This window comes from Brachyhypopomus gauderio, unplaced genomic scaffold (assembly GCF_052324685.1).
Source record: "Brachyhypopomus gauderio isolate BG-103 unplaced genomic scaffold, BGAUD_0.2 sc128, whole genome shotgun sequence".
NCBI lineage: Eukaryota > Metazoa > Chordata > Actinopteri > Gymnotiformes > Hypopomidae > Brachyhypopomus > Brachyhypopomus gauderio.
This window is the reverse complement of record NW_027506949.1, coordinates 377,207-449,295: the sequence shown is the minus strand read 5'-3', so window position 1 is coordinate 449,295 and position 72,089 is coordinate 377,207. Positions and strand designations below refer to the sequence as shown.

At 44.3% G+C, this 72,089-nt stretch overlaps 2 protein-coding genes and 1 long non-coding RNA gene across 6 annotated transcripts in view; all 3 read left to right on the top strand.

Moving 5' to 3' along the window:
- Nucleotides 1–15,790, top strand: part of LOC143498988 (uncharacterized) — a 17,589-nt gene extending 1,799 nt beyond the window's left edge. Inside the window, exons 4-12 of one of the 2 annotated variants that reach the window (XM_076993910.1) lie at nucleotides 130–184; nucleotides 1,169–1,373; nucleotides 2,215–4,021; nucleotides 4,573–4,746; nucleotides 7,208–7,381; nucleotides 9,796–9,969; nucleotides 11,592–11,765; nucleotides 14,776–14,822; nucleotides 14,967–15,790. In XM_076993910.1, coding sequence (XP_076850025.1) covers nucleotides 130–184; nucleotides 1,169–1,373; nucleotides 2,215–4,021; nucleotides 4,573–4,746; nucleotides 7,208–7,381; nucleotides 9,796–9,969; nucleotides 11,592–11,765; nucleotides 14,776–14,822; nucleotides 14,967–15,502 — 3,346 coding nt within the window. In that variant the 3' untranslated portion in view covers nucleotides 15,503–15,790. Of the gene's footprint in view, nucleotides 1–129; nucleotides 185–1,168; nucleotides 1,374–2,214; nucleotides 4,022–4,572; nucleotides 4,747–7,207; nucleotides 7,382–9,795; nucleotides 9,970–11,591; nucleotides 11,766–12,189; nucleotides 12,627–14,775; nucleotides 14,823–14,966 lie in introns of those variants that run through there. The other variant, XM_076993911.1, reaches the window with a different exon arrangement.
- A 34,053-nt stretch (nucleotides 15,791–49,843) lies between these two features.
- On the top strand, nucleotides 49,844–51,280 carry LOC143498998 (uncharacterized). Its single transcript, XR_013126034.1, has 3 exons — nucleotides 49,844–49,896; nucleotides 50,548–50,655; nucleotides 50,769–51,280. It is a non-coding gene; the product is annotated as an uncharacterized LOC143498998 (long non-coding RNA).
- A 9-nt stretch (nucleotides 51,281–51,289) lies between these two features.
- LOC143498989 (NLR family CARD domain-containing protein 3-like) lies at nucleotides 51,290–66,760 on the top strand. Of its 3 annotated transcripts, XM_076993913.1 has the most exons (9): nucleotides 51,290–51,890; nucleotides 52,446–52,500; nucleotides 53,523–53,727; nucleotides 54,568–56,362; nucleotides 59,199–59,372; nucleotides 60,931–61,104; nucleotides 65,609–65,655; nucleotides 65,942–66,078; nucleotides 66,297–66,760. In XM_076993913.1, exons 1-9 carry the CDS (start codon nucleotides 51,316–51,318, stop codon nucleotides 66,411–66,413), a joined length of 3,279 nt encoding a protein of 1,092 aa, XP_076850028.1. In that variant the 5' UTR covers nucleotides 51,290–51,315; the 3' UTR covers nucleotides 66,414–66,760. The 3 variants fall into 3 exon arrangements, with proteins under 3 accessions (XP_076850028.1, XP_076850027.1, XP_076850030.1); XM_076993912.1 differs by having other exon boundaries at nucleotides 65,942–66,760; XM_076993915.1 differs by lacking the exons at nucleotides 65,609–65,655; nucleotides 66,297–66,760 and having other exon boundaries at nucleotides 65,942–66,016.
- Nucleotides 66,761–72,089: the final 5,329 nt, after the last annotated feature.

The window sequence follows — 72,089 nt, the reverse complement described above, 5'->3', positions numbered from 1 at the left end:
ATCATTATCATGTACAGAAGCATGAATATAACATGTACTCATGAATGTAACATGTTCATGAATGTAACATGTATTCATGTCTATAAAATGTAGATTTGCCATTAAAGTTGTTCTTCTGTTTGCCCACAGTGCCCAAAAGAAACCTGTAAAGATTTCTAAAGACAAACTGGAGTCAGTATTCAAGGTGTGTGTGTGTGTGTGTGTGTGTGTGTGTGTGTGTGTGTGTGTGTGTGTGTGTGTGTGTGTGTGTGTGTGCGTGCGTGCGTGAAGGGTGTCATGCTGAGCTCCACCCTCTCCTGTCAATCTGTCTGTTTGGTTCCTCTAGCCCCGCCCAGTCTTTCCCTGTTTATTCTTCCCATGTGTTTTTCATGTCTGTCTGTCCCTCCTTCCATTCAGTAACTCCACCCTGTGATTATCAGTCCCACCTCTTCACAGTTGACTTCTCTTGTTAGTCTGTCCTATTTAATCTCTGTTGATTCTCTTCTTAATCTGTCCTATTTAAGCTCTGTCCCTTCTCTTGTTAGTCTGTCCTATTTAATCTCTGTCTCTTCCCTTGTTAGTCTGTCTGATTTAAGCTCTGTCTCATCTCTTGTTAGTCTGTCCTATTTAATCTCTGTCCCTTCTCTTGTTAGCCTGTCCTATTTAATCTCTGTCCCTTCCACTTTAGTCTGTCCTATTTAATCTCTGTCTCTTCTCTTGTTAGTCTGTCCTATTTAAGCTCTGTTGATTCTCTTGTTCTGTGGTGGTTCTTGTATTGGGAGATATTGTATTATGTTCTGGTTTGTTTGAGCTCTGTGGTTTTATTCTGTGTATGTGGATTGTGATTATTGTGTGAGTGGGTGAAGGGTCTTATCATTAGAGTGTGTTTACATCACAGATCATGATGAGTCTCTGTGGCTTTACTGGTTTATGTTTTATTTTAATGCCTGTAATTTAGCTGATGATAAACAAAACTCAAATGTATAAAGCTGTATGTTATGCTGTGTTATGGCTATATAAAACTACCTACAATTGAAACGTTAATGTTAGAATTATGTACTTATAAACCACAATGTCCACAGGACCAACCAGTCCCTCTCAGTTGAGTCCTCTCTTATGTTTAATGGATTATACTGTGTTATAATCATCTGTCTGTAACACTGTAGTTTTACTGATACTGTTTATTCAGGAGCTGGAGCACAAAATCATCTCCCTGCTGAAAAATGAGCTGAAGAGATTCAAGAATCTATTTAGTCCAGATTACCCAGCATGCACTGAGAGACAGGTGGAGGATGAGGAGGATCAGAGCAGTGTCAGAGAGGGGGCGCTGAAGATCACACTGCACGTCCTGAGGAACATGAATCACACAGACCTCGCTAACACACTACAAACCAGTAAGAGCTCTGGGTCATGACATCATAACATCACTTTATTACTTCAGAGGGAGGACACTGTTGGTGAATCTCAGTTCACAATGAGGATCTTAAATCAGTGTTGGTCTGTCCTCAGTTGATCTCCCTTCAGTGTAGTCTGCTAAGGTGCAGACTCAAGACTCTCCTACATTTATCACTGTTGTCATGTGACTGTAGAATGTTGCAGTTTTGAGGATACGTTGTTATTCTTTAGAACTGAGATTTTGACCAATCAGATTTGACCACAGGTCACTGTCTCATGATGTCATACACAGGTGTGTTTTCTATTTCCCTCCATTGTCTCTTAGATGTCCAATCTGCTAGTTGTAGGTCTCCTCAGTCAGGTGACAGTTACCAGTGTGTGTGGTTGAACTTCAACTGGTGTAATGGCTTCCTCCATGAATCCATGTGTTCTCTATGTCAACCTGCTGATCATTCAGTGTTATTGATACCCAGACACTCTAACCTACGTCTAATTTAACACTTACTTCAATTTCCTGAATTTATCATGGCCAATCTATGCAGACTAAAATCTATTCATAATGATGTCTTTTCTTGTATTTCCTGTGAAGAGTCTGATATGACAGTAGACTCTCAAAAAAAATAATGTACCATACAGTCACTGGATTAATCCTGAAATATAACACTCACAGTCCTGGAAGATTTATCACCTAAATTATCAGGCCCTATCTAAGAGGAATGAAAATCTATTTATAATGTCTTATTTTATAATAATATTTGTATTTGTATTTTCTGTAATGAGTCGTTTATGGTTGATCCTAAAACAGATTAACATGTGTGCTGTTGTCTTCCTCTTTATCAGAACTGGCCCCTGCTTGCCACAGAAAGCTGAAATCCAAACTGAGGGAAAAATGTCAGAATATTAATGAAGGAATCTTACAGCATGGAACCACAGCACTTCTGAATGAGATCTACACAGAGCTCTACATCACAGAGGGAGGGAGTGGAGAGGTCAATAATGAACATGAGGTGAGACAGATTGAGACAGCATCCAGGAGACCAGCAACACAGGAGACACCCATCAAATGCAGTGACATCTTTAGACCCTTACCAGGACAAGACAAAGCCATCAGAACTGTGCTGACTAAAGGAGTGGCTGGAATTGGTAAAACAGTCTCAGTGCAGAAGTTCATACTGGACTGGTCTGAAGGAAATGTAAATCAGGATGTTCTCTTCATATTTCCACTTCCTTTTAGGGAGCTGAATTTGATGAAGGAGAAAAAGCTCAGTCTGGTGCAGCTTCTTCATTGCTTTTTTCCAGAAATACATGAATTAAAACCAACTGACTATACATACAACAAATTTCTGTTCATCTTTGATGGTCTGGATGAGTGTTGTCTTCCTCTAGATTTCCAGAACAATGACGGCTTGTGGGATGTAACAGAGTCGACCTCAGTGGATGTGCTGCTGACAAACCTCATCAAGGGGAATCTGCTTCCCTCTGCTCTCCTCTGGATAACCTCTCGACCAGCAGCAACCAATCAGATCCCTCCTGAGTGTGTTGACCAGGTAACAGAGGTGCGAGGGTTCAGTGGCCCTCAGAAAGAGGAGTACTTCAGAAAGAGAATCAGAGACCAGAGTCTGGCCAATACAATCATCTCACACATGAAGTCATCAAGAAGCCTCTACATCATGTGCCACATTCCAGTCTTCTGTTGGATTGCAGCCACTGTTCTAGAGAGGATGTTGAGTGAAGCAGAGAGTGGAGAGATCCCCAAGACTCTGACTCAGATGTTCACACACTTCCTAATCTTTCACATCAAACACGAGGACCAAAAGTATTATCAGAAAAGTGACACTTACCCTCACCAAACTAGAAAACATGTTTTGGCACTGGGAAAACTGGCTTTCCAACAGCTGAAAAAAGGCAACCTCATCTTCTATGAGGAAGACCTGAGAAAGAGTGGCATTGATGTCAGAGAAATGTCAGTGTATTCAGGAATTTGCACTCAGATCTTCAGAGAGGAGTTTGGTCTACAGCTGGGGAAGGTGTTCAGCTTTGTACATCTGAGTGTTCAGGAGTTTCTGGCTGCTTTGTATGTGTTTATTACCTTCATCTCCACCAACATAAATGTGCTGGAGTGTCAAACCACTTATTTCTCCGAGAATTCTTCAAAGAAGTCACTGAATTCAAAATCAGTGTCTGATTTGCTTACATTTGCAGTGGACAAAGCCTTAGAGAGTCAGAATGGACACCTGGACCTTTTCCTCCGTTTCCTTCTGGGTCTCTCACTGGAGTCCAATCAGACTCTCTTACGAGGTCTACTGACACAGACAGGAAGCAGCCCTGACAGCAATGAGGAAACAGTCAAGTACATCAAGGAGAAGATCAGGGAGAATCCCTCTCCAGAGAAATCCATCAATCTGTTCCACTGTCTGAATGAACTGAATGATCAATCTCTAGTACAGGAAGTCCAAATATACCTGAGCAGAGGGGGTGACACTCGTCTGCGTGGAGCCAGGCTCTCTCCTGCTCAGTGGTCAGCTGTGGCGTTTGTGTTGCTAAACTCAGAAGAGGAGCTGGATGAGTTTGACCTGAGGAAATATCACCCATCAGAGGAATGTCTACTGAGACTGCTGCCAGTGGTCAAAGCATCCAGAAAAGCCATGTGAGTATTTTCATTTAGAGATTAACAGTGGATGTAACACTGGATGTTCTCGACTCAGAAGGTTTATGAAAATGAAAAGAAGAGTGAGACCATGAGAGAAAGAGAACGGTAGAGAGACCCTACATTAAAGAGAGAAAACATTAGAGAGACACACATAGAGCTGAACACACACGCACACACACACACACACACACACACACACACACACACACACTCCTACATAGAGCCTGCAGAACACAACCTGTAAAACAACTGCCCCAAGAGTTTTATAAATGTTCCATCTCCAGACTTCCACATCCACACTACTCTGAAAGAAAATGTGGTAATATCTTTACATTTTATTTACACATGACAAACACCCCAATATTAAATTGACATTAACCCCACTTTTCAGTGCTTGTGCACACACATTTGACTACATTATATAAAGTTTAGAGCTAAAGAGCTATTTCCCAAGACACAGAGGATTATTTAATCAGCAGTCCAGATTCTGGAATCCAGCATCAACCGATTGATCTGCATTTTATACTGTATTTACTCCTCCTTTACAGACTGTCTGGCTGTGGTCTCACTGAGGAGTCTTGCAAATCTCTCACATCAGTTCTACAAAAAGAAAACTCCTCACTGAGAGAGCTGCAAATGAATAATAATGATCTACAAGATTCAGGAGTGGAGCAACTCTGTGCTGGACTGAAGAGTTCAAACTGTAAACTGGAGATTCTCAGGTGAGTTTTCTTTCAGTTTAATCTGGAATGGAAACAGTAAAGTGTGGTGACACTACAGAGTTTTAATGAATATTAAGATAAAGATTTATGTCCTTTAAAAAGTCAATTTCCTTTTAAAATAATACATTTCCTTTGAGTACAGTATAAAATAATACTACCACACATGGCAATGCAAGTGTCACGGTACGGAGGGCCCCCTACTGGTCGCCCCCGTTTACAGCGGCAGTTGTCCTGTTGTGGCCATTGTGTTCGTCCCTCAGGTGGGCGAAGCCCGCGATCCGTCTCACCTGAGGGTCGTTTGTCTGTCTATATACGTCTTGTCTTTGTACCAGTTGACCGCTGGTCATTATATCCTTCATTTGGATCTACGTCACAGGTTTTTGGTTTGCGCACTTTCTTCATTAAACCATCCTCTTTCCCTGAGACTTGGCGTGATCGCTTCCATATTATTTCGCTCACCCTGCCCGTCACAGCAAGACAATTTCACACACACACACACACACACACATACACAGCCTGCAGAAACACAAAGCCTGTAAAACAGCTCTGCCCCAAGTGTCTTAATAATCTTCCAAATCCTGATGTCCACATCCACACTACTGTGAAATAAATTGTGGCAATATCTTTTCATTTCATTTAAACCTATGACAAATACCCCAATATTAAAAGGACATGTGTCATGGAAATTTGAACCTTAATGGTGAGCATGAACAGTCAACAGCAGTTGGGTGTGGTATCAAAGTTAAATAAAAAAGATAGAAAAATAGAAAGATGGATCAATCCAAACTCAAGAGCGTCTGCAAGAGAGAGCTGCTCCCTCTCACAGACCATAGTTTTATACTATTCTGCTACATTTCATCATACTTCCGTGACACGAGTTAAGCATGAGGCTCACATGAGGTGAGGCATCACCCCTCCCATGCCAGGGTCCTCTGGCCAAGGCCTACTTGGTCCTTTGGTTCGCCAGGCACGCCAGATATACTACCATAACTCATGTTATGAAAAATCCACCTTTTCAGTGCTTGTGCACATACATTTGACTACATTACATCAAAGTTCAGAGCCAAGCTGAAACGCTTAACTGAGGAAAGGATGACACAAGTGCAGAAAGTTTTAAATTTTATTTAAATAAGAGGAGCACTAAACACTAGGTACGGGAAATACAACAGAACACAACCAAGCAGTCAGGACAATTCACTAAACTAGACCAACTGGAATCAAGATATACATGAGATATATGACAAAATGTAAGTAACAATACTCAGAAAAACCAGGGGTGGAATAACAAACTAGGCAAAATAGACAACACTATTCAGAGAGAATACTGAGCATGAATGAATAACCAAGCTAGTGCAACAAATAACAAAACATAGCAAGTACAAAGCAACTAAAGAACAATTAAACCAGGGCACAAGCAGGCTACAGGGAAAAAAGCATAAAAGACAAGTAGCAACGAAAAGTAAGAAAGTTACGTGGAGAATTCAAACATAACCACAACAGAACCACAGAGACTACACAGGTTAAAGAGGCACAAGAACCTCATCACGGGAAGAAGGGCGAGAACTAAAGGGAAACATAATACTCAATAGCAAAATTACAGGGGATAATAATAATATGGAATCAGGGAACAGAGAGGACTTACAACAACCACCGACGAGGAAGCACGGGACTGGGGAACTAAATACACAGAGATAGGGAAACGAGAGCGAGACACAGCTGAGAACACTGAGGGCTGGGCATGGCAGACGGAGGGAACTATGGAGACGGGGAAACAAGGTGGGACAAGGGAGGAGGGCGGAGCTTGCTGTGACATAAGCAGGTTAGGATTATTAGATTTATTATTGTGGAGGGTGTTTGGTGGTGTAGGATCATACGTGAGGAATGGATATGAGACCTCACCATGTCAGTAGTTTATTATAAAGCACAGGGTGAAGCCTCCACTACAGTTACTGGCCTCTCTAGTGCCCCATACTGGTTGATACTTTTTAATCTGTTCATGCAATTAATTTCATCCTATTTTCCAAGATACAAAGGATAATTTAATCAGTAGTTCAGATTCTGTAGTCTAGCATTGTCACGTTATGGCCCCTGACCCCTCCCTTTTGGGCATGTGTTTACGTTGTCTACGTGTAGTCGTCTGCGTCTGTGGATCTCCGTGGGTGCGATTGCGTCCGAATGTGTTCATTCGTCTCACCTGTGGCTCGTCTCATCATCACTCGGGACTTATGTGGTTTGTCTATTTAATGTGCGTTCGTGCAGTGTCCTGTGCTCGTCTTTGTTTGAATCTAACACGTCTTTATGTATATGTGTTCTATGTGCGCTGTCTGCGCTATTTTTGTAATAAATAAAGTGACGTTCCTGAGACCGTGGGACTTGTGCCTCGTCCGTCGCCCTGCTGCGAGCGTCACAAGCATAATCTGATTTATCTGCATTTTGTATTGTATTTAATCTTTCTTCACAGACTGTCTGGCTGTGGTCTCACTGAGGAGTCTTGCAAATCTCTCACATCAGTTCTACAAACAGAAAACTCCTCACTGAGAGAGCTGGAGATGAATAATAATGATTTACAAGATTCAGGAGTGGAGGAACTCTGTGCTGGACTGAAGAGTTCACACTGTAAACTGGAGATTCTCAGGTGAGTTTTCTTTCAGTTTAATCTGGAATGGAAACAGTAAAGTGTGGTGACACTACAGAGTTTTAATGAATATTAAGATAAGATAAAGATTTATGTCCTTTAAAAAGTCAATTTCCTTTTAAAATAATACATTTCCTTTGAGTACAGTATAAACAAATACTACCACACATGGCAATGCAAGTGTCACGGTACAGAGGGCCCCCTACTGGTCGCCCACGTATACAGCGGCAGCTGTCCTGTTGTTGTACCCGTTGTGTACGTCCCTCAGGTGGGCGGAGCCCGCGATCCGTCTCACCTGAGGGTCGTTTGTCTGTCTATATATGTCTTGTCTTTGTACCAGTTGACCACTGGTCATTATATCCTTCATTTGGATCTACGTATCGGGTTTTTGGTTTGCGCACTTTCTTCATTAAACCATACTTTTTCCCTGAGACTTGGCGTGATCGCTTCCATATTATTTCGCTCACCCTGCCCGTCACAGCAAGACAATTTCACACACACACACACACACACACACACACACACACACACACACACACACACACACACACACACCCTGCAGAAACACAAAGCCTGTAAAACAGCTCTGCCCCAAGTGTCTTATTAATCTTCCAAATCCTGACGTCCACATCCACACTACTGTGAAATAAATTGTGGCAATATCTTTTCATTTCATTTAAACCTATGACAAATACCCCAATATTAAAAGGACATGTGTCATGGAAATTTGAACCTTAATGGTGAGCATGAACAGTCAACACCAGTTGGGTATGGTATCAAAGTTAAATAAAAAAAGATAGAAAAATAGAAAGATGGATCAATCCAAACTCAAGAGCGTCTGCAAGAGAGAGCTGCTCCCTCTCACAGACCATAGTTTTATACTATTCTGCTACATGATTTCATCATACTTCCGTGACACGAGTTAAGCATGAGGCTCACATGAGGTGAGGCATCACCCCTCCCATGCCAGGGTCCTCTGGCCAAGGCCTACTTGGTCCTTTGGTTTGCCAGGCACGCCAGATATACTACCATAACTCATGTTATGAAAAATCCACCTTTTCAGTGCTTGTGCACATATATTTCACTACATTATATCAAAGTTCAGAGCCAAGCTGAAACGCTTAACTGAGGAAAGGATGACACAAGTGCAGAAAGTTTTAAATTTTATTTAAATAAGAGGAGCACTAAACACTAGGTACGGGAAATACAACAGAACACAACCAAGCAGTCAGGACAATTCACTAAACTAGACCAACTGGAATCAAGATATACATGAGATATATGACAAAATTTAAGTAACAATACTCAGAAAAACCAGAGGTGGAATAACAAACTAAGCAAAATAGACAACACTAATCAGAGAGAATACTGAGCATGAATGAATAACCAAGCTAGTGCAACAAATAACAAAACATAGCAAGTACAAAGCAACTAAAGAACAATTAAACCAGGGCACAAGCAGGCTACAGGGAAAAATGCATAAAAGACAAGTAGCAACGAAAAGTAAGAAAGTTACGTGGAGAATCCAAACATAACCACAACAGAACCACAGAGACTACACAGGTTAAAGAGGCACAAGAACCTCATCACGGGAAGAAGGGCGAGAACTAAAGGGAAACAAAATACTCAATAGCAAAATTACAGGGGATAATAATAATATGGAATCAGGGAACAGAGAGGACTTACGACAACCACCGACGAGGAAGCACGAGACTGGGGAACTAAATACACAGAGATAGGGAAACGAGAGCGAGACACAGCTGAGAACACTGAGGGCTGGGCATGGCAGACGGAGGGAACTATGGAGACTGGGAAACAAGGCAAGGCAAGGCAAGTTTATTTATATAGCACCTTTCATACACAACGGTCATTCAAAGTGCTTTACAAATGAAAAGAAAACACAGAAAAATGTAAAACAATAGATTTTAACAAGGTGGGACAAGGGAGGAGGGCGGAGCTTGCTGTGACATAAGCAGGTTAGGATTATTAGATTTATTATTGTGGAGGGTGTTTGGTGGTGTAGGATCATAGATGAGGAATGGATACGAGACCTCACCATGTCAGTAGTTTATTATAAAGCACAGGGTGAAGCCTCCACTACAGTTACTGGCCTCTCTAGTGCCCCATACTGGTTGATACTTTTTAATCTGTTCATGCAATTAATTTCATCCTATTTTCCAAGATACAAAGGATAATTTAATCAGTAGTTCAGATTCTGTAGTCTAGCATTGTCACGTTATGGCCCCTGACCCCTCCCTTTTGGGCGTGTGTTTACGTTGTCTACGTGTAGTCGTCTGCGTCTGTGGATCTCCGTTGGTGCAGTTGCGTCTGAATGTGTTCATTCGTCTCACCTGTGGCTCGTCTCATCATCACTCGGGGCTGTATTTTGTATTGTATTTAATCCTTCTTTACAGACTGTCTGGCTGTGGTCTCACTGAGGAGTCTTGCAAATCTCTCACATCAGTTCTACAAACAGAAAACTCCTCACTGAGAGAGCTGGAAATGAATAATAATGATCTACAAGATTCAGGAGTGGAGCAACTCTGTGCTGGACTGAAGAGTTCAAACTGTAAACTTGAGATTCTCAGGTGAGTTTTCTTTCAGTTTAATCTGGAATGGAAACAGTAACGTGTGGTGACACTACATCGTTTTAATGAATGTTAAGATAAGATAAAGATTTATGTCCTTTAAAATGTCAATTTCCTTTTAAAATAATACATTTCCTTTGAGTACAAATACTACCACACAAGGCAATGCAAGACAATTTCACACTTTATTATTAATTTATGAAGTTTTCTTCATTAAACCATTCCAAATATTTTCTGTTAGAATTAAACACATGAACTACATTTAAATAAATGGCCAAATTGTGGAGAGAAAGAAAAATTTCTCTAAAGAGACACACACTGTAAGCCCGGATAAGTTGAGTTTACTTAAAAATATGAGTAAACCGGTTGCCTTAAAAATTTAAGTAATGTACAATGAAAATGTAAGTCAGTATTACTTAAAATATAAAGTTGTTTTGCCTAAAGGGGTAAGTTGAGTTTACTAAAAAATGTAAGTAATGTGCAATGAAAATGTAAGTCAGTATTACTTAAAATATAAAGTTGGTTTGCATCAAGGGTACAATGATTGAACTTTTCTGTACTTGTGATCCTAATCTCTTTACCCATTAATTCTACTTACATTTACAGCATTTGGCAGACGCCCTTATCCAGAGTGACTTACATTTTTATACAAGTGAGCAATTGAGGGTTAAGGGCCTTGCTCAGGGGCACCTCAGTCATGGCCTCAGGTCTGGGAATCGAACCCACAACCCTCTGGTCACAAGACCAGTTCCCTAACCACAGGCCATGACTGACTACTTAGTATCTTGAGTTCAAGAAATAAAATATTGATTTATGTTTTCTTTTCTTTTTTACTTTGATTACAAATATTTAGGGAAAAAGAAAGACAAAATACTTTGTCTTATTTCTGTTCAGTAGTATTTACTTAAAATTACTTATACATTACAGTAATTTATACTACTTAGACACTGAGAAAATGACTTCTCTAAACTACTACTGGTATACTAAAGGCGTTCTGACTAGTAAGTAAAAGAGAACATGCTCATGAATTGTAGGCCATAATGTGGACACCACAAACAGCACACAAGAGCAAAAACAAAGACAGAAACATGTAATTTCACACTACAAGCTAATTTTTTAGAGTCTGGAGTAAACAGCCTAGGCTACCGAATAAAACGCAGCAGGTAAAAAAATCGGCCGCATTGGTTAAAACAAACTGCAACTCGGACTTTTGTTTTGCCTATATGTGTCTGCCTGGCCTGACTATAAACAGCAAGCTAACAAAGTGGTGGAAAAGTGTTCAACAATAAAATTATAGAAACACACACACTCCTACACAGAGCTGAACACACACACACACACACACACACACACACACACACACACACACACACACTCCTACATAGAGCCTGTAGAAACACATAGCCTCTAAAACAGCTCTGCCCTAAGTGTCTTATTATCATCATAGTAAGATCATAGCTGAGGAATGGATACGAGGCCTCACCATGCCAGTAGTTTATTATAAAGCACAGGGTGAAGCCTCCACTACAGTTACAGGCCTCTGTAGCGCCCCATACTGGCTGTTCTGGAAATGCATCTCCCTCCCTCCCATCTCTCTCCCTCTTTTTCCCTCCTTTCTGCAGAGTGTCTGGTTGTTTGGTCACAGAGGAAGGCTGTTCTTCTCTGGCTTCAGCTCTGAGTTCAAACCTCTCACACCTGAAAGAACTGGATCTGACCTACAACCACCCAGGAGACTCAGGAGTGAAGCTGCTCTCTGCTAGACTGGAGGATCCCCACTGCAGACTGGACACACTCAGGTATGTAGGAATCCCCTTAAACACCCTCTGTGTGAACACACACTCCAAATGTGAGAGGAACAGTGTCATACATAGAAACAGCACACATGACACACACATGGCCTTGTTCCCAATACATATAGTATCATACATGACACCAGTGGCAGCTCGTCAGTAGGGGGTGCTGGGGTGCCGCCACCATCAAATTATCCAGAGAAACAATGCTACTTAGAGGTGCTAGATTCACTAGCCAAGGGCATGGAGCCATTCGACCCCGCAAGGTCAAACTACCATGTTGAAGACTACCTCAAGGAAATTGAGTGTAGTCTCTCGGACTTGCCTTATGCAACAGAACGAGAGAAAGTCAAGCTAATTTGGAAAACCACCTCTAGATCTGTTCGCACATTCATAGAGTCACAGCCGTTTTCTGTTTGGGACCGTGCAGGTGTAGGTACCATGCCTCCACAGACAAAGGAAGGGGGGTGCTCCCCCTAGGTGCATGGCCCACGTCAGGACGGATGTGGAACTACGTCATCAGACGAATCCCCTTTAAAAGGGGGGATCCCCCTTTGTTCGTTCTCTCTACCTGGCTGCATCAAAGTAGCTACCTAGAGACGAAGAGCGCGCACACCTTCGGGAACAAAGCGGTATTGGTTCTGCACTCGAACCCTGTGCAGCACGCGACGCAAGAAGTAACTAGTTCGCTACTTTTATTTCTTTTGCGGAGTTCGCTAAAACCAATCGCTTCAGCTAGCCGACGATTAAGAACTGTTTGAACATTCGCGCGACGGCCGGACCTCCGCGAGTTCATCTTAACGTCGACAGCGATAACTTCCCCGGGACACCACGCAACGGACCACCGAGGGACCGCCGATCGAACGGCCACCGCATCTTCCCCTGGACGGAGCAACGCGATCCAGCGGAACCTTCTCCTCAAAAGCGCACGAAGGAGTCCTCCTCAAGAGGCTACCTGGCCTACTGCGTGGGCCGCGGACTGAACAACTCAAAGTAAGACTGTGCATCTGGGCAGACTTAGAACAATATCTTGTTTTACTGTTTTCTGTGTGCTTAGATCGATGCTTTGTGAACGCTTGTTTGCAGTGGTGTTTATAATCACGTTCATGTTAAACCGTACTCTGTTTAAGGCTTAAAGAGATATTCTGTTCAAAGCTTAAATAGGTATTCTGTTTAAACTTGTTCGGTTATTCACACTGATTCTTTTATTTCATAGTTAATACTTAACTCCTCGTATAACTGTTAAACGTGTGTCCCACTATACGCTCGTTGGGGCTGTATAGTGACCGATGATACCGTGTCTTAGTTTGAGGAAATTTGCGTTGTGTTTGTGGCTGTAGTGAGAACTCGGTTTAAGTTTCGCGCCATCGAGTTTCTCTTTGTCTCAAAGATCTCCTCCCCCATACGCACGTACACACACACGCACGCGCATCCGCGCGCACTCGAATACACGCACGCGCATCCGCGCGCACTCGAATACACGCACGCGCATCCGCGCGCACTAGAATACACATCCACACACACACCCGCATACACCCACACACACACACACACACACACACACACTAGCCTACCCTCCTGTCCCCTTTGTTTGCTATGCTTTTATTATTATGCTTTGTGATCAATAAATGTTTTCATGTTTAAATACTGTCGTTTGAGTCGTTGTTTCTCTGTTACAACCTGAAGCCAGAACTATTATTTGAACTGTAACCTTCAGATTTATAGTTTGTTAATCAAACAATTTGGGCTACGGGAGTTGACCACAATTAGTGGCGACCTTAGTTAAATGAGTTTATACAAAATTTGGATAAATTTAACACGGTCTGAACTCCCACCATTTCGTAGGTAATTTTATGAGACTGATTACTAAATAAATTTGGCCAGCACCTACATAAGGGACGAACATACCATCTTCTCTTTCGTCGCTTTTGACTCTTTAGTAAGCATAAACATAGCAGTTGTTCCTCGGTATCTAGCGCACTCGTGGAAGCCATATTTGCGTATGATACCTGGTGTAGCGTCAGGTAAAAATGTTCTTTCACCGGTTTTGCAGAGGTTTTTTATTCTCCACTGCCACCTACCGCCACCTATCGTTTCGGAGAACACTGCAGCGACGCTCGCGACGTTCGCGAAAGTATAAACGCCTCCACGGCTCGCGCACGGTCGCGCGAGGTGGGCGGAGTCACGCGCTATGGTCACTCGAGCAAGTATAAACCAGGCTTAAGTCTGTTCAACAGCGGCCTTGATTAAAACACCGCGAGACACAGTTCAATGATTCCAACAAGCGCATGGGAGGTGGAGGAGAGAGAGAGCGGAATAGGATGGGAGGCACAGCGGCCTCACTTGAAATCCGTCAGCTCACCCACAGCAAGGAAGATGAAACTCCAGGGAAAAATATCCGATCAGAGTAACGAGCCGGTTATCCCGCGCCGGATCACCCTCTGTAAAAACAGTCCAAAACCCTCGGTGTGCACGCCAGGCGACTCCAAAAAATCGGCTCCCTAGAACGGTATCCCACACCTTCAAACCATGCTGTCCACCCGCATATCTCCTCTCTCCCTTCCTTCCTTATTTGTGCTCCTTCCTCACTTCTGATTCGACAACTTGCCCGTGACGTCGTGAATGAGGTGATGAGGGCTTAACGGATGTGGAAAGGATAAAGTGATGCGATATCATTAATTTTCGTATCGACCGAAACATCACTTCAACCCACAAAACCAAAAAACAAAATAAAAACATTAACAGGAGTCGACCTATTGTGTGCTTGTCACAGCATGTGTGTGCGAGACAGTCCTGCTACCTATCTGCATGTGTGTATGAGCAAGACACACAGGCCTGTTATCTAGGTGCATGTGTGTCAGAGAGAGAGAGAGAGAGAGACAGAGGGAGGGAGCTTTCTACCTCAATTTCTATATTTAAGGACAAAGCCTTCAGAATAAAAAAATAAGTGTGTGTGTGTGTGTGTGTGTGTGTGTGTGTGTGTGTGTGTGTGTGTGTGTGTGTGTGTGTTCTTTAGGTTGGATCATGCAGGGAAGATCAGACTCAAACCAGGACTAAGAAAATGTAAGCAGCATTTATGTAGTTAATACACACACACACACAGATACTTACACACACACAGATACTTACACACACACACACACACACACACACACACACACCCACAGTATTTGTGTGGTCTCCTCTAATGTCTCTTCTTGTGTGCAGATGTGTGTGAGCTCACACTGGACCCAAACACAGCACACACACGTCTCTCTCTGTCTGAGGGGAACAGAAAGGTGACGTGTGTGAAGGAGCAGCAGATGTATCCTGATCATCCAGAGAGATTTGATTACTGGAAGCAGGTGATGTGTAGAGAGAGTCTGACTGGACGCTGTTACTGGGAGGCTGAGTGTAGTGGAGTTGCTGATATAGCAGTGACATATAAAGGAATCAGCAGGAAAGGAGACAGTGATGACTGTGTGTTTGGATGTAATATAAAGTCCTGGATGCTGCGCTGCTATCATAACAGTTACTCTGTCCATCACAATAAGAACTACACTCACATCTCTGCCCCCTCCAGCTCCAACAGAGTAGGAGTGTATCTGGACTGGCCGGCCGGCACTCTGTCCTTCTACAGCGTCTCCTCTCACACACACACACTCACACACTTACACACATTCCACTCCACATTCACTGAGCCCCTCTATGCAGGGTTTTGGGTTTATTCTGACTCCTCAGTGTGTGTGTGTGAGCTAGAATAACTTCCTGTGTACTGGAGCACACCTGAGTCTCCATGGAAACATACACTCTACACACACAACTGGAGAACAAAGCCTCACACACACACACACACACACACACACACATGCTGAATCACAACCTCACTGTGTTCAACTCTCCGTACAAATCTATACATTAAAAGTGGAAATCTGTTGAAACTGTGAAATGTTTTTCATTCTGTTTTCTGTTTGTTGGAGTGATACAGATGCAGATGTTGTACAGTATGAATGTAACGTTGAAGAATGCTTACAATAAAATAGTGTCAACGCTCAAAAGCTCTCAGCGTCTCTCTCTCTAATACACACAGGCGCATAGATAACAGGACTGTCTGTGTGTCTCTCACACATTCACACAAATGCACCTAAATAACAGTTCTGTCTGTCTCTGAAAAAAACACAGGCACCTAGATAACAAGTCTGTCTCTGTCTTACACATACATGCACCTAGTATTTCTCTGTCTTTCCTTTCTTAGTCTTTCTCTTATAGACACATGTGCCTTGATAAGGACTGTCTCTCTCTCTCTCGCACACACACACACACACACACACACACACACACACACACAGTTAACAGGACTGTCTCTCTCACACACAAACACACACATGCATCTAGATAACAGGACTGTCTCTCTCTCTCTCTCTCGGCCACTTGTACATTATTGCCAAGCTAAAGAACATTGATAAACATTTCAACCAGGTTGTGCTTGCAAAGCAGAATCTGAGAACAGTTGTAAAAGAACTTGGCCTCCTCCAGCACAGCATCATTCAGTCTGAACCCACTCGCTGGAGCTCCACGCACCACATGATGCAGAGATGGTAGAGCAGAAACACCCAACATCTACGCTGGAGATTAGGGAACATTTACTACACCAACTGCTGATCAATGGGACATAATTTCCAGTTTGATTGACATGCTGGAACCTGTTGAGGAAGTTCCTCTTGAGATCAACAGTTCAGAGGCTCCATCTCCAGTGTCATCCCAAGCATTGCTGTGCTGAAGATGGAGCTTCAGGCAGAGGGTCATAACACGAGGAGGATGGAAACACTCAGGGAAAACTGCTGCTGAAAAGGTTTGCAGGGATGGAGGACAGAAAATGTTTGGTGCTAGTGACACTGCTGGATCCTCGTTATATCCTCATGTCTTCTTTACAGTGGACACACTGACCAAGACAGAACAACAGATAAAAGAAGAGCAGGACATTGTGTCCCAGTAACTGATACAGACACCACTGAAGACCAAGGATCAGAGAAAGGTGGAAGATGAAGAATTACCTGGTCACTCCAGCGTTCTTGAGCAATCGTATGCAAACATCTTGGGGTCTCATGGATCTTCTACTCAGGAGAGAGATGATGAGCATCACTGATCAGCTGGATCAGCACCTCTATAAGCCACTGATTGACAGACAGACTGGTCAGATACTGCAATGGTGGAAACAGAAAACATCCCGTCTACACTTTCTTGCACCACTGACAAGTAAATTCCTCTGTCCTCCCCCCTCCTCTGATCCCAGTGAGAGAGTTTAGTAAGACTGGGAACACTTATGATGACTAGAGGAGCCTCACAGGAGAACACACAGAACAGTTGTGTTTCCTGCATGAAAACCTGCCGTTCTTAAACTGGGAGTACTGAGAACTTTCAGTGTGAGATGGGGAGAGTGAGGAAGACTCAGGAGCTGCAACTGAGTTCAAATTAAAGCACATTAACACATTCGTTTTAGATTCTGCAATGTTTACAAAATCGCCTTCACTCAAAAATAAGGGGCTTATGTTATTTGCACTAAAAGAGATTTTTGATGCTGTTAAGTGCACTAAAAGGGAAGTTTTTATTGTTTTTTTACTTGCGGAATTTCTGCATGCCACACATGGACATGACCATATGTAGACCGACACACACACACCAAGACACACACTAAAACGATTGTATATATAAATGAACACACAAACTCCAAGACGGACACAGACGCAACCATATATAGACCAACACACACACACCAAGACACACAGATACACAACCATATTATATATAGACAAACATAATAGTTAATAGTTAATAATAGTTAACAAAGGATGGGCAAAAGTTCACCCATCACTTGGGCTGAGGTGACCAGGGTAGTTGTGAAACTCCTTGGCGTCAAGGCTCCAGGGTGGAGGAGATCTGCCCTGAGTTTGTTAAAGGCTCCTGGGTGGAGGAGATGTACCCTGAGATTGTTAAAGGCTCCTGGGTGGAGGAGATCTGCCCTGAGTTAGTTAAAGGCTCCGGGGTGGAGGAGATCTGCCCAGAGTTTGTTAAAGCTCTGGATGTTGTGGGACTGTCCTGGCTGACACGTCTTTTCAGCATCACGTGAACATCGGGGGCAGTGCCTCAGGACTGGAGACATTGGACCAGGACCTACAGCTCTAATTGGATCAGTTTGCAGCGGAGTGCGAGACAGCCGGGATGACAGCCTAGAACACCCTCCCTGGGAGACTCGGAGAGGGGAGGAGAAACGCTATCAGCTGGGCCTCCCTTCCCCCTCACAGTGTCCCCGGAGTGCTCCGATGGGAGCGGGCTCACCTCCTCCTCTTCGGTGTATGATTGACCCTCCGAGTACTCCTCCCCTGTGCACGGTTCACCGTCTGAGTAGTCTGACAGGTCGGAGCACTCGGGACAGAGGAGAGGTCGCATCCTCTCCGTCTCGCTCTGTGGGGGTAGAGGATGGAGGAGGGCTCTGTGGGGGGCAGAGTACATGGGTGGAGGAGGGCTTTCCTTCTCTTCTGACTCCTCCCCCTCAAACTCACTCTCGGGGGTCTTCTCTGTTCTGCAAAGCTCTAAGGAGCCGATTCTCAGAGGTGAGGTGTCTCTGGAGGAAGGGAGGTGTCTCTCTCTCTCCAAAACCGTTGCGCGTCTTGGCGCGACTGCTCCGCCAGTGACACTTCCTCCCTGAGCCTGACGCAGCAGAAACACAACCACAGGATCCTGCCGCATCTCGTCGAAGGTCACGGGGTTCTCGTGGCGATGGACAGGGGAAGAGGCATGGTGGTACCTACTGGGCATCTGGTGGTGCCTATCCTGGTGGTGCCTATCCTGGCATAACCCTTCTTCAGCTCGTCTTTCTGTGACGATGGGCGCAGGGCGATGGACGATGCACGAGTCCAGCGGTTTCGCACAAATGTCACTTTTATTCACAAAACAAATAGCGCAGACAGCGCACGTAGAACACTTACACATTAAGTCTTGTGTGACTCAAACACTGACAAAGACGAGCACTGAACACAGCGTGAACACACATTAAATAGACAGACCACATAAGCCCCGAGTGATCACGAGACGAGCCACAGGTGAGACATATGAACACTCAGACACATCCACATCCAGGAAGATCCACAGATGCAGATGACTAGATGTAGACAACATAAACACACGCCCAAAGGGGAGGGGTCAGGGGCTGTAACAGGGGCCTAAAATAGTTTAGTACATTTAGTATTTTAATATGTTAGAAATTTAAGATCTTACCTATTTTGTGTCATATGAGAAGAAATTTAATGACCCTGCCTTGTCTCACAATTATGTCTTCATCAAGATCGTCAGTGGACCTGTCGGACTCCATGTGCCAAATGACTGTGAATGAAGTGCAAATGGCAATGCAAGAAGCAGTCTTCATATCTGTTGCTACCAAAACACCATTATCCCAGACCTGGAGGACAGCAAGGCCTTCTGTGACCGCAAAGGTGGCAAAGATGCTGTCAAACACAATTCAAGCTACTCACCCTTTGGAGACTGCAGTGACTGGAAAAAATATTCCAGTAATGAAACAGGCATGAGAGAAGTCTAACCCAGATGCAGCCACCTTCACGGTTACGATCGTTGTGGTACTTGATAGCATGGATGGCAGCCGTAATCAGAGGTGGGTAGGAAAGCGTTACATTTACTCCGTTACATTTACTCAAGTAGCTTTTTGGACAAAAATGTACTTGTAGGAGTAGTTTTAATATGAACGACTTATACTTTTACTTGAGTAAATATGTGGTGAGAAAAACACGACTTTTACTCCGTTACAATCGGATTTGCGCCGCGCGCTACCGTTACTTTCGTTTTGTAAATAATTAGTCTTTTCAGTGGATTGACCAACGTTCGTCACCAGAGTATGAGTGACCAATCAAATGAAGCCGGTCAATCACGTGATCACATACGCAAACTTTCTCCACCGTAGCAAGAAAGTGAGAGAAAAACCTACCGAGCATCCCTGACCTCATACAGCCAATGTTTACATTACAAACGTGTAAAAAGACAGCTGTATAATGCGCTGCAGGGTTGCCAAGTTTTCAAGATCACTTTTAGTGAGATTTAAACTGGGGTGGGGGGTGGGGGTTTGGGTGGTGAACGTAAATTGTTGAGGGGGGGGGAGTGTGTAAAATGGACACAAATTAAGTATTATATCGCGATCGATCATCAGTGGTTGGCGCCAGAGCGAACTAGTAACTCATTGAATCATAGATGTGGATCAAAGGTAAATAAACTAGATTTTTTTCGGCGTCGGATGTGTGGCGTGTAAGTGTGTGAAGACAGTCAAATGCGTGTGTCTCACGCTCAATGTGTGAGAGTTTGCAACCTTGGCGCTGCCAATTGTGTCTGCAAACGTGTGGACATTTCAGCCTACAAGAACTCAACATCAAATATGAGGAAACACGATGCGATAAGTTTGCTGTATGTATAATTTTGTGTAATGCTATATCTCTGAGGCATAACGTTTGTATGATGTAATTATTAAATGTAACGCAGTGCAATACTAAAAACCAGTTCTCACACTGATTGTACACACTAGTAATATAGGATTATTAAGTCTGCTACAAATTGATTCAGTTGGTGTCAAGTTGTAGCTACACGTATTGGCTGACAGTCTCATCAGTTAGTGCCTTTGTGGAACACATTAAAGTTACACAGGCCTAATAATTAGGAACAAACAAAAATACACATTATTTATAATAAATAATTTATATATATAATATTTATTTATATTATTTATAATAATAATAAATAATAATTTATTTATAATAATAATTCTTTTTATCATTAAAAGTCATTGTTTCCCGTAATTCAATTTCCCATGATGTAATTTACTGACACGAGACAGTACTCATGCATTTACTCACTACTTGAGTAGCTTTTAATCAAAGTACTTTTTTACTTTTACTCAAGTAAATTTTTGGGATGCATAATTTTACTTTTACTCAAGTAAATTTTTGGGATGCATAATTTTACTTTTACTTGAGTAACATTTGGTTCAAATAACTGTACTTTTACTTGAGTAAAATTGTTAAATACTCTACCCACCTCTGGCCGTAATGCAAAATGTGAAAACAAGAAAGATGTCAGGGTTGGACCCAGGCACGTGCCTCCTGCCGCCACTAGGCGTAGCACGCGAGCTAGAACCAGGGGCAATCAAGCCCAATAGAACGCAGCTGTCAGCAGCCTATTTAACACGGGTGACTCCAGCAACCCGTTGCTGAAGTTGTTAGTTGTTGTTGCACTCGCAGCCTAAGCCAGTTACTCTTGCAGTGACTTATTTCTCTCAGTCTTCCGTTTCTCCCCTGAGTGTTCTCAGGTTTTGTCTCTCGTACGTTCTGTTTGTTTCTTCCCTCTCTGTTCTATGTCGGTTTGTCTACCAGTGTTCTGGTGGACAGGCTGACAGGTATCCTAGTAGAAGCTTAGGTCTTGCCTACCTAAGCTTCATCTATTTTATTTCCCCTTTTTGACACGTTGAGCCGTTCTCCGTGTGATTTTCGTTTTCCCGTTTTTTTCTTTGGACGCGTTGTGTTCCGTTCCGCGTGTTTTTTGTTTGTTTACTTACCTGGTCTATACACACGTCGAGGTTCTCCGTGTAGTTCTTCTGTTGTTCCCTCTGGGTTTTTTGTTTTTGTTTTCCCGCAGTCGCGGAGGTTTCAGTTTGGCTGTTTTTTGCCGTTTTGCTTTTAGTGGGTTTGCACTTGAGTCCTACACTTCTCGAAACCAGCACGACACCACCGTGTTTGGGGGTGCCGCGTTACAAAAGATGTGGCTTCACATATTTAAGTCCAAACATAATTTCTCCAGTATGACACTCTTTTTTGGAGAAAAGAACCAAAGGGCAAAGACCTTCAGAGCTGTAAGCGAGGTGCTTGAAGCCCCTAAAGACTCTGGATTGTCCTCTGACAATCACTGCTGGTTCTGCACTATTCATGGGTTCTTTAATGTAGAAAATCATCCTGCAATGAAAGGTTCAATTGTTCCACATGATGGCAGTACCTGTATGGAAGAGAAGATCAGCAGCATTGAGAATGATGCTGTTAATAATACGAGCTCAATTGTTGATTCTTTGGACAAACATGTTGAGCCTATCCATTCAGAAATGACTGATGCAAAACGCAGTTCTAATATTCATCTAAGAACAGCTCAGTCTGCAGCGGGCGTCTCAGTACTCAGGTCCCCCACTTCAGCAGAGGACATCCAGACCTTTACATCTGTTGATCCTAAGCCTGTGGATGTGAAAAGGCATGTGTAACGTTTCAGCCAGGAAGACACGGATCCAAATGCGGATTACTGATGTTTTTATTTCTTGAGTGAATACGGAGTACTCGCACAGGTGAATAACTCCGTGTGGTCTGCGCCGTCCAGTCAAGGCGCAGACGCTGCCCGCCCCGTAGGAGATTCGTCAGCGGAGCGGCCACGGAGCCAAAGCCCCTGATAAAGCGACGGTAAAAGTTCGCGAATCCCAGGAATCGCTGGAGTTCCTTCCTCGTTTGAGGCACTGGCCATTGCGCGACTGCAGACGCCTTGTCCATATTCATAGAGATTCCTCCCGGAGACAGAGTACATCCCAGGAATTCCACGGAAGTCCGGTGAAACTCGCATTTCTCAGCTTTTGCGTAGAGGTGATGCTGCCGTAGGCGGGTTAGTACAGCGGAGACGTGCCGGACGTGGTCGGCCTCTGACGAGGAATATATAAGAATGTCATCTATGTAAACAATGACGTACTGTCCTATCATGTCTCGGAATATCTCATCCATAAACGCCTGGAAGACTGAGGGGCTGTTAGCTAATCCATACGGCATGACTAGATACTCATAATGACCTCGAGCAGTGACAAAAGCAGTTTTCCACTCGTCCCCCTCTCGAATGCGAACGAGATTGTAAGCACTTCGCAAGTCCAACTTCGTAAAGATGCATGCTCCTCTAAGACGCTCCTGTGAAGCGGAGATGAACGGAAGGGGATAAACGAATTTGGACGTGACGGCGTTGAGTGCGCGATAGTCAATACAAGGACGCAGTCCTCCCCCTTTCTTCTCCACAAAGAAGAACCCCGCCGCTACGGGTGATGTGGACGGACGAATGAAACCTTTCTGGAGGGCCTCGTCGACGTACTGTTCCATAGCTGCATCCTCAGGACGGGACAAAGGGTAAGGCTTAGTACGACGCGGAAGCGGCGACCCGGGCAGCAGCTCAATCACACAATCCCATGGTCTATGTGGTGGCAGATGACTGGCATTGTCCTTACTGAAGACGTTGGCATACTCCTGATATTGCATGGGATAGGCGGTTTCGAGAGGAGAGTCGGGACTTTCTACAGACGTGGATCGGAGAGGTAAGTGCATGTACAGGCAAGTTAAGCTGGTTCTTACGGTTCAAACAAAACACTGGGTTGCTTACTCGTTTGTTCGTGCCGTCTTTCCCAGCGCGAGTAGGGTGAACAGGGCAGCGATCGCGGAAGTGACCTCTCTCACCGCAGTACAGGCACAAGCCCTCTCGCAGACGCCGAGACCTCTCGTGTAGAGACAGGGGTGTTCTGCCCAGTTGCATGGGTTCTGCACTTTCACGCGTAGTGTCAGACGTCGGTTGATTCGGGCGACTCGAAGCAGCGAAGGCAGGACCTCTCCCTGATGTCGGACGGCGGGTGAGCAGCAGCTTGTCTACGTTGACAGCGGTTTGGATGAACTCCGACAGCGATTTTCCTTCACCCCGGCAGGCGAGCTCTACCTGAAGGTCTTGTCTCAGCCCTCTACGGAACACTGTCGTCAAGGCGGGTTCGCTCCATCCGCTACCGGCAGCCAAGGTACGGAACTCTCGTGCGTAATCGGCTGCACTGCGTTGTCCTTGGTGTATCTCACATAACATAGTGCCCACGTCTCTTCCTGCAGCTGGGTGATCAAACACGGACTTGAATAGCATGGAGAACTGAGCTTCGGATTCGAGTGCCGGGTCTTTACTATTCCACAGTGCAGTACCCCAGGCACCAGCTTCCCCGGTAAGGTGCGTCAGGACGAAGTGGATTTTTTGTTTCTCCGTTTGGAACTGGACTGGGTGATAGTCGAAGTACATGGAACACTGCATGAGAAAGTTCTGACACCGCTCTGGAGAACCGTCGTACCGCTCCGGCACTGCAACAGGAATACAAGGAGGAAAACCAGGAGGAGCGACGGCGGCAGCAGCCTGGTGTTGAGAAGCCTGCTGTTGGAATACCTGTTGCTGTATCGCCTGGTGTTGTGCCACCTGTTGTTGGGCCGTCTGCAGCTGCGCGGCTTGAGCTTGTATGGTCTCCGTGAGTCGTCGGACGTCCTCCTGGAGCGCGGCGATGGTGTTCTCTTGTTGGGCCAGGAGTGCAGGTACGTCCGCTGGATCCATTGAACTAGGCGAGGTATTATGTAACGTTTCAGCCAGGAAGACACGGATCCAAATGCGGATTACTGATGTTTTTATTTCTTGAGTTAATACGGAGTACTCGCACAGGTGAATAACTCCGTGTGGTGTGTGCAGTGTGTGAGTGCGGTTGTCGTGGTCAGGACGGTCCGAGTTCACGCCGGGTAGACAGATGGCTGGAGGTACAAAGGGGCTAGGCTGGAGACGAGGTCTGGAACGAGAGCAGAGGTCAAAACACAGGAGAGCAATCAGGAGATAACGCTTGGTAGATGGCATGCCAACAATACTTCGCAACCCGGAAGATAGAGGAGGAAGCTTAAATAGCGTGAAAGGGGAGGGGCGATGAGCGGCAGGTGAAACGCATCTCATGGCGATCATGTGCTGTTCCTGACAGCATGTTAGGTTCCGTCTTCACTGGAAGGTAGAATTAATGTTTTACACTAATCATTTGATGTCATGTCCTGTTCCGTAAATCAGTGAATTGCTTTGTTTCATGATTATTCTTCAAGAAATCAAATAAAAGGAACCCTGCTGGTCTGGTACCTGATGACCAGAAGCCTTGCTCCTCCTCTGCACATCTTCAGGAATGTAAGTCCATGAGTCAGAATGCTCTGAGAGGAGGACTCAGTCATTCCAGTATTCTAAAAGCTTTTAATAGGCATGTTTACTGTAGTTCTAATTAATCTTATCTTTTACAGCTTCACACCATGAATCAAATTCTTCTACATCCTCTACATAAAGGGTATATCTACTCTGGTAACAAGACTGACGCTTCTTACTGATGTCCACAACTGTTTTATTTTCTGTATCAAGTTATGGAACACCGTGAAAACTGACAAGAGAAAACACATTTCACATACATCATTTTAAGAAAACATTTTCTTTCACAGTTACACAAATGTCAATTTTTTCAATAGTTACGTGTGCGCCTGTTTAGCCAGTAGTAGATAGTCATCTCTTATCCTTTTCTCTTTCACTTAAGTTTTCCACTCACAATTTCCAGCACACGTTAACCAGACAGGAAATGACGTCTCTCCACAAATTTATAATTTCAATGTGATCTATGAATTGCATTGCAAATTTCTTCACTTTTATGCAACATAAAAAACAACAATCAGAAATGAAATATAATATTCTTACAACATCTGGCATTACCACGTTAACGCATTGCTGTATTTTCAGTGTCAGCTACAAAGGGTTACACATTTTCTTGTGTTGTCGAATTCATACAAGTACATAAAACATGCAACGGGTCATTTATATTAATATCATAATGTTGAAAAATGTTTTATAGGTAGCTGTCAGATCTGAGGTCCTCGAAAGACTTCTGGCCAGACTGAATGGTATTGTAAATAAGGAGCCAGTATACTTAGAGCACATGCAATTTGTTTGCTCACAAGCGTTGGTTCTTATACAACGTGCTGCAGAACACATGGACATTCCAACAGAGATAATTCATAGTCTTCAGGAACTGTCTGGCCTTCTTGCCAGGACCTCAGATCTGACAGCTACCTATAAAAACATTTTTCAACATTATGATATAAATATACATTTCCCTTTGCTTGTTTTATGTACTGCACTCATTGGCAATTTTATTAGAAACACATTTGTTCTTTGTAGGTGTTTGTAGTTAAACACTGTACTTGTATGAATTCGACAACACAAGAAAATGTGCAACCCTTTATCTACACTGTATAATAACTACATTAAGCATGATGGTTAATATTTAGCACACTTCACCAGTGTGAGCTTTTAAAAATTTTAGTGAACTGGATGTAGAGAAAACAGAGAGTACTTGCAATATCTACAGACCATTTAGCAATTAATTATAACCTTTGTATAAATATTAATGGTAAAGCTCAGTTTACCTGCTGCTGTGAAACAGAACCCCTACGTTCCACCATGTTTGAAAATGCTGGGAAGCTGGTGGGGTGGGCATGGCTTGGTTTCAGAGCTCTGTGTCAGTCCGGAATCAGTGACCAATGGAGACTGCAGAGGAACGCGTGAAATGTGTTCCAAAACTCAGAAGCAATAAACGAAGCAGAAGCAAAGAGAGATTCCAGAAGCAAAAGACGTTATTGGAAAAAAAAAAACAAAAAACAAAAACAATGGAACCAAAAACTCTCAAAATACAAACAAAAATAAGTTTCAAGTAACCAATTATATTTTAAATATATACTTTTGATATATTTTTTTCTGTTTTGCATTCACAACATATACTTTCTGCTCTTGATGCTAAGAATTTTGCCTACAGATTTACTTTTGCTTCTGTGGAACTTTTGACACAAAAATCACACCAGTGTGAAAAAACAAACACGCACGAAATTCGTCTTTCATTTTGGCACGAGAGTGAATCCATAAACCAATAGTCAATAATATAGTCAGGTTTCGGGAATCTGTTTATTTTGGTGGAACGCAACGACCGGACCGGTCAAATCTGTCAACACCATCCATCAATGTCCGTAGTAGTAGGGTCATTTGTAACTAGCGTGCATGTTTGTGGCGATATTACCAACGGAGTTATGCGTGTACCCTCTGGTGTGCCACGTAAGTAATTGCAGGAACACATTGAATCCTGTTTGGACAGGGGTGGTAATATCCTACACTGCTGCTAGTAACTGTTCAGGTCACCAGCTGGTGTGGTTTTATTTCATTAAGGTTACTGTATCAGTTATTACTTGTGCAGTGTGAGAAACACAGTTGCTGTAGGAACGTCCTCTCTCCTGCTGCTCACCTTTTTCATTCTTTTCGGGCTTTTTTGGCGTGGTTGTACTTTGCTGCCATCTAGTGGTTGGTTGACTAAATATAATCACTTTAATTTATCTCCACTTTGTAATTCCGAATCATTCGGAAAGATTTAAGACAACAAATCTTCATGCTATACATGAACTACATGACAATAAGGTCATGAAGTTTAAATGTAGATTTTTGAGGAAGTATTTGTTGATCAAATGGATGGCTTTTGATTCACTCTAGAGCTGTACACAGTCTTGCACTGGAATGTTGCTTACTAAACTTCCTGTCTGAACAGGACAGGAATCGTTACTGAAAACATGCAAATAAAACATTAGAAAAATAAAAATAGGTGTTTGTTGTAGGACGAAAATAGGAAGTTACATAGATTTTACAAATATAAAGTTGAAGGGCAAAACAGCCTGATTTGTGCCTCATGGTTTGTGCCTCCTGTGATCCAAACAAAGGTCTTTTCTTCAAATGAATCAGTTAATCGTGTTTTAACATACGAGTTTCCCATTTTCCTTTCACCATGAGGCTGCACAACCAATCAGCACTGCATGCTTCTCACTGGTGTGTTGACTGGATGTGAAAGTGTTGGGCAGTGTGTTGAGTAGAAGTGTCTTTGAGACTTGTGAAAGGCACTCTATAAGTGTAACTTCATTAAAAACATTAGTCTTGTGAAAGGCACTCTATAAGTGTAACTTCATTAAAAACATTAGTCTTGCCTAAACTCTGTTGAGAAACTACTGAATCCAGATATCACAGAGAAACTTTAAAAGTGCTCAAAAGGTCCGTATGTAGAGGATTTTGATTGGCATTCAAACAACTTGTTCAAATATCTTTCATTTTACATACAAAGAAGGTTAATTTATAGAAAAAGAAACACTCGAAATATTGTATTTCCCTTTATTGTATCATATATTTTGCATGTATATGTAGTTTTGTGTGTAGTATATAAACACACATACACATGTTAAATAATCTACATTAACACCCTGAAAATGTGGCATTCATATAGATCACTGGGTGTGAGAGTGATGATGTGAGATCTTCATCCACTCTCCATGATGCACGGTCGACAGCTTCATGCAGTGTTAGTCTACACTCATGCTTGTGAAGAAGTCTTACAGTGGTTGAAGGATCTCCCTCGGTGTGTCTCTGCTGCCCACACACTGAGAACACACACACAGGACCTGCAGGAGCTCACAGATCCTCCTCTGTGCACATGCTCTCTGTCCCCGTGAGGCGTCTCACTCATCTCCGACGCCGTCTCTCAAAGTAAACCCATCAGCAAATTAGCATCGGCCACCGCGAACATCGTTAGCGTTAGGGAACGGTCGGATGAAGGCTAAGCTCACCCAATTCCACCGTGAGAGTGGGACTGCAGCCTCGGGGGACGGCAGTGTGAGACACGCTGTCCTGCACGTCTCCCAGTACCTGCTGCAAACACAGCACTCCCCAAAACTACAGCTCTGCTCTCCTACATTCCAGGCAAAATCTTTGCTTTTTACATTTTTTAATACACATTCAATGCAATATATTACAATATAAGGTGTGTTTGATATAATGTGTTCATGAATTAAATGAGAGGGCCAAATAAAGCAAGATGTCATGCCCTGCACAGAAAGTGGACATATATCCTTCACGTAGCCCTGGGCAACATGCTCAGAACCAGCCGACGTCCTACAGTCGATGTTCAATCAGAAGGCAAACGATGAACACTCAATAAACAAATAAATGCAGCATAAAAGATCATGTTCAGCAATCCTTGCAAGTGTGTTTTGGCCAGCCAGGGATGACTTCTCACTGCTTTGAGACTCTGGGATGTCATGGTTTCAGGGGCAGGGGCTTGGGGTGGAGGTTGAGGTTCATGGCATGGGTACCCACAAAGGCTAACAGTAGAAACATGGCAGAAATCACATACAATTTCACTTTCCTTTTTTGTACACTTCAGCAAGGCAGTGCCTTTTAAAGCCCTAATTCCCTAATTACAACTGTATTACAAAGGAAAATAAATGTAAATAAAAATGAAAGAATGGTACAGTATCAGCAATAAACACTGATAATGCCTGAAAATTATCTGAAAATCCATGAATGTCACAGAGTATGAAATTTATGTATTCCATCTTAAAAGTAAAGGGAAACCAAAGGTTCATATATGTAAATAGACATGTAATGTACATCTCAAATCTTTAAGACCACTTGCCTGCTTCTACATGAAAATGTTATATCTATGTTATGCATGTTTACAATATTTACAAAAGGAACAAAGGGTCATTCTCACCACACTCTACCGTGTTTAGCCCAGATGTGTAGCTCAGGCATTTGACCTCCACATGAGCTGCCAAGGAAATCAGACCAAAGCAGTAAAGTCCACAGCACTGGGTACTGAGATGGTACTACTAAGTGCTGAGCCTGCACTACTGAGTACTGACACTGTACTACTGAGACCAGACTGCACTACTGAGTGTTGAGTCTGTGCTACTGAGAACTAAGACTGTACTACTGAGTACTGAGACTATTTAGATCTGAGTCTGTACTACTGAGTCACTGTTATCAGTGACTTGGCATTACTAGTCAGCCTGTATCAGTGATTGGTCTATACCAGTATTGAAATGAGTCTGTAACGTGTGAGTTAGTGATTCTAAGGCTTGGTCATTAGTGGCTCTATTCCACTGAATTCTGAGTCTGCACTACTGGTATATCTGTACCATTTGAAAGTCAGGATGTGAGTGATTGCTTATTCCTTTCTGCTGAGCACAGAATCCGTACCAATGCTTTCCAAGTGTGTATCACAGAGTACAGTTTCACTGTAGCTGTACAAAGCACACGGTCATTCAATTCACATCACTTCAAACCTTCGGCTCTGGAACTAGCCGCAGACTGCTAAACTTAAGGCAGGAACCTAAATGTATGGACATGCCAACAGTGAACAAAGATTCAATGCAATTTCTGTTAGGAGTATCATATGTACAAATGACACAGGTATGAAGTAAAATATCCTTCAAAGAAGACAGCACAGGTGCGATAAATAATTAAGATTACAGAATACAAGTAGACAGTTCTAGCATATTAATTTTCATTTGCATCCAAAAGACTAAATATTTTGAAAATCAATGATGCAAATGTTAGTTTGTAGTGTCACAGATATAAATCAATAAGCACACACATTTTGAACCAGCTTACAGGAGTTTTCATGTAGGTATTTTCTAACTTTCCTGTTTAAAAAAGTAAGAAAAACACATCTAAAGTGCTGCTACTCATAAATACTCAGATTTGCCAAAATCTGTTAAGAGCATGACGCGCGGTCCAAGTCTCAAGTGTTCAAGGAAATTATTGCACACAGCCTCCAGTGGGGGTGGGGGGTTTGGGGGGGGGGCACAGAATACAGATCTGTGGGCTGTTCGGACACTGAACTACATGGAGAAGCATCTGTTCAAGTCCCTTCTGTTGCTACTGTTTTTTATCCCCCCCTAAGAGAGTTATATGGTTTTCTCCTACATAATGCTTTAGGAGTCTAATCTAAGTTATTTAATGTAAAGTCTATACTAATACATACAAGTGTGCGAATGGGGCATGGGACTGCTTAGTCGTTTGAGTTAATGTGATGGGACTGCTTAGTCATTTGAGTTAATGCGAATGGACTGTTTAGTCATTTGACATGATGTGATGGGACTGCTTAGTTGTTTAAATTAAGATGGGAGTATTAAGTCATATGAGTTAATAATGTGATGGGACCGCTATGTCTTTTGAGTTACTTGAGTTACAAAAATAGTTTTTTTTGCTGCATTCCATACTGCAGTTAAGCTAGCTCTACTATCAGTTATTACACCAACAGAATTGTCATTTAACACTCAAGAAAAATTAATAAATCAGTGAATAATTTTATGTTTCTACACTCTGATGTTTTGTCCCAAAGTGGAGACCACTGTGTCAGAGTGTCCTGTCAGTAGACAGGACACACCCCTGGGGGGAGGAGCCGTTGCGACACATCCAGCTCCTGGTTCAACTTGAATGACTCGGAGCACTGCAGACCCAAAGGGCTGCTTTCTGTTTACACGTAGCACATCTCTCCCCTCTCATTCCCCTCTCATTCCTCTCTCACTCCCCTCTCACTCCCCTCTCACTCCTCTCTCACTCCTCTCTCTCTCTCCTCTCACTCTCCTCTCTCACTCCCCTCTCTCTCCCCTCTCACTCCTCTCTCATTCCCCTCTCATTCCCCTCTCACTCCTCTCTCACTCCCCTCTCACTCCCCTCTCATTCCCCTCTCACTCCCCTCTCTCTCTCCTCTCACTCCTCTCACTCCTCTCTCACTCCCCTCTCTCTCTCCCCTCTCACTCCTCTCTCACTCCGCTCTCTCTCCCCTCTCATTGTCCTCTCACTCCTCTCTCTCTCCCCTCTCATTCCTCTCTCACTCCTCTCTCACTCCCCTCTCACTCCCCTCACTCCCATCTCACACCCCTCTCACTTTTCCACTCTCCTTGTTCATAAATCAGGTCCTACTGTTGAACAATTGCAAGTCACAAAAAAACATTATTTAAGCGAAGGAGTTAAAGTGCTATTGTAAATATTGTGTCATTTATATATGTATGAACTGCTGCGGTCTAAATGATTGATGTGGGTTATGAAGATGTCTATAATGATGTAGTCCTTCGTTCATTAATTTGGCATGCTACTTTTGTCTTGCATGCTAATTCCGATGTGGATCATGCGTCACACTGCGGACACCAGCTCAGCGCTAACGGGGTCCTAACGGCTCAAACCCAGGACCTGTTTCAGCTCATTTAAATGTGGTCATTGAAGTTTACTCAAAGTAAATGACATAAATTACAGTTTCTCTCAGTAAGTACAACAACCAAACGAGAATGAACCTGAGATCTGCTCTGCTCTCTGGTATAGTGTGTGAAATAAAGGCTATTCTAATAACTGAGCGATCGTTGGTGCTTTCTTTAGTCCGAGCGACTGAAGTGTGACTGGCTGCTCCACACCATCTTTATTTCCACATCCCTAATCACGAAGCTCTGCTGGAGTCACGCCAGCCGCCAGGCAGCCAACAGCAGCCATGTTTTCTAAAGGTCCACGCAGACGCCATGCTAGGGTGGAGAGGGGGGTGACTGCGCGGGTCTGGACACACATGGCAGGATGCAACAGTTTGAGCGCACCAGAGCTCGTCCTAAGTGAAAATGGGTGAATGGGTGCTGGGATTATGGGAAACATTTTACTGGGGTGTTTGTGTCTGTCTGTGTGTGTATATGGAGATGCACATGTGTCTATGACTGTGTGTGTGTGTGTGTGTGTGTGTGTGTGTGTGTGTGTGTGTGTGTGTGTGTGTGTGTGTGTGTGTGTGTGTGTGTGCGTGTGTGTGTGTGTGCGTGTGTGTGTTCAGATGGACACAGGGCAGACGATGATCTTGTCCTCCAGCATGACACTGACCACCAGGAAGACGATGTAGAGCAGGAACATGAGGAACCCCAGGAGCTTGCTCATCTTACACGCCGCGATGGAGATGATGACGAAGAGGAGCATGACGAAGAGCAGTATGATGGCGCAGAACAGCCAGTTACTGCGCCACAGCAGAGAGTACAGCAGCCGTGGGAATGGTAGCCTGGGAAACAGGATAAGCAGAGTACCTCCTGAAGCCTCTCACTTCCAGAAGAGAAACATCCCTCCACCTCACACACACACACACACACACACACACACACCAACGCTCCTCCACCTCACACACACACACACACCAACCCTCCTCCACACACACACACGCACACACACACACACACACCAACACCCCTCCACCTCTCACACACACACACACCCCAAAACCCCTCCACCACACACACACACCAACCCTCCTCCACCTCTCACACACACACACCAACACCCCTCCACCACACACACACACACACCAACCCTGCTCCACCTCACACACACACAGACACCCACCAACACCCCTCCACCTCACACACACACATACACTCACACACACTAACCCCCCCTCCACCTCACACACCCCAACCCTCTTCCACCTCACACACACACACACACACACACACACACACACACACACCAACCCCCCTCCACCTCACAGAAAAAGGTGTTAAAACACACACACACACACACACAGATAACAAATACACAAAACACCACCACCAATATTTCTAACAACAAAAACAACAACAATAATAACAATAAAACATGAACATTATTATGAAATGCAGAAGCAACAGTGTGCTACCCGACGGTGATGTCGAAGATGTTTGAGCCCACGGAGCTGGACACGGCCATGTCCCCCAGACCCTTACGGGCCACGATCACGCTGGTGATGAGATCCGGAATGGAGGTTCCGGCCGCCAGGATCGTGTGTTAGAAATTCTGAAACCCTTAAATGGTGAGCACAATAAAAGTCAGAAGCAGTTGGCGACACAAGGCGTCTGTCGCAGAGAGCTAATTCCCCACTCCGAACTCTCATCTTTTATACTCTTGATCATCAATACACATGGTGTCTACGAGGTGGACACGAGGTAATTAACTAACTGTGATTGGACAATGCATGACCTAATTAACACTGATTTGACAACTACATATTAGCCTCTCCCCCCGCATGCCCCCTCCATGCTCAGCATCCACGTGATGGCATGACAGACTCTGTGTCGCCGTAGCCCCTCCGAGAGATGATTATGTGTCTTCCAACAAGGTCAGTTTCGGAACACCAGGAGGAACATCAGATTACGACTGAGCTGAGGCCGTGCAGAGAGAAGACCAAAACACATCTGAGGCCTACTGAAGCCACGAGGATGGCTTCAGTGGCATGTTTAACACACGTATATGTAAAAAGATCTCGAAACCCTACTTCCAATGTGTTTAATGTATACTAAGAAAGCCTGACATAAATGGACATCATCAAATTTCCATCACAATCGTCAGGCCCATGATCTCCTCCGTGATGCCAATGGTCTCGCCCACCTGTGAGATGGAGGCGGGACACATGCGTGAGGCTCTATAAACCACGCCCTCAACTCTACACACCTGTGGTGGGGGGGGGGGGGGGGGGGGGGGGGGGGGGGGGGGGGGCTCACCTTGCTGGAGTCAGTGCTGCTATGAGGGCCTGGTCAACATGGTAACCCCATTTGTCACCTGGTTAACCCCCTCAAGAGTGGCACAGTAACTGTTACAACAGGACCAACTGTAAGGTCAGCTCTGCTAAGCTGCAGGACAGGCGGAGCTTCCTGTAAGTTCTGTCCTGACGGAAGATGGCTATTGTCTTCCCACACCAGCTAAACGTGCACAGCTCCCAGCTCACACCGTGCTCCACAACAATCTGGCAGACACCGTGCAGAGGAGCCACTACTCCCTTAATGCAATTTAATCACTCTTCACAGCTTTGAGTCAGAGCGATGGCTGCATGTCTCACCCAATAGGGGGCGCCACTGAGCCAGCTGACATTGTCCTGTAGAACTAGACTGAATCACTGAGCCACTGCAGACATGATCTCCTGCGTTCACAGGAATCGTGTCCAGTAATTGCGGGTTACTGAAAGCTCTGCTCTGGCTTCTGGGTGCCATATTGTTTGAACTGGCCAAGTGCGTTTTAGTGAATTGCATATCTGAGTGAGCTCTTATTGGTTAGCTGTGCTTTACCTCTAGTGTATGTGCATATATGTGATTGGCCTGTATTCCTACGACATTCCTGTACAGGTTTAACGTATTGATATGGCAGACAAGGATCCAAGTGCGGAGAATAACCGCTTTTATTGAAATAATGATCACAGAGCAATCGAACTGGTGAGTTATTCGGTTCAGGGTGCACTGTGCAGGAGTATTGCATGCGTAGTCAGGACAGTCCAGGGTGAGACAGAAGCCAGGAGGTACAGAGGGACTAGGCAGGGAACGAGGTCTAGGAGGAGAGCAAAGGTCAGTACACGGAAAGGCAGTAACACGGAAGAAACACTCGGTTCGTGGCATGGCAACAATACAACAATACAGGCTGCTTCCTGCCGACGCTGCTTCCTGCCGTCGCTGTTGCGGAGCGAATTTTGAAATTGTTTTCTAAAGTATAATTGTAACGGTGGGCAGCGGCAGACGGAAGAGACACGGATCCGCTGGTTGACTCACGGTTACGTTTATTAGACACAGGTATTGCGCAATAGCGCACAAGCAACACGAAACAAGCATACACAACGTGCAGACTTGGACAACGACGAGCACAAGACACTGTGCGAACGCACATTAAATAGACAAACCACATCAACCCCACGTGATGACGAGACGAGCCACAGGTGAGACGGATAATGACAAGACGCACCCGCACCCACGGAGATACACTGACACAGACGAATAGATGCAGACAACGTTAACACACGCCCCAAAGGAAGGGTTCGGGGGCCGTAACGTGACAATAAGAATCTATTTACGTGCTAATCTTTTACTTTTTGCCTTCCTAGATAAATTTTACAGGTTTTATTCTGGCCGCTGACCAACTTTCTGCCTTCACAAATCAGCTAGCGTAAGTTTATATATCGGCTAGACGCGGTAAGTGTTTTGATTCATTTATGGCTGGTGTGGGTTTGTTTCCCTGTTCGGAGTGTGGCATGTTTAGCCTAGACCCTTTCGCCACCGACAGTAATAGTGATAGTATCTGTGAGAGGTGCAACTTAGTTATTTCTCTCGTGGCGAAAGTGGAAAGCTTAGAGCGCCGCGTCCACTCATTATTGAGGGATAGAGAGACAGGGTCTGTAGTAGGTGTGGACGCGCCAGGGAGAACTAGCGCCTCTGCGACTCCGGCGATAGAGCCCTCACAGCGAGGCGAATGGGTGACGTCTCGGCGGCGTAGTCGGAGAGCGAGGGCTGCAGCTACCGCTAACGCCTGCGCTAGCCCACCAGAGCACCACTCCCCGGTTCACGTGTCCAACAGGTTTGCCCCGCTCAGTGTAACACCCACTGAGGAGCCTGTCTCACAGACTCTGGTCATAGGAGACTCTATAGTTCGGCACGTGAAAGTCGCTATTCCTGTAGGGGCTCCAGCGGTTACAGTTGGCTGTTTACTGGGAGCCAGAGCGCCGGACATTAGTGGCAACCTTAGACTGTTAACCCATAGGAGATTCTCTAGGATAGTTATTCATGTAGGGGCCAACGATATACGTCTGCGGCAGTCAGAGGTGACTAAGGCTAATGTTAAAGAGGTGATTAAATTAGCCCAGACGATGTTCGATGGATCTAGCCTGGACGTGGGGGGAGGGGTCACACGTTACAGTCGTCTGCGTTATGGATCTCCGTGGGTGTGGTTGTGTCTGAGTGTTCATCAGTCTCACCTGTGGCTCGTCTCGTGAATACTTGGGGCTTATGTGGTTCGTCTATTTAATGTGCGTTCTCGCAGTGTCCCGTGCTGGTCTTTGTTAGAGTCATTCATGTCAAGAGTCATATACGTTGATGTGTGAGTGTTATACGTGCAATTTCTGCGCTATTTGTTCACATAATAAAGTGATGTTAGTGTGTGCAAGATCGGACTCGTGCCTCATCCTTCTCTCAGCGCCCAGCATCACATGCATAAATAAGAGCTAGATTTTAATTATCCATCACAGCAAATGGCACGGCAAGCGTTCTACCACTTCACATATATTCCGACATACAACACTATTAACCTGCTAGATTACTTCACATAAGCAATATATAATCTGGCAATTCGCCAACCTCACAATCTCATTTGCCGTTTCTAGTAAAACGTCAGCCATGTCGCTTGTGCTGCCCTCTCTGGATTTCACGGGAGGTACTGTAGTTGTAGCTCCGCCTACTGTTCATTTACATGTATTTGCATGCTGGTGAAGTTGAAAACGAAAATGAAAAGTGGAAAAAGAAAATGAAAAGTGGAAAATGAAAAAGAAAATCACCAGCAGGTAGCGCCAATCCTCCTTTTTAATTTTCATTTTATATTTGTCACATATGACCCGTGCTCGAGTGAAAAATTAAATTGCAAATTAAGTGATTTCATTTTATTTTTAATTTTGTCATAATATTTTCACACATGTATGGAAAAAGAAATGGCAAAACGGTATTTTCATTTTCATTTTAGTGTTTTCATTTTAGTTTTATTATTGGCAGGAAATACCTCCCATAGGTTTCACGTTCGCATATTCAGAATTCGTTCTTCTATAGCTTTAAGACAGTTATAGCAAAAGTGCCAAAATATGCAAATTCTATTTCTAGCAACATAAACAGCCACCTACAACTCAGGAGTAGGCGTATTTTACATCGGGAATATGCGTATTTTAAATTGTAGATAACATTTTATTTAAAATAACTGCTGTCACCTCTGCAACGTCTAAGGCACCGAATTCTGAATACGCGAACGTGAAACCAACCAACAGTGGTGTTCCCTTGTGTATCTAGTGGTCCGGTGTTATATGTCATTGTGTTACTTTTGTAGTGCTCGTTTACTTTAGTCTCTGCCGTGTTTTCTGTGCTTTGTATTATTTCAGCATTCATACTTGTATAAATGTAACCAGGTTGATCTGTCACTTGTATAATTACACAAAATGTACTGTATTTGTTTATCTAGTTGTGAATATGTGGGATCCAGACTCCTCCCCTTTCTGTTTTCTTCTTTTGTGGTGTTTCCCCCCAAGTATAAATAGCGACCACCCATCTTAACTCCCCCCTTTTCATTTTAATATCGTGGGAGAGAGTGCTGGAGTGAGTTTGTCAGCATTGTTCAATGCACTTGTTATGTATTAACAGGAGTGGCTGATTGAATAAAAAGAAGATCGCCTACAAAGATTGCATGTGGCACATAATTTTTACACAACGCAGAAACACACCGGTCACACTTGGTGCCGTTCGACCCTCCACTTCGCAGACCTGCGTTCATCAGTTGGCGCGGACTGCTGCACCCCACCTGTCATCACGGGCCGCACTTCTGGATCTTCCCTGCTGCTCTAGCTGCTGCTAGACGTGCCTTTGGACAGTGTTGCATTCATCAGGTTTTATTTTTCTTTCTCTTTTCTTTTCTCAAAGTTAGCGATCGCGCGGTTTGTTGCTGATATCGCAAGCGAGTGATTATCCGTTATTTTTGAATGTATATGTCCCGGTATATGTTATATTGATGGTCGTTGGTCCGACGAAAGTTTTATGTTTGATTTGGATTTTTATAATTTTTTTCCTTCGTGTGTCGCATGCTATATTTGAGCGGGAAGTTTGTTTTTTTTTCTCTTTCTCCTTCTCTCCCTCGCGACTGTACAGTACTCTAGCTTCACTCCTTTTAGCGCCATTTTGAGTTAGCCCGTTTCGCTTGCTGTTAAAAAAAAAAAAACGACTGCCGTTACTATGGCTGAACAGAATTTTAAGGAGCCTTCGGATGCACTTGGTTTGGGAAGGGGTAGGAAATTATTTTCTTTTGGTAGGGGCAGACCAGTAGCCGATAGCGAATATGAACACGATATTCACCATCCGGACATACCGACGTCGGACCCAGTGGCTAGTTCCACCCCTATTGTTAATACACGGACTCGGCCCACCCAGGTTATTTCGACTGAGGCGTTTAGAAGTATGATCGCAGATCTAGCTAAGGAAATTGGCGAGAATGTGGCTGCGAGTCTTGCCGCCATTGGCCTCCCTAGCCCTCCCACACAGAGGACTGGGAGCAGCCAATCAGGCCCTTCTGATCCATCCCAGTTGAAGATTGTGGTCCAATCAGAAACTAAAGCACCGCCATACTTTAGGGGAGATGGTACAGACGCATTCTGTATCCAAGAATGGGAGGATATGATGAAGTGCTACTTATCTAGGTCCAATTGTGAGACACATGCAGAGAGGTTTGATCTGACTATGTCCAGATTGTCAGGCAAGGCTAGAGACGTAGTGAAAGTATCTCTTCGTTGCCGACCGGAGCTAGGTGATGCTGACCTACCGGCTGCAGTGTTTGATATCCTCAGGCGCAACTTTAGCAAACTGGCCTACTCTAGTCTACCCATGAAGTATTTTTATAACACTTTGCCACAGCCCGGTGAATGTGCTATGGATTACTGGATCCGCTTGAACAAATCTATTGATGCAGCTAACGAGTGTCTCCGCAGGAGGGGTAAACTAGTTGAGGATGCTGGTGCTGAGGTTGCCATGATGTTCGTCACTCACTGTCCTGATCCCAACCTCTTTCTAACATTTCAACTAAAGCCACCAGAGGAATGGACTGCGGCCGAGGTACAGAGACGTCTGGACAACCATGTTGGACAGGCTAGAGGTTTGATGGTTCAGTCCCAGCAAACTATGAGCATGGTCTGCTCTGCCCAGACCCAAATTAACCCCACTTGCCAATACACACGTGACTCCCCTGTAGCGGTTGGTGGGCCAGTGAATCATTTCAATTCCCCATCCGGTCCTGTTAGTGATCAGGGTCAGGTTCAGCCTGTAGTAGGTCAGCAGAGCCATCTTTCGCCCGGCACTCCCGTTATGCAAACGTCATGTGCTACTCCAGCACCGTCTGCGGCTGAGCATGCTACTCAGCAATTGGTGGGTGTATTTGACAGAGTTTTGTCTTTGTGCACTTCATCTGTTGGCAGCAACCCGCGTGCTCGTGAGCGGTTTGACCGATCTCACGGCCGGCGAGACTGGCAGCAAGCTGCATGCAGAGTCTGTAAATCAGCAGAGCACACAACACACGCACACTGCAAGTTGTTTAGGTTGTGTCTTACCTGTTTCAAATCTGGCCACATGAAACGCGATTGCCCGTTAGTGGCTCAGCAGTCACCCAGACCCGTGCCTCTTCCAATTCAGCAGTCACCCAGACCCGTGCCTCTCCCATCTGATGCTGATTTAAACTAGCTAGCCCATGTGATGAGAGGGTAAACATGGACGGCATTAGGGACACCCTCACTGAAGTGCTGGACCCATTTTCTATATATATATGAACTGTTGTGAAAGCTTTCCTAATGATAAAGTCATTTTTGAGGGCTCGCAGAAGCTTGGGGGAGCTAGTGAATTGTTCTATACTCCGGTTTTAGTAAATGGTCAGGTAAATCTGAGAGGGATGCTTGATTCTGGGAGCATGTCGTGCACTATGAGTACTGAAGCGCTGAACAAAATAAGGGCCGCTGGTATAGTGTTGAATCCTCAGCCTGTCCCAGAGAGAGTAGTGTTTGTTGGCTGTGGTGGCCTCCTTACACAACCGGATTGTATCTATGAGTTGGATATTGAAGTCTGTGGTGGTAAATTTACAGTGCCTACATTTCTAGTATCAGGGCAGCGGGATGAGTTGATTGTGGGCAGTAATGTACTCCGCCCTATTATCCAAATGATGAAATCTGATCCGAAATACTGGCAGTTAGTGTCCTCTAAGAGTACGGACCCAGAGTGTGAACAGTTCCTCCAGCTCCTGAGCTGTGTTTCCCAATGGCAGGGTTCAGATGACCCAGACAAGATTGGCACAGTGAAATTGAGGCAAGCAGTAACCCTGCTGCCTCATCATGAACACATAGTGTGGGGCAAGCTGCCACCCTCGTCCCCTATGTCCCCGAGCAGCACGGTTATCGTTGAACCCTCTTCCACCCATTCCTCTCCGAGGAACATATTGGTTGGGCGGGTTGTGACACCTATGTGGGGAGACCGGTGGATCCCAGTGAAAATCTTAAATCCCACGCATGTGCCTGTGTTGTTGAAACGCAATACAAAAATTGCTGACGTCTTTGCATGTACTGCATTGGAGGACTTGCCTCTTTTTCAGGGCCTATGTGAAACTTGTTGTGTTCAGTCAGAGACGCCACTTGAACCATCGCGCTCTTTGTCTGATTATGTGCAACAACTTGAGGACTGTGGGCTATCTGATATTGACATCAGGGGTTGTGAGGTATCAGATGAGTGGCGGAAGAGACTAGCTGACCTAGTACTGTCTTATCAGGACATATTCTCCAGAGGCAAGCTGGACTGTGGTGAAGCGAAGGACTTTGTGCACCGCATTCATCTCACTGATGAACAACCCTTCCGGCTACCGTACCGCCGTGTGCCCCCAGCACATTATGAACACTTGAGGGAAGTGTTGAGTGACATGGAGATGAAGGGCATTATCAGTAAGTCCATCAGTGAATATGCTTCGCCTCTAGTCATGGTGTGGAAGAAGTCTGGTGACATGAGGATATGCACAGACTTCCGCCGGCTTAATGCAAAAACAGTTAAGGATGCCCACCCTCTGCCACATCAAGCTGACTGCTTGGCATCACTTGGTGGTAATGCATTCTTTTGTTCTATGGATTTAATGTCGGGGTTTTACAACATCCCCCTTCATAGATCTGACAGGCATTACACAGCTTTCACCATGCCTTTGGGTCTGTACGAATATAACCGTCTCCCATAAGGTTTGTGTAACAGCCCGGCGTCATTTATGAGAATGATGCTCAGCATCTTTGGTGATCTAAATTTTTCCAGTCTGCTATGCTACCTTGATGACTTGTTGGTGTTTGCACCCTCCGAAGGGGAGGCCCTGGAAAGGCTGGAAATAGTTTTCCGCCGTTTGAGAGCCAATAATTTAAAATTGGCGCAGAAAAAATGTCACTTCCTCAGACGGTCGGTGCAGTTTTTGGGTCATGTGGTGGATGCGAGTGGAGTCTCTGTTGATCAAGGGAAAATTGAGGTCATTTCCAACTTCCGGAAGGAAGATCTCATGGATTCAGATGGCTGCACCCCGTCACAGTGGAAAGTGCGCTCCTTCCTTGGCATGGTGTTATTTTACCAGCACTTCATCCCGGGGTGTTCTCAGATTGCCAAACCACTGTATGCACTGACAGCGGGTCAGAAGAGGAGAATTAAAGGATATGGAGGCGGTAAGGCTGGTACATATCAGGTGTTGTGTCCTCATGACTGGACTCCGGAGTGCGAAAGAGCATTTGAGGAGCTTAAGTGTCACGTCCAGCCCCTCCCTCCTCCCTGGTCCCGCCTAGCTCCCCGCTCCCATTCGTTCCTCCCTCTGTCTGTCACGCCCCGTCGTCAGTCTCGTACACCTGAGTCTTGTTCTACCGTCGTGTTTCCGTGTATAAAAACCCCCTCGTGTTTTACCCCGGTGTCGGTCATTCCCTGCACGGTAATCCCTCGCTCCTTCTATATCTCGTTTCTTCCTAAGACCTGTTCCTCCCGCTATCCATGTTCTCCCTTTGACTTCGCTCCCTGTCTGTTTGTTAGTTGTTCCCTGTGTTTTACGCCTGTGGTCTGAGTGTATGTTCCCTCGTGGTATTTTCTATATGATTTTATCGTGCTGTCTGTTTGGGTTACCCTACTGTTGTGCTTTAGCGTTTCTTGTGTCTAGTTGCCCCGGTGTTCATTGTTGCCTATGTGTTTACAGTTTGTTAGTTGTGTGTTCTTACGTATGCTTGTTCCCAGTTGTTTAACGTTTCCGTTTAGTTCATGCTCTCTCCCCGTTAGTTTACTTAGCTCCCTCTGTCTTCCGTGTCCTTAGTCGTGTTTGTCTCTCTTTTCATTAAAACCCTTAAATACAACTATACTCTGCATTTGCGTCATGCCTGCCCGTCGCAAACGTTACAGAATGACCGACCAGTCTAACGCGACGCAGCAGAGTACTGAAACGATGGTTGTGTCTATACAACCGTTTGACCGAGATGCTTTCAACGAGCGGTTGGATTCCATCCAAGCCATGCTCGGTAAAGACGCTGATGGGAAACCTGTGGCGCTACCCTCTCTCTGTCTAGTCCCTGAGGTGTACGATGGTGAGAGAGGGTTGGTCAGGAGCTTTCTCCTCCAATGTGAGGGTTACTTACAATTCCTCACAATACCTAAGCCACCTGAGGACATACAGGTCATATTTATGCGATCATTGTTGAAGGGGAAAGCCTTAGAGTGGGCCAACATTGTCCTTGCGCACCGTGATACCGACGCATGGACTGTGGAGGGGTTTAGCCGGACATTATGTGAAAGGTTTGGTGGAGGTGTATTTGAGTCTGCTCCTCAGTGTCGACGGGGAGTGCCTGCGGACCTGTTGATCAGCAATGGGATCGAGACCTCCACACCCTTCGACACCAGCACTGCAGCCCGGCCTCACGACAACGCCGTCCCAGCCTACGGTGACCGCATCCCGGAAGCCACTCCCCGAAGGCCCCCCAAGAATTTTTTGGGGGGACGCAGTGGCCACTCACCGCAGGAATGGCCAGCTCGGACCCTGGATGACGTCGGCGCGGTGGACACGCCCCCCGATGACGTCGGCCCGGTGGACACGCCCCCCGATGACGTCGGCCCGGTGGACACGCCCCCCGATGACGTCGACCCGGTGGACACGCCCCCCGATGACGTCGGCCCGGTGGACACGCCCCCCGATGACGTCGGCCCGGTGGACACGCCCCCCGATGACGTCGGCCCGGTGGACACGCCCCCCGATGACGTCGGCCCGGTGGTTCCACCCCCCGAGGACGTCTGTGCGGTGACCAGGCCACCCGATGACGTCGCTCCGGCGGTCACGCCCGCCGATGACGTCGCTCCGGCTGCCACGCCTGCCGATGACGTCGCTCCGGCTGCCACGCCCGCCGATGACGTCGCTCCGGCTGCCACGCCCGCCGATGACGTCTGCTCGGCGACCCCGCCTGCTCCCGCTGCCCGCCAGCGGGCCCCGCCTGCTCCCGCTGCCCGCCAGCGGGCCCCGCCTGTTCCCGCTCCCCGCCAGCGGGCCCCGCCTGTTCCCGCTCCCCGCCAGCGGGCCCCGCCTGTTCCCGCTCCCCGCCAGCGGGCCCCGCCTGTTCCCGCTGCACGCCAGCGGGCCCCGCCTGTCTCAGCTGCACGCCCGGCCCCCCTGGGCACTCCACCGGCTCCCCAGGACACTCCTCAGCTTACGCCAGCCCCCCCAGTGACTGCCTTGCCTGCCTGTGGGCCTGGGGCTGGCTCCAGGCTGAACTGTTCAGACACTGAAACCTTTGTTGACCCTGTTTTACACTCACCTGTGTTCCCTTTTTTGCCCTGTCCCCTCCCTGGCTTCCTGTTGGTCCCCGTTCCTGTGTGCGTGTCTGTCCGCGTCCGCGTGCCTGTCCCTGTGTCCGTCCTTGGTGGTATCCTCCATGTCCCTGTGCCAGTCTCTGTTCCCCAGGTAGTCACCCACTTTGTTCCCGTCCCTGTCTCCGTCGTCCTCCGTCTGTTTGCATCTGTGTCCCAGCCTTCCCGAGTGTCCAGTCCTGTACCCTTGACCACGCCTTGTCCAGCCCCCTTGGTCTCGCCCCCTGTGTCGACCCCCTGTCCTGTCTCGTCTGGCCCCGTTCCTTGTCCTGGTCCTCCCGTGCGTTCGGTGCCCAAGCCATTGTGTCCGTCCTGCCCCGTGTCTGTTGTCCCCGCCCCGGCCTCGCCCTCTCGTTTCCCTCTGTGCCGTGGTGTCTCTGTCCCCACCGTCTGTCCGGTCCTCCCTGGTTGGCGTGCCCCGGAGTTGCACGCCTTGAGGGGGGGTTATGTCACGTCCAGCCCCTCCCTCCTCCCTGGTCCCGCCTAGCTCCCCGCTCCCATTCGTTCCTCCCTCTGTCTGTCACGCCCCGTCGTCAGTCTCGTACACCTGAGTCTTGTTCTACCGTCGTGTTTCCGTGTATAAAAACCCCCTCGTGTTTTACCCCGGTGTCGGTCATTCCCTGCACGGTAATCCCTCGCTCCTTCTATATCTCGTTTCTTCCTAAGACCTGTTCCTCCCGCTATCCATGTTCTCCCTTTGACTTCGCTCCCTGTCTGTTTGTTAGTTGTTCCCTGTGTTTTACGCCTGTGGTCTGAGTGTATGTTCCCTCGTGGTATTTTCTATATGATTTTATCGTGCTGTCTGTTTGGGTTACCCTACTGTTGTGCTTTAGCGTTTCTTGTGTCTAGTTGCCCCGGTGTTCATTGTTGCCTATGTGTTTACAGTTTGTTAGTTGTGTGTTCTTACGTATGCTTGTTCCCAGTTGTTTAACGTTTCCGTTTAGTTCATGCTCTCTCCCCGTTAGTTTACTTAGCTCCCTCTGTCTTCCGTGTCCTTAGTCGTGTTTGTCTCTCTTTTCATTAAAACCCTTAAATACAACTATACTCTGCATTTGCGTCATGCCTGCCCGTCGCAAACGTTACATTAAGTCTGCGCTTTTGAACTGCGTGGTCCTGGCTCACCCTGATTTTGGGAGGCCTTTCATTCTTTCAACCGATGCTTCGCTGCAGGGGTTGGGTGCTGTTTTGTCGCAGGTTCCACCTGGTGGAGACAAGGCCTGTTGCCTTCGCCAGCAAGTCTCTCAGTCGCAGCCAAACAAAATACCCAGCACATAGGCTCGAATTTTTGGCCTTGAAATGGGCTGTGTGCGAAAAATTCAGCCACTGGCTTAAGGGCCACAAATTTACTGTGTGGACCGATAATAACCCCTTAACTTATATTTTGACCAAGCCAAAACTGGACGCCTGTGAGCAACGGTGGGTTTCCAAACTCGCCCCGTACTGTTTTGACATCAAATACGTCCCTGGCAGACACAATGTGGTTGCGGACGCACTGAGTAGAGTTCCTTTTGTGAAGCCTCTGTCCCAACGCCTCCTGTCAGAACCGTACTCTGCATTGCTTGATCAGGTCTGTGATGTGGGAGACGAGAATGTGCAGAGTGCGTTTCATTTAACCTGTCAGCCTCAATCCCTGGAAAATCCACCTGACTCGAATGCTGATGAAGTCACCATGTCAGAAGGTGAAACCTCTGCCTTAATGTCTTCTGTTAGAGACTGGGATGCAGGTCCCTCACAGCGTGCTGCGTCTCTGGTTGATCACCTGTCATCAGTGGCTCCACCTAGTCAGGACGTTTTCTCTGAGTTGCCTTTGACTGATCTCCTTTCCCATCAGGAGTCAGATCCTGTTGTTTCCAGGGTAGCTTTCTATGTTGGGAGGAGACGCCGGCCTTCAAGGCGTGAGCGTTGTGGTGAATGTGTGCAGACCCTTAGGATTCTGAAACAGTGGGATAAACTCACATTTTTGGATGGCATACTCTACCGAGTCACGAGAAACCCTATGACTAAACACAAGAGGTTCCAGTTTGTTGTACCTAACTCCCTGAAATCGCTGGTCCTGTCTGGTGTTCATGACAACGCGGGTCACCAAGGTCAACCACGCACACTTTCATTAGCTTGCCAGCGCTTCTTCTGGTATGATATGAAGAGGGATATTCGTGACCATGTAAGAAACTGTCACAGATGTGTTCTCAGTAAAACTTTAGAGCCTGCAGCAAGAGCCCCTTTGGAGAGTATTAAGACCTGCGCTCCATTGGAACTTGTATGCATTGATTTTTGGTCAGCTGAGGACAGCAACAACAAATCTGTAGATATTTTGGTGATCTCTGATCATTTCACTAAATTGGCACATGCATTTCGATGTCAAGACCAAACTGCACGGACCGTTGCAAAGAAGCTTTGGGATGAATTTTTTTGTGTTTACGGTTTCCCTCAGCGCATTCATTCCGACCAGGGAGCAAACTTTGAGAGCGAGCTAATCGCGGAGCTCCTTAATTTGTGTGGTGTTCAGAAATCTCACACGACTCCTTACCACCCTATGGGCAATGGACAAACGGAGAGGTTTAACCGTTCTCTCGGTAACATGTTGCGGTCTTTACCTCCAGGATCTAAACAGAAATGGCCGCAGATGATTCAGTCGATGACGTTTGCATACAACTGCACTGCCCATGAGACCACCGGATTTGCACCATTCTATTTAATGTTCGGTAGGGTTCCCAGGTTACCGGTTGACCTCCTGTTTAAAAATGTCCTTCATGATAGCGACGTCTGTGATTATAACGCCTATGTTACATCTCTGGTGGATAATTTGCGTTCTGCCATGCTTTTAGCGCAGCGTAACAGCATGAAAGAACAGAAACAGCAGTCTGACCAGTATAACAAAAAGACCAAGGGTCTTCCTCTCTCTCTTGGGGATCAAGTACTGGTAGCTAACAAAGGGGTTAAGGGGAAACGGAAGCTTTCTGATAAGTGGGAGCCAGTTCTTTACACGGTGGTAGCCTCAAAGCCTAATCTGCACGTTTACAAGATCAGGGACCGAGAGGGAAATGAACGTGTGGTGCACCGCAACCTACTTCTTGATGTGAGCTTCTTGCCTGTCACTACAGACACAGACGGTTGTGACTTTCACCCTGCTGGTGATTTTGCTAGTGATGTAACTGGCTCTGATGCACGTGAGACTGAAGTGACTGTTGTGGACACTGGAGCAGCCACTGCTGCATCTTCTCTAGCCGCTTCTCCCTCTTGGTGCAGTAATGATGACCGCACAGCATCATGGGTTCAACAGCAACCTTCTGCTGTGTCGAGCTATACTGTGGAATCAGATTCCTGTCCTGAGTCCTGGTCCTCTGTCCCTGAAGGGCCAGTTGATTCAGATGCTACTGTAGATCACCTGCCTGTTCTCCACTTCATTCGTCCATCTGACGAGCACAGCACCGACTTGAGTAGTAGGTTCACCTCACGTTTTGGTAGGGTGCTCAGACCTGTTTGCCGTTTGATAGAGTCTATGACTCAAAGAGAGTCGCTATTTGACACTGAGAATGTTCGCTCACCTTTAATGAATGTGTGAATTTTTATTTATATATATATATATTATTATTATTATTATTATTATATATACTCTTTTCTCCACCTGCTGTTTGATGGATAGTTGTTTGCTTGTTTTTTTTTCTCATGTGTTTTTATTTCCACTTTATTGGAGGACAGCTCCTCCTAGGATTTCCCAGTAATTGTATGTGACATGCATTTTGAGGTGTAAATGGCACCTCTTTGTGTCTATGGGGTATCCTGGGGCCTTGCCGGGCGCCAGGCGGTCCTCAGGTCTCCTAGCCCTTCATTTGGGTAGCGTTTTGCTGACATATGTCACCGTTTTCTTACTGGTTCATGTAATATTGCTGAGTGTTTTTGTGCGTCTTGTGATTTTGTGTAATTCTGGGGGGTGAATGTAACCAGGTTGATCTGTCACTTGTATAATTACACAAAATGTACTGTATTTGTTTATCTAGTTGTGAATATGTGGGATCCAGACTCCTCCCCTTTCTGTTTTCTTCTTTTGTGGTGTTTCCCCCCAAGTATAAATAGCGACCACCCATCTTAACTCCCCCCTTTTCATTTTAATATTGTGGGAGAGAGTGCTGGAGTGAGTTTGTCAGCATTGTTCAATGCACTTGTTATGTATTAACAGGAGTGGCTGATCGAATAAAAAGAAGATCGCCCTACAAAGATTGCATGTGGCACATAATTTTTACACAACGCAGAAACACACCGGTCACATAAACGTGTTTTCCTTTCATAATCGCTGTGGTCTTTTATATTCCTTCGTGAGTGTTTCCGTGAAGTGTGTTCTCGGTATGCCTTGTAAGTCGCGCACTCTCCGTATGTGCGCGGTTCACTTAGAGACTAGCTCCGTTAAAGTAGGTGCCAGCTCTTTATCGGGATTGTGTCCAACCCTGACTCCCACCACGTTACACAGATATTGGTAGCTATATTATTTATTTCAGTAATTCCATTCAAAAGGTGAAACTTGTATATTATACTCATTCATTGCACGTATACTGATATATTTAAGAAAATTTGAATATTGTGAAAAGGTTCAATATTGAAGACAATATTAAATAGCTAAAGAACTAAACTTTGCCACGATCGGTCTGGGTCTCCGTGCATCCGGCCGTTTCCCCCCCAGGCGGTGAACGCAGTGAAAACTGATGGTTTTGACGGTGGACTCCGAGATTTTCAGGTGGTTTTGCATAAATGCTTTTACCGTGGTCTCGGGGTCCTCGTCTGCCTTATCCGGAATACCTGCAAATATTAAGTTGTCTCTCATACTGCGAGACTGGAGATCGATGACCGTTTCTTTGATTTTTTTGTTTTCTTCCGAGAGTCGGGTCATAGGGCAGTCATGGCCTAGTGGTTAGGGAACTGGTCTTGTGACCGGAGGGTTGTGGGTTCGATTCCCAGACCTGAGGTCATGACTGAGGTGCCCCTGAGCAAGGCCCTTAACCCTCAATTGCTCACTTGTATAAAAATTAGATAAAAATGTAAGTCGCTCTAGATAAGGGCATCTGCCAAAATGCCATAAATGTAAATGTAATTCCCTCGGTGAGCGATTTCACCGACTCTCTAAGAACCGTGTTTTCTGCAGCGAGTGCCTCCACTTGCTGCTGCCTGGACTCCACCGACTCTCGCAAAGCCTGAAACTCTTGGTGGAGAATTTCCACCAGCGTCAGGCGCGTGTCGAACCTGGACAGTTTGGTGTTTATGGACTCCAGAATATCCGCCGTGTTACAGGTGTGTGGGGAAGCCGCTCCCGGGGAAGCTTCGGCACGGCTCCTCTTGGTCGATGGCGTCTTATCTGCTTTGCTCATGGTAATTCTATCAAAGCAGTCATCAATATACGTGAGTATACTGTCCAAATCTTCGCAGTGCTCCAGAGTGGTAGAGTTCGTTTATATGTATTAAGTAAGAGGGGGAAAAAAAACACCTAGAGATGATTATTAATATATATATTTTTAGGTTGTCTTAAATTAATCTAGCGGATAATAAGGATATTAACTGATAAGTTTGTTAGCAGCGGCCTGCCGCCATGTTCAAACGCTTCCGCCTTCTGCCGGTTTGCAGTCTGCCGAGCTACTCCGTCATTTCCGGCCGCCTCAGTTTGTTTCTCACAAAAATCTTACCTGGGCTGACTGTCAGGAGGTCAGAACAAGCACCAAACTGGTGGAGGAAAACCATTCACAAGTGGACCAAACCACCATGCAGTCATATGAAACTGTAGTATATTCAGAATATAGTGGGTTCCAGTATGTGGTATACAGTATATACTGAGAGCAGTATGCAGTATATACTAAGTGCTGAATAGGACATTGCAAACATACCTATGTTTTCTGTGTAGGCGGTTACCACCATCACCTGTTTAACAAAACAACACAAACAGGTAAAACAAGTAAAGGTGAGATGGGTGAGACCAGATGAATAAACCGAAAGTAAACAAGAAGAATCACCACATGAACGCAGGTCTATGACATATGACGGTGAGTTTATTAACACTTATACTGAGAAATGTTACAAATGTTACATTATGTACTAAATATATTGTTTCATTGTTCTAACGATAAAGGAGCTTAATCCAGTCTGTAGATGTACGAATCGATCTGTGAGTCTTACTGCGAGATGACAAAATAGCTGAATTGAAATTGTAGACAAGAGAGCAGATTATAAAGCCCATAAATATTAAAGATCTTGAAGATTATTTCAGTTAGTCCTCGCAAATTGGACCTATTAGGTCTGTAGAATAAAGGAACTGAAGGAGCTGTAACAGTTTTTGTTGTGCTGAAAGGAATATCTCAGACTTTAAATGACACTTTCTTCTGGAAAATCTTAGTGGAACATTGGTTAAAAAACAAAGAAAAGAAAACAATAGATAAGTTGCCAAAAGATGGCGCAAGTGTTATCACAAGTATCAGTCAATTAAGCATTCAAGTACATGTACAATACTGTACAGAATGTGAAAAGTGAAAGTGTCATGAATCACATGTCTATGAAAAATGTTTGTAGCACATCCTGTTTTCCTGTAGTGTTACTGGGCTTCTGTTAGGGAGAGACTCATCCTGCAGTGATATCAGGTTCATTATAATCAGTGCTTCAGTGTCCTGCTCCTCCTCTTTATGATGAACTGTTGACAGGGAGCAGAGAGCAGCATCTCCAGTGTCCAGCTGTGTGTGTGTGAAGAGGAACAACTCCATGATGGAGCCTCATAACTCCAGCAGTGGAGGAGGAACCTCTGACCCAAAGTGAGGAGCTTTACATCAGCACTTAATCTCAGGAAACAGGAAGAGGGAATATTCAGCATAAATGAGATGTAGTGAAGGATGTAATTACTCAACACTTTCCTCATCTTCATCAGGGTGAAGAGAGCAGCACCTCCAGTACCCAGCTGTGTGTCTATGAAGAGTGAATCATCTCCAGTACCCAGCTGTGTGTCTATGAAGAGTGAATCATCTCCAGTACCCAGCTGTGTGTCTATGAAGAGTGAATCATCTCCAGTACCCAGCTGTGTGTCTATGAAGAGTGAATCATCTCCAGTACCCAGCTGTGTGTCTATGAAGAGTGAATCATCTCCACTACCCAGCTGTGTGTCTATGAAGAGTGAATCATCTCCAGTACCCAGCTGTGTGTCTATGAAGAGTGAATCATCTCCAGTACCCAGCTGTGTGTCTATGAAGAGTGAATCATCTCCACTACCCAGTTGTGTGTCTATGAAGAGTGAATCATCTCCAGTACCCAGCTGTGTGTCTATGAAGAGTGAATCATCTCCAGTACCCAGCTGTGTGTCTATGAAGAGTGAATCATCTCCAGTACCCAGCTGTGTGTCTATGAAGAGTGAATCATCTCCAGTACCCAGCTGTGTGTCTATGAAGAGTGAATCATCTCCACTACCCAGCTGTGTGTCTATGAAGAGTGAATCATCTCCAGTACCCAGCTGTGTGTCTATGAAGAGTGAATCATCTCCAGTACCCAGCTGTGTGTCTATGAAGAGTGAATCATCTCCACTACCCAGCTGTGTGTCTATGAAGAGTGAATCATCTCCACTACCCAGCTGTGTGTCTATGAAGAGTGAATCATCTCCAGTACCCAGCTGTGTGTCTATGAAGAGTGAATCATCTCCAGTACCCAGCTGTGTGTCTATGAAGAGTGAATCATCTCCACTACCCAGCTGTGTGTCTATGAAGAGTGAATCATCTCCAGTACCCAGCTGTGTGTCTATGAAGAGTGAATCATCTCCACTACCCAGCTGTGTGTCTATGAAGAGTGAATCATCTCCAGTACCCAGCTGTGTGTCTATGAAGAGTGAATCATCTCCACTACCCAGCTGTGTGTCTATGAAGAGTGAATCATCTCCAGTACCCAGCTGTGTGTCTATGAAGAGTGAATCATCTCCAGTACCCAGCTGTGTGTCTATGAAGAGTGACAGGTCCATGGGTTATACTCCTAACTTCTGCAGTAGACCTGTGACCTCTGACCTACAGTGAGTTATACATTAGTGACAGAGTGTTTAACAACTGAAGTCACCGGTAAAGCTATGTGTTTATTTTGTGAAGAACAGGATTACAATTTGAATCACAATTACAAGTGTAAACATGCCACAGAAATTCAAGAACTAGACTGATGCAGAGCTGCACATTTTTCTAAAAAGGTGTCCAGTGTGTACAGGTACAAGGTGTTTATAATAAAGTATCTGGTGAGGCCCCATTCACATAAACATTATTCTACATCACCAGAGTTAAAGTCAGGTGCAGGTTCTCTGTGTTTGTTCTACTGTCACTACAGCATTTGGGTTCAGTGTCCCTCAGTGTGGGAGCCCAGTGAACTGTGACATGTTCAAGTGTTTTGGGTTATTCCACATGCATCACATCATCATTATCATGTACAGAAGCATGAATATAACATGTACTCATGAATGTAACATGGATTCATGAATGTAACATGGATTCATGAATGTAACATATATTCATGAATGTAACATGTTCATGAATGTAACATGTAGATTTGCCATTAAAGTTGTTCTTCTGTTTGCCCACAGTGCCCAAAAGAAAACTGTAAAGATTTCTAAAGACAAACTGGAGTCAGTATTCAAGGTGTGTGTGTGTGTGTGTGTGTGTGTGTGTGTGTGTGTGTGTGTGTGTGTGTGTGTGTGTGTGTGTGTGTGTGTGTGTGTGAAGGGTGTCATTCTGAGCTCCACCCTCTCCTGTCAATCTGTCTGATTGGTTCCTCTAGCCCCGCCCAGTCTTTCCCTGTTTATACTTCCCATGTGTTTTTAATGCCTGTCCGTCCCTCCTTCCATTTAGAAACTCCACCCTGTGATTATCAGTCCCACCTCTTCACAGTTGACTTCTCTTGTTAGTCTGTCCTATTTAATCTCTGTCCCTTCTCTTGTTAGTCTGTCCTATTTAATCTCTGTTGATTCTCTTATTAATCTGTCCTATTTAAGCTCTGTCCCTTCTGTTGTTAGTCTGTCCTATTTAATCTCTGTCTCTTCCCTTGTTAGTCTGTCTGATTTAAGCTCTGTCTCTTCTCTTGTTAGTCTGTCCTATTTAATCTCTGTCCCTTCTCTTGTTAGTCTGTCCTATTTAATCTCTGTCCCTTCCACTTTAGTCTGTCCTATTTAATCTCTGTCTCTTCTCTTGTTAGTCTGTCCTATTTAAGCTCTGTTGATTCTCTTGTTCTGTGGTGGTTCTTGTATTGGGAGATTTTGTATTATGTTCTGGTTTGTTTGAGCTCTGTGGTTTTATTCTGTGTATGTGGATTGTGATTATTGTGTGAGTGGGTGAAGGGTCTTATCATTAGAGTGTGTTTACATCACAGATCATGATGAGTCTCTGTGGCTTTACTGGTTTATGTTTTATTTTAATGCCCGTTTGTAATTTAGCTGATGATGAACAAAACTCAAATGTATAAAGCTGTATGTTATGCTGTGTTATGGCTATATAAAACTACCTACAATTGAAACGTTAATGTTAGAATTATGTACTTATAAACCATAATGTCCACAGGACCAACCAGTCCCTCTCAGTTGAGTCCTCTCTTATGTTTAATGGATTATACTGTGTTATAATCATCTGTCTGTAACACTGTAGTTTTACTGATACTGTTTATTCAGGAGCTGGAGCACAAAATCATCTCCCTGCTGAAAAATGAGCTGAAGAGATTCAAGAATCTATTTAGTCCAGATTACCCAGCATGCACTGAGAGACAGGTGGAGGATGAGGAGGATCAGAGCAGTGTCAGAGAGGGGGCGCTGAAGATCACACTGCACGTCCTGAGGAACATGAACCACACAGACCTCGCTAACACACTACAAACCAGTAAGAGCTCTGGGTCATGACATCATAACATCACTTTATTACTTCAGAGGGAGGACACTGTTGGTGAATCTCAGTTCACAATGAGGATCTTAAATCAGTGTTGGTCTGTCCTCAGTTGACCTCCCTTCAGTGTAGTCTGCTCAGGTGCAGACTCAAGACTCTCCTACATTTATCACTGTTGTCATGTGACTGTAGAATGTTGCAGTTTTGAGGATATGTTGTTATTCTTTAGAACTGAGATTTTGACCAATCAGATTTGACCACAGATCACTGTCTCATGATGTCATACACAGGTGTGTTTTCTATTTCCCTCCATTGTCTCTTAGATGTCCAGTCTGCTAGTTGTAGGTCTCCTCAGTCAGGTGACAGTTACCAGTGTGTGTGGTTGAACTTCATCTGGTGTAATGGCTTCCTCCATGAATCCATGTGTTCTCTATGTCAACCTGCTGATCATTCAGTGTTATTGATACCCAGACACTCTAACCTACGTCTAATTTAACACTTACTTCAATTTCCTGAATGTATCATGGCCAATCTATGTGGACTAAAATCTATTCATAATGATGTCTTTTCTTGTATTTCCTGTGAAGAGTCTGATATGACAGTAGACTCTCAAAAAAAATAATGTACCATACAGTCACTGGATTAATCCTGAAATATAACACTCACAGTCCTGGAAGATTTATCACCTAAATTATCAGGCCCTATCTAAGAGGAATGAAAATCTATTTATAATGTCTTATTTTATAATAATATTTGTATTTGTATTTTCTGTAATGAGTCGTTTATGGTTGATCCTAAAGACATTAACATGTGTGCTGTTGTCTTCCTCTTTATCAGAACTGGCCCCTGCTTGCCACAGAAAGCTGAAATCCAAACTGAGGGAAAAATGTCAGAAAATTAATGAAGGAATCTCACAGCATGGAACCACAGCACTTCTGAATGAGATCTACACAGAGCTCTACATCACAGAGGGAGGGAGTGGAGAGGTGAATAATGAACATGAGGTGAGACAGATTGAGACAGTATCCAGGAGACCAGCAACACAGGAGACACCCATCAAATGCAGTGACATCTTTAGACCCTTACCAGGACAAGACAAAGCCATCAGAACTGTGCTGACTAAAGGAGTGGCTGGAATTGGTAAAACAGTCTCAGTGCAGAAGTTCATACTGGATTGGTCTGAAGGAAATGTAAATCAGGATGTTCTCTTCATATTTCCACTTCCTTTTAGGGAGTTCAATTTGATGAAGGAGAAAAAGCTCAGTCTGGTGCAGCTTCTTTATTGCTTTTTTCCAGAAATACATGAATTAAAACCAACTGACTATACATACAACAAATTTCTGTTCATCTTTGATGGTCTGGATGAGTGTCGTCTTCCTCTAGATTTCCAGAACAATGATGGCTTGTGGGATGTAACAGAGTCAACCTCAGTGGATGTGCTGCTGACAAACCTCATCAAGGGGAATCTGCTTTCCTCTGCTCTCCTCTGGATAACCTCTCGACCAGCAGCAACCAATCAGATCCCTCCTGAGTGTGTTGACCAGGTAACAGAGGTACGAGGGTTCAGTGCCCCTCAGAAAGAGGAGTACTTCAGGAAGAGAATCAGACACCAGAGTCTGGCCAACAGAATCATCTCACACATGAAGTCATCAAGAAGTCTCTACATAATGTGCCACATTCCAGTCTTCTGTTGGATTGCAGCCACTGGTCTAGAGAGAATGTTGGGTGAAGCAGAGAGTGGAGAGATCCCCAAGACTCTGACTCAGATGTTCACACACTTCCTGATCTTTAACATCAAACACAAGCACCGAAAGTATGATCAGAAAAGTTACACTTACCCTCACCAAACTAGAAAACATGTTTTGGCACTGGGAAAACTGGCTTTCCAACAGCTGGAAAAAGGCAACCTGATCTTCTATGAGGACGAACTGAGAAACAGTGGCATTGATGTCAGAGAAATGTCAGTGTATTCAGGAATGTGCACTCAGATCTTCAGAGAGGAGTTTGGTCTACAGCTGGGGAAGGTGTTCAGCTTTGTACATCTGAGTATTCAGGAGTTTCTGGCTGCTTTATATGTGTTTATTACCTTCATCTCCACTAACACAAATGTGCTGCAACAGCAACAACCTGGATTTTTCAGTATTTTCAAAAAATCAATATCTTCTCTTGACTTCCTCAACAGTGCAGTGGACAAGGCCTTAGAGAGTCAGAATGGACACCTGGACCTTTTCCTCCGTTTCCTTCTGGGTCTCTCACTGAAGTCCAATCAGACTCTCTTACAAGGTCTACTGACAATGACAGGAAGTAGCTCTCACAGTAATGAGAAAACAATCAAGTACATCAAGGAGAAGATCAGGGAGAATCCCTCTCCAGAAAAATCCATCAATCTGTTCCACTGTCTGAATGAACTGAATGATCAATCTCTAGTACAGGAAGTCCAAACATACCTGAGCAGAAGAGGTGACACTCGTCTGCGTGGAGCCAGGCTCTCTCCTGCTCAGTGGTCAGCTGTGGCGTTTGTGTTGCTAAACTCAGAAGAGGAGCTGGATGAGTTTGACCTGAGGAAATATCACCCATCAGAGGAATGTCTACTGAAACTGCTGCCAGTGGTGAAAGCATCCAGAAAAGCCATGTGAGTATTTTCATTTAGAGATTAACAGTGGATGTAACTCTGGATGTTCTTGACTGAGAAGGTCTATGAAAATGAAAAGAAGAGTGAGACCGGTAGAGAGACCCTACATTAAAGAGAGAGAACATTAGAGAGACACACACAGAGCTGTACACACACACACCCACAAGCACACGCACATGCCTACATAGAGCCTGCAGAACACAACTTGTAAAACAACTGCCCCAAGAGTTTTATATATGTTCCATCTCCAGACTTCCACATCCACACTACTCTGAAAGAAAATGTGGTAATATCTTTACATTTTATTTACACATGACAAACACCCCAATATTAAATTGACATTAACCCACTTTTCAGTGCTTGTGCACACACATTTGACTACATTATGTGACGGGCAGGGGTGAGCAACTAAATAGGAAGCGATCACGCCAAGTCTCAGGGAAATAGGATGGTTTAATAGAAAGTGTGCAAACCAAAAACCCGTGCATTGTTCCAAATGTAGGAAATAATAACCAGCAGTCAACTGGTACAAAGACAAGACATATATAGACGAACAAACGACCCTCAGGTGAGACGGATCACGGGTCCCGCCCACCTGAGGGACGAACATCACATGACCAAAAACAGGACCGCTGCCGCTGTAAACGGGGGCGACCGGCAGGGGGCCCACAACGTGACACATTATATAAAGTTTAGAGCTAAACAGCTATTTCCCAAGACACAGAGGATAATTTAATCAGCAGTCCAGATTCTGGAATCCAGCATCAACCGATTGATCTGCATTTTAGGTTTTTGGTTTGCGCACTTTCTTCATTAAACCATCCTTTTTCCCCCGAGACTTGGCGTGATCGCTTCCATATTATTTCGCTCACCCTGCCCGTCACAGCAAGACAATTTCACACACACACACACACACACACACACACACACACACACACACACACACACACAAAGCCTGTAAAACAGCTCTGCCCCAAGTGTCTTATTAATCTTCCAAATCCTGACGTCCACATCCACACTACTGTGAAATAAATTGTGGCAATATCTTTTCATTTAATTTAAACCTATGACAAATACCCCAATAATAAAAGGACATTTGTCATGGAAATTTGAACCTTAATGGTGAGCATGAACAGTCAACAGCAGTTGGGTATAGTATCAAAGTTAAATAACAAAGATAGAAAAATAGAAAGATGGATCAATCCAAACTCAAGAGCATCTGCAAGAGAGAGCTGCTCCCTCTCACAGACCATAGCTTTATACTATTCTGCTACATTATTTCATCATACTTCCGTGACACGAGTTAAGAATGAGGCTCACATGAGGTGAGGCATCACCCCTCCCATGCCAGGGTCCTCTGGCCAAGGCCTACTTGGTCCTTCGGTTCGCCAGGCACACCAGATATACTACCATAACTCATGTTATGAAAAATCCACCTTTTCAGTGCTTGTGCACATACATTTCACTACATTATATCAAAGTTCAGAGCCAAGCTGAAACTCTTAACTGAGGAAAGGATGACAAGTGCAGAAAGTAAAATTTATTTAAATAAGAGGAGCACTAAACACTAGGTACGGGAAATACAACAGAACACAACCAAGCAGTCAGGACAATTCACTAAACTAGACCAACTGGAATTAAGATATACATGAGATATATGACAAAATGTAAGTAACAATACTCAGAAAAACCAGGGGTGGAATAACAAACTAAGCAAAATAGACAACACTAATCAGAGAGAATACTGAGCATGAATGAATAACCAAGCTAGTGCAACAATAACAAAACATAGCAAGTACAAAGCAACTAAAGAACAATTAAACCAGGGCACAAGCAGGCTACAGGGGAAAAAAACATAAAAGACAAGTAGCAACGAAAAGTAAGAATGTTACGTGGAGAATCCAAACATAACCACAACAGAACCACAGAGACTACACAGGTTAAAGAGGCACAAGAACCTCATCACGGGAAGAAGGGTGAGAACTAAAGGAAAACAAAATACTCAATAGACGGGGAAACAAGGTGGGACAAGGGAGGAGGGCGGAGCTTGCTGTGACATAAGCAGGTTAGGATTATTAGATTTATTAGACTAGGGAGTTTTTCCTTGCCACTGTCGCCTTTGGCTTGCTCACTGGGGGCTAGGACTCGGCACTTGTAAAGCTGCTTTGTGACAACAACTGTTGTAAAAAGCGCTATATAAATAAAATTTGATTGATTGATTATTGTAGAGGGTGTTTGGTGGTGTAGGATCATACGTGAGGAATGGATACAAGACCTCACCATGTCAGTAGTTTATTATAAAGCACAGGGTGAAGCCTCCACTACAGTTACTGGCCTCTCTAGTGCCCCATACTGGCTGATACTTTTTAATCTGTTCATGCAATTAATTTCATCCTATTTTCCAAGATACAAAGGATAATTTAATCAGTAGTTCAGATTCTGTAGTCTAGCATTGTCACGTTATGGCCCCTGACCCCTCCCTTTTGGGCGTGTGTTTACGTTGTCTACGTGTAGTCGTCTGCGTCTGTGGATCTCCGTGGGTGTGGTTGCGTCTGAATGTGTTCATTCGTCTCACCTGTGGCTCGTCTAATCATCTTATTATAACGACTTATGTGGTTTGTCTATTTAATGTGCATTCACGCAGTGTCCTGTGCTCGTATCTAACACGTCTTTATGTATATGTGTTCTATGTGCGCTGTCTGCGCTATTTTTGTAATAAATAAAGTGACGTTTGTGAGACCGTGGGACTTGTGCCTCGTCCGTCGCCCTGCTGTGAGCTTCATAAGCATAATCTGATTTATCTGCATTTTGTATTGTATTTAATCCTTCTTTACAGACTGTCTGGCTGTGGTCTCACTGAGGAGTCTTGCAAATCTCTCACATCAGTTCTACAAACAGAAAACTCCTCAATGAGAGAGCTGGAAATAAATAATAATGATCTACAAGATTCAGGAGTGGAGCAACTCTGTGCTGGACTGAAGAGTTCAAACTGTAAACTGGAGATTCTCAGGTGAGTTTTCTTTCAGTTTAATCTGGAATGGAAACAGTAACGTGTGGTGACACTACAGCGTTTTAATGAATGTTAAGATAAGATAAAGATTTATGTCCTTTAAAATGTCAATTTCCTTTTAAAATAATACATTTCCTTTGAGTACAGTATAAACAAATACTACCACACAAGGCAATGCAAGACAATTTCAAGTTTTCTTCATTAAACCATTCCAAATATTTTCTGTTAGAATTAAACACATGAACTACATTTAAATAAATGGCCGCATTGTGGAGAGAAAGAAAAATTTCTCTAAAGAGACACACACTGTAAGCCTGGATAAGTTGAGTTTACTTAAAAATATGAGTAAACCGGTTGCCTTAAACATTTAAGTAATGTACAATGAAAATGTAAGTCAGTATTACTTAAAATATAAAGTTGGTTTGCATCAAGGGTACAATGATTGAACTTTTCTGTACTTGTGATTCTAATCTCTTTACCCATTAATTCTACTTACATTTACAGCATTTAGCAGACGCCCTTATCCAGAGTGACTTACATTTTTATACAAGTGAGCAATTGAGGGTTAAGGGCCTTGTTCAGGGGCACCTCAGTCATGGCCTCAGGTCTGGGAATCGAACCCACGACCCTCCGGTCACAAGACCAGTTCCCTAACCACAGGCCATGACTGACTACTTAGTATCTTGAGTTCAAGAAATAAAATATTGATTTATGTTTTGTTTGTCTTTTTTACTTTGATTACAAATATTTAGGGAAAAAGAAAGACAAAATACTTTGTCTTATTTCTGTTCAGTAGTATTTACTTAAAATTACTTATACATTACAGTAATTTATACTACTTAGACACTGAGAAAATTACTTCTCTAAACTACTACTGGTATACTAAAGGCATTCTGACTAGTAAGTAAAAGAGAACATGCTCATGAATTGTAGGCCATAATGTGGACACCACAAACAGCACACAAGAGCAAAAACAAAGACAGAAACATGTAATTTCACACTACAAACTAATGTTTTAGAGTCTGAAGTAAACAGCCTAGGCTACCAAATAAAACGCAGCAGGTAAAAAAATCGGCCGCATTGGTTAAAACAAACTGCAACTCTGACTTTTGTTTTGCCTATATGTGTCTGCCTGGCCTGACTATAAACAGCAAGCTAACAAAGTGGTGGAAAAGTGTTCAACAATAAAATTATGGAAACACACACACTCCTACACAGAGCTGAACACACACACACACACACACTACTACACAAAGCCGACCACACACACACACACACACACACACACACACACACACACACACACACACACACTCCTACATAGAGCCTGTAGAAACACATAGCCTCTAAAACAGCTCTGCCCCAAGTGTCTTATTATCATCATAGTAAGATCATAGCTGAGGAATGGATACGAGGCCTCACCATGCCAGTAGTTTATTATAAAGCACAGGGTGAAGCCTCCACTACAGTTACAGGCCTCTGTAGCGCCCCATACTGGCTGTTCTGGAAATGCATCTCCCTCACTGTCTCTCTCCCTCTTTTTCCCTCCTTTCTGCAGATTGTCTGGTTGTTTGGTCACAGAGGAAGGCTGTTCTTCTCTGGCTTCAGCTCTGAGTTCAAACCCCTCACACCTGAAAGAACTGGATCTGACTTACAACCACCCAGGAGACTCAGGAGTGAAGCTGCTCTCTGCTAGACTGGAGGATCCCCACTGCAGACTGGACACACTCAGGTATGTAGGAATCCCCTTAAACATCCTCTGTGTGAACACACACTCCAAATGTGAGAAGAACAGTGTCATACATAGAAACAGCACACATGACACACACATGGCCTTGTTCCTAATACATACAGTATCATACATGACACCAGTGGCAGCTCGTCAGTAGGGGGTGCTGGTGTGCCGCCACCATCAAATTATCGAGAGAAACAATGCTACTTAGAGTTGCTAGATTCACTAGCCAAGGGCATGGAGCCATTCGACCCCGCAAGGTCAAACTACCATGTTGAAGACTACCTCAAGGAAATTGAGTGTAGTCTCTCGGACTTGCCTTATGCAACAGAACGAGAGAAAGTCAAGCTAATTTGGAAAACCACCTCTAGATCTGTTCGCACATTCATAGAGTCACAGCCGTTTTCTGTTTGGGACCGTGCAGGCCAGCAGAGGAACTGCTGTGTGGTCTGTGAATCACAGAATCACCCGTGAATCTGGAGGCGGAGACTCTCATTGCGAGGGAACTGTGCTTGCTCAGTGATTCGTTCACTGAACTGAGTGTTCTCGTTCATTCTCTGATTCGTTCACTGAACTGAGGGCTCTCATTCATTCTCTGATTCGTTCACTGAACAAGCACAGTTCCCTCGCAATGAGAGTCTCCGCCTCCAAATTCGCGGGTGATTCAGCAGATTGGTCTTGTTACCACCAGCGGCCACAACTTTAGTTCACCAGCATTTGCAGTAAGTGACTGGTCCACATTCGACCTATAAAACCCTATATACCGTATTTTCCGGACTATAAGCGGCTACTTTTTCCCCCATAATTTGAACCATGCGTCTTATAATGAGGTGCGGCTTTTCTGTAGACTTTTCTTCACCCGTCAGGGGGCGGAGCAGAAAGTTAATCTGGTGGTAGGTCAAAGTTGTAAATCAAAGAAGAAAGTGCTCATTTTCATTTAGCACATGCCAGTGGCAGGCACGACAGAGAATTTTCTTCAAACAAACATGTGTTGTGCCAAATACCGACTCCCCCCGTTTGCACACGCATAAAAACGCTACAGATGATATTAGTGAGTTACAGTGACTATAACTTAGTTCATTGAGCACTCTAGTTTTGTCCTAACTAGATATTTAAACATAATATTGCTGCAATACTATGAAGTCATGTTGTCAGAGGTGAACTTCGGTATAGCCAGTGTGTATTTTATTTAAAATAACTAACACCCTTGAGCCGGTGTGGCTTTGGACATAGATAATGCCGTGCCGTTTTCTGTGATGGATAATTAAAGTCTAGCTCTTATTTATGCATAGATACGTAAATCGACAATATCATCTGTAGCGTCTTTCATCGAGCTGGTGGACTTTGTTGAACGCCAAACAAAGATTGTGTCAGACCCGCTCTTCAGAGATTTCAACCTTGTACTAAGGTTTAAAAGGGATTGGAAAAGTCAATCAAAATTAAAAATCAAAGTAATTAGGAAAACAAAGTAGTTTCAAGACTAGAGTAGAAGAAATGAAAACAAAATGACAAAGATGATTCACCAAGGCCACAGAGTGATGTCATACAACCATGCTTTTACAAAACCATGCTTGTACTGTGAGAAGAACTATACAATGCAAGAGAGTTATAAACTTCGGCATACATCTAGGTGTGTGTGTGTGTGTGTGTTTGTAAGAAACAGACAGACAGTCCTGCTATCTAGGTGTACGTGTGTGAGAGAGACAGACAGTCATGTTATCTAGGTGTGTGTGTGTGTGTGTGTGTGTGTGTGTGTGTGTGTGTGTGTGTGTGTGTGTGTGTGTGTGAGAGAGAGAGAGAGAGAGCCCTGTTATCTGGGTGCCTGTGTGTGTGAGGGACAGACAGATCTGTTATCTAGGTGCATTTGTGCGTGATAGAGAGAGAAAGAGAGAGAGACAGAGACAGTCATGATATCTATGTGCATGTGTGAGAGACAGACAGTCCTGGTATCTAGGTGCGTGTGTGTGTGAGAGACACAGTATTGTTATCTAGAAGCATGTATGTGTGAGAGAGACTGTCTTGTTGTCTAGGTGCATTGTAACACTCAGCTAAAGAATCTACCCTTATAGCTGGATATTACTAACACCTTCTAAGGTCAGGGCGGAGAGTAATGCTCGGAGCTCGTATAACGAAGAGCAGCTTCAACCAACCAAGTTTATTCCCTCACGTTGTTTCCCCACATATACATATATATACACAGTGATGGCTTAGTTACCTTGAAAAAGTAATCCGATTACTGATTACTCCTTTTAAAAGTAACTACGTTAGAATACAAGTTACTTTAGTAGTTACATTCAGCAGCAAAATTAATTTTTCCAATACTCACTTTTTTATTGGAAGTGCATTTTTAACAGTAACAATGTATTGAAGCAGGTTCGGTAACCGAGACAGAAACTGCTTAATCCAAAAATCCTGAGGGAAACTTTATTGATAACGGAACCCTGGCATGCGCAGGCTCCGCCCCCCAGTGTCACTTAAAGGGCTAAGACTCCTTGAGTGGCCAAGTGCCTGTCTGTTAGGGAATTCACCGTGAGGAGTAGTAGTCGCTACAGTATCTCTTGACATTACGTTTGTGTAGCTGCGCAGTATTATTTGTAGATTTTTTTGTAAACATAATACAAGCAAACTGTTCAGTCATTTTGTTGTGAAACGAAATACCATTACAATTTCAAGCATTTTAAAATAGGCTACGTCCAAATTCCAGCACTTTTCAAACGTGAAACACAAAGCAACATTAAAATTCTTCAGGTAAATGTTCCTTCCCCTGTTTTTGAGGGGTGTTTCTTTACACTACCACATATCGTTACGGGAGGACACTGGATTTTCCCAGTAAGGTCTTTTGCTTCTGGAATCTCTCTTTGCTTCTGCTTCGTTTTTTGCTTCTGACTTTTGGAACACATTTCACGTGTGGGAGGGTCTTAGATGAAGGCGTTCCTCTGCAATCTCCATTGGTCACTGATTCCGGACTGACACAGAGCTCTGAGACCGCCTCTGGGACCAAGCCACGCCCACCCCACCAGCTTCCCATCGTTTTCAAACATGGCGGAACGCGGGGGTTCTGTTTCACAGTAGCATGTAAACTGAGTTTTACCATTAAAGTTTATACAAAGGTTTTAGTTAATTGCTAAATGGTCTGTAGATATTGCAAATGTACATAATAACTACATTAAGCATGCTCACCAGCGCGAGCTTTTTAAAATTTTAGTGAACTGGATGGAGAGAACATTGATGTGTGGAAGAAATATGAGTATTTGCAATATCTGGTATGGGGACAGGTGTAGGATATATAGTAAATTTACAAATATAGTAAAATCCATAATAGTAAAAAATACCAAAATTAAAGCAATACTGAAAAGTGGCCACCCTATATACAACCAGCTTTGTTCACTCACACTGTTTTTCAGTGTTCTGCAGATGCCGAACACAAACACACATCAGATGCATCTTGTGCTGTCCATATTTTATTAAGAAGTGAACAATATTCATTGAACCATTGAACATAGTGATACTAAACATATACTTTCTGCTCTTGGATTTACTTTTGCTTTTGTGGAACTATTGAAACAAAAATCACACCATAGATTAGAGTAACGCGTTACTAAGTAATGCGTTACTGACATCACTGTATATACATATCAAGCGAATAATAGCATGATTCAAACAAAACCACCAAGACTCAGTGGTCTTAGTCCCCTGTGTGTCCGTTCGACAGGTATGTGTGTGTGCGCGCTTATGTGTGTAGGTGCGTGAGTAAGTCCGTTCAACAGCGGCCTTGATTAAAACTCCGCGAGACACAGTTCAATGATTCCAACAAGCGCATGGGAGGTGGAGAAGAGAGAGAGCGGAATAGGATGGGAGGCACAGCGGCCTCACTTGAAATCCGTCAGCTCACCCACAGCAAGGAAAATGAAACTCCAGGGAAAAATATCCGATCAGAGTAACGAGCCGGTTATCCCGCGCCAGATCACCCTCTGTAAAAACAGTCCAAAACCCTCGGCGTGCACGCCAGGTGACTCCAAAAAATCGGCTCCCTAGAACGGTATCCCACACCTTCAAACCATGCTGTCCACCCGCATATCTCCTCTCTCCCTTCCTTCCTTATTTGTGCTCCATCCTCACTTCCGATTCGACGATTTGCCCGTGACGTCGTGAATGAGGTGATGAGGGCTTAACGGATGTGGAAGGGATAAAGTGATGCGATATCATTAATTTTCGTATCGACCGAAACATCACTTCAACCCACAAAACCAAAGAACAAAATAAAAACATTAACAGGAGTCGACCTATTGTGTGCTTGTCACAGCATGTGTGTGTGAGACAGTCCTGCTACCTATCTGTATGTGTGTATGAGCAAGACACACAGGCCTGTTATCTAGGTGTATGTGTGTCAGAGAGAGAGACAGAGGGAGGGAGCTTTCTACCTCTATTTCTATATTTAAGGACAAAGCCTTCAGAATAAAAAAATAAGTGTGTTTGTGTGTGTGTGTGTGTGTGTGTTCTTTAGGTTGGATCATGCAGGGAAGATCAGACTCAAACCAGGACTAAGAAAATGTAAGCAGCATTTATGTAGTTAATACACACACATGTGTAACTGTAACTTTGGCATTTGGCAGACGCCCTTATCCAGAGCGACTTACATTTTTATCTCATTTTTATACAAGTGAGCAATTGAGGGTTAGGGCTTTGCTCAGGAGCACCTCAGTCATGGCCTCAGGTCTGGGAATCGAATCTGCGATCCTCTGGTCACAAGAGCAGTTCCCTAACCGCCCGGTCATGACTGCCCACACACACACACAGTATTTGTGTGGTCTCCTCTAATGTCTCTTCTTGTGTGCAGATGCGTGTGAGCTCACACTGGACCCAAACACAGCACACACACATCTCTCTCTGTCTGAGGGGAACAGAAAGGTGACGTGTGTGAAGAAGCAGCAGACGTATCCTGATCATCCAGAGAGATTTCATTACTGTACTCAGGTGATGTGTAGAGAGAGTCTGACTGGACGCTGTTACTGGGAGGTTGAGTGGAGTGGAGATGCTGTTATAGCAGTGACATATAAAGGAATCAGCAGGAAAGGAGGCAGTGGTGACTGTTGGTTTGGATACAATATAAAGTCCTGGAGGCTGTACTGCTATAATAACAGTTACTTTGTCCATCACAATAATAACTACACTGACATCTCTGCCCCCTCCAGCTCCAACAGAGTAGGAGTGTATCTGGACTGGCCGGCCGGCACTCTGTCCTTCTACAGCGTCTCCTCTCACACACACACACTCACACACTTGCACACATTCCACTCCACATTCACTGAACCCCTCTATGCAGGGTTTGGGGTTTGGGGTCTTGACTCCTCAGTGTGTGTGTGTGAGCTAGAATAACCTCCTGTGTACTGGAGCACACCTAAGTCTCCATGGAAACATACACTCTACACACACAACTGGAGAACAAACCCTCTCTCTCACACACACACACACACACACACACACACACACGGAATCACAACCTCACTGTGTTCAACTGTACAAATCTACACATTAAAAGTGGAAATCTGTAGAAACTGTGAAATGTTTTTCATTCTGTTTTCTGTGTGTTGGAGTGATACAGATGCAGATGTTGTACAGTATGAATGTAACGTTGAAGAATTCTTACAATAAAATAGTGTCAACCCTCAAAAGCTCTCAGCGTCTCTCTCTCTCTCTCTCTCTCTCTCTCACACACACACACACACACACAGGCGCATAGATAACAGGACTGTCTGTATGTCTCTCACACATTCACACAAATGCACCTAAATAACAGTTTTGTCTGTCTCTGGAAAAAACACAGGCACCTAGATAACAGGTCTGTCTCTGTCTTACACATACACGCACCTAGTATTTTTCTGTCTTTCCTTTCTGAGTCTTTCTCTTATAGACACATGTGCCTTGATAAGAACTGTCTCTCTCTCTCTCACACACACACACACACACACACACACACACACACACACACAGTTAACAGGACTGTCTCTCTCACACACAAACACACACATGCATCTAGATAACAGGACTGTCTGTCTCTCTCTCTTGGCACTTGTACATTATTGCCAAGCTAAAGAACATTGATAAACATTTCAACCAGGTTGTGCTTGCAAAGCAGAATCTGAAAACAGTTGTAAAAGAACTTGGCCTCCTCCAGCACAGCGTCATTCAGTCTGAACCCACTCGCTGGAGCTCCACGCACCACATGATGCAGAGATGCTGGAGCAGAAACACTGAACATCTACGCTGGAGATTAGGGAACATTTGTTACACCAACTGCTGATCAATGTGACATAATATCCAGTTTGATTGACATGCTGGAACCTGTTGAGGAAGTTCTTCTTGAGATCAACAGAGGCTCCATCTCCAGTGTCATCCCAAGCATTGCTGTGCTGAAGATGGAGCTTCAGGCAGAGGGTCATAACACGAGGAGGATGGAAACACTCAGGGAAACCTGCTGCAGAAAAGGTTTGCAGGGATGGAGGAGAGAAAATGTTTGGTGCTAGTGACACTGCTGGATCCTCGTTATATCCTCATGTCTTCTTTACAGTGGACACACTGACCAAGACAGAACAACAGATAAAAGAAGAGCAGGACATTGTGTCCCAGCAACTGATACAGACACCACTGAAGACCAAGGATCAGAGAAAGGTGGAAGATGAATAATTACCTGGTCACTCCAGTGTTCTTGAGCAAACATATGCAAACATCTTGGGGTCTCATGGATCTCCTACTCAGGAGAGAGATGATGAGCATCACTGAGCAGCTGGATCAGCACCTCTATGAGCCACTGATTAACAGACTGGTCAGATACTGCAATGGTGGAAACAGAAAACATCCCGTCTACACTTTCTTGCACCACTGGCAAGTAAATTCCTCTGTCCCCCCCCCCTCCTCTGATCCCAGTGAGAGAGTTTAGTAAGACTGGGAACACTTATGATGACAAGAGGAGTCTCACAGGAGAACACACAGAACAGTTGTGTTTCCTGCATGAAAACCTGCCGTTCTTAAACTGGGAGTACTGGGAACTTTCAGTGTGAGATGGGGAGAGTGAGGAAGACTCAGGAGCTGCAACTGAGTTCAAATTAAAGCACATTAACACATTCGTTTTAGATTCTGCAATGTTTACAAAATCGCCTTCACTCAAAAATAAGGGGCTTATGTTCTTTGGACTAAAAGAGATTTTTGATGCTGTTAAGTGCACTAAAAGGGAAGTTTTTATTGTTTTTTTACTTGCGGAATTTCTGCATGACACACATGGACACGACCGTATATAGACCAACATACACACTCCAAGACACACACAGACACAACCATGTAAAGATGAACACACACAGATACACAACCATATTGTATATAGACAAACATAATAGTTAATAATAGTTAACAAAGGAAGGGCAAAAGTTCACCCATCACTTAGGCTGAGGTGACCTGGGTAGTTGTGAAACTCCTTGGCATCAAAGCTCCTGGGTGGAGGAGATCTGCCCTGAGTTTGGTAAAGGCTCCAGGGTGGAGGAGATCTGCACTGAGTTTGTTAAAGACTCCAGGGTGGAGGAGACCTGCCCTGAGTTTGTTAAAGGCTCCAGGGTGGAGGAGATCTGCCCTGAGTTTGTTAAAGCTCTGGATGTTGTGGGACTGTTGTAGGGGTTTCACCTACTACTCCTTTAAAGTAGATATAATTTGTTTTACCTTAATTATTAATCAGTCTCATTAATTTAGAATCAGTCTCATATTCTAATTATACCAGAACCACAAGTTTAGGTATCAACTAAGGGTAATTAATGGTTTGGTATCTGAAGGATTTAACTATGAATTCTTTGGAGGTTTTGGCAACAACCACTTTTGAATGACACAGACACAGACAATTTGGTGAAAATAAATGATACATTTATTTAAAACCAACTATTCTAAAACACAAATAGCATCAACAAGGATCAGTATATTTACAGTGAAGACTCAGCATCTAGTGTGTGTGTAAAAAGGGAGGAGTGTAAGTGTGTGTGCGCTCGTGCGCGTGTGAGGAGGCGGAGTTGTAATCTCAGTTCTCCTATGGAGAACAAAGAACTAAAATGGCGCCGACTTTAAACAGTATATCAGCGCGACTGTATGTTAATGAGCTCAGCTGGTTTATTCCAACGTGGTCAGAACAAAGAATAATGGCGCTGGCTTAAATAACTAAAAATTAATGTAGTGTGTCTGAGAATGGGAACTACACGTGGTCAAATATTCAGAAGATAAAAACATGGAGAGATTACATGCAAGGTGGAGAACTTTGTGTGTACGAAGCTTAATGAAGTTTATGAAAATAAGGTTAAACACATTCGGAATGTATTAACAGAAAACTTAGTTAACTCTACAGTTCAATTAACACTAGAAGTCCCTGAAATTTCAACCACCCCCCTGAAGTCCCAAAAGAGGGTCCAAAGAACCTTAGTCCAAACTGACACCTCTGGTGGCTCCAATTAACATCCATTCATTTGCAAAAGTGCCCATTGCCTGAGGAATCAGCAGGGGGGAGAAGAGCTGAACTTGCCTCCAGTGTTATGTAAATGAGGCGTGTGTCAGGTATGGGTGGTTGCTGCTGAAAGCTTGCACCTCCTTGGCTGCCATATGAGACTGTGCAAGATCTCTTGCAAGAAGTCTCCTCATCTACAGAACCATATGTTTGAGATTTGATTTGTGAAAGGTTGAAATAATGTGAAATTGACACAAACATAATATTTGAATTATAATGGCATATAAGTGGCATATTGATTAGTCAAAATGGCTCTGATATTTTTAACCTTATTTTAAGTAGTTTTGTCTTTTGAAAAACTGCTAATAGGTAAAAATGTTTTTACATAAATGTATACAAAAAACCCTCAGCTACTTGAAATAGAATAATATTATTGAGCAATTTTAACTTCAAGATCAAGATTTCGCATGTGTGTCTCTTCCAAATACAGCCATAACCAGCAAACAAAAATAGGAAATTTAGGAAATCTTACCAAAAGAGATATCACTACAGATTTTCACTACTCTCTGAAAACTAACAATGTGTTGTGTGTGACGTTTGTGACCCTAGGCTTGAAAATTGCTTCATATGGGCTTTTCAAACTTTTTTTTGGCCCACCTCCACCCTTTCACCTTTGGAGGACAACTTTGTTTTCATGTAAGGATCAAAAGAAAACAATTCTGTATAATACAGTACAATAGTGATAAAAACAATTGGGGTTAGGTGAACCATACAGGACAGGAGAGAAAAGAGGGGGAGAGAAAGTAAAAAGGGAAAAGACAGAAGAGCAGAAAAAACAGCTCAAATGATTCACCAACTGCTGCTACTAAATGAAGAGCAGAAAGTAAGACATACAGCACAAATGACTGATGTATGTGTGTGTGAGTGTGTGTGTTTATGTAAGTGCAACATAGGATAAATGTACAGAATGTACTTATTAGCAAGGCCCCAGAGGCCAGAGGCAGGCAGAGAAAGACCAGGGAACCCCACCCGCCCACGGCCCCTCCAGGATCATGTCCAAAGCCTGCTGTGTACTGGAAACCTTTGCTATCCTTGCTTCTCAGTCAACAGAGTAAGTGAAATGTGTGGTGACATGAATTTTCATCCACATGTAGGTGGCTACAGTCATCTTTCTCTTTATTATAAAACTGACAGACATTATTTGAACTATAATTCCAAAACATCTCAAGTCTGCCTCCTTTGTACTAATTTTGGATTTTTTTCTCACTGCAAAAGGTGACATGATTATTGGTCAAAATAGCTAAAGTTCAGATTTCTCTGAAAGGGTCTTTTCTTCTCCGTCTGAGTCAATGGATCAACATAGCTCACACTATCACCCATCCCCCCGTCTACCTAGAAGTGGCTGCATGACAAAGGATGGCCTCATGATCCAAAATACCTCAGCACTGGCTTTTGGCAGGCTCAGGTAGAAATGTAGTAATGTTAGTAATGTTTTTCTTCTAAAAAAGATAAGTGGGTTCAAAATAACAATTTTGAAAAAAATTACCAAATTAATTGTGTTGATCCACCTCAAAAAAGGTCATGCAAAAGTGTGTAAGCTGGTCCTGAGTGTGTCTGCCCATCCCCCAGCTGCATTGTTGTGCAGGGGACATGCATAAGGGGAGAGAGGCAGTCAGAGGGCCTGGCTGAGAGCAGAAGCTACAGAGGACATGATGTAAGTTTAGAAATATATACAATAAAGTTGAAATGTTCTCAACAGAGCACTCACATACAATTATCCACTCAGTCTGCCACTCCCTCATTTGGGGAGAAACCTACACTATTGTGGCTATTCCCATCTTTAGACAATTTAGACAATTTTTAATCATGGAGGGGTCTGAAATTTTCGTCTTAGGTGCATGTCCTCACTGTATTGGAATATTTTATTGTCTGAGTGAAAGAGAAACAAAATGGGGTCACTAAAGTGGGAATAGCCACAATACTGTAGCTTTCTCCCCAAATGAGGGACTGGCAGACTGGGTAGATAGTTGTATGTGAATGCTCTGATGAGAACACTCATGAACAATTGTGCAAATGTGAGATGTGTGGACTGCTACAGATACACGTGTGGCAAATGTACCAGGGAGATACCCTGGCAGTGCCAGGCATGTTCTGACAGACTGCTGAGTGACTGCTAAAGTGCTAGTCACACAAGAAGGACATGCCACACACACACACACACACACACACACACACACACACACACACACACACACACACACACACAGCCCTGCACTGCAGCCTATTGTAAATATGTGTGGAATTGTTTTATTCCTTGTATTTTTTGTATAATTTTATGGCAATAATAAAAAGCATGGAACATAGAAAAGCATGGAAACATAACAGTTGTTCTTTTGTATGTTTCTCATGCTGAAATTTCAGTCCTCCTGACTTAGACACAAATGCTTCTGGTCATTACTCACATGTACCTGGCTATAAAATTTCAAATTTTCTATTTAAAATATAAAAAAAT

Bases quoted from the DNA above. Each gene is read 5' to 3' on its own strand.
- LOC143498989 (XM_076993912.1), top strand. From the start codon at position 51,316: ATGAAGAGTGAATCATCTCCAGTACCCAGCTGTGTGTCTATGAAGAGT. The intron at 56,363-59,198 runs GTGAGTATTTTC...CCTTCTTTACAG, and splicing joins AAAGCATCCAGAAAAGCCAT to ACTGTCTGGCTGTGGTCTCA. The intron at 61,105-65,608 runs GTATGTAGGAAT...TGTGTTCTTTAG, and splicing joins TGCAGACTGGACACACTCAG to GTTGGATCATGCAGGGAAGA.